We start from the raw sequence: 60,948 nt of genomic DNA on the forward strand, positions 1-60,948 counted from the left end.
CACCACAGCCATCATCAAGAAGGCTCAGCAGAGACTTTACCCCCTCCGGAGGCTCAAGAAGGCGGGCCTTCCCACTCCCCTCCTCACCACCTTCTACAGGGGCACCATAGACCTACAGCTTCACATCCTGGTTCGGCAGCCTCAAGGCACAGGAACAACACCAGCTGAATCGGGTGGTGAAGACAGCTGGAAGGATCATTGGTGCCTCTGTTCCCCCCTTGTTGGAGCTCTATAAAGATACTTTATACCGTTTAGTCAGTTGACATTGCGAGAGACTTTCCTGTCAAAATAAGATGATCTACCAGTTCATGCAGTGCGGTGCATCGCGGACCACCACGTTCACCGTTGTAAGCTCGGAGATCTGTGCATTTTGCAGGAACGTGATGATGTTTTTCACCCAAGGAAAGCCATTTCCTGTTGCCTTATATGGCGTGAAATGGGCGTGGATGTTTCAATTATACCAGGCGAATCGAGCTCCAGCAGCGATCCGCTCAAATGAAGCCATTACGCGACCTTTGGTGAATGATACGTAAGATTGATCGGACGGATTAATACGCTCACATTACGCACTTAATTTACACCTGGTCGTAAATTTCCTTTGTGAATCTTGTTGGTGACTTGCATGTTTTCTTCTGGCATTGGTGAGTGAAATGTGTTTGTGAATGGGTGAATGTAAACTACATAAAACGCTTTGGATAAAGGTCCTATCTAAATGCACCATTTATCATTATGACCTTACTGAAAGGACAACTTCACCCATAAGACTGGGGGGGTTTGAGGATAAAGACTGGGGTGGAAACGGGAAGACTGGAGCTGTGCAGGGGGGTTGGCTTGGAACTATATAGGCTTGGACCGGAGAAGGCTATATACTGTAGACAGCTGGGGACGGGGAAGACCTTTACTGCACCTGCCCAACATTCAGGAATGGATTTTAGACCCTCCAGAAAAACAGAGCTAAAATCCTTGATTATGAGGGCTAAAATCCATGTGATGTGCAAATCATTATGCAAAGTTTGTGTGATTCTTATGCAATAACGTGAAGTTGGGAAATATATGCGTAAAGTTGCGGAATATGTGGAAAAATAGCAAAATATCGACATATGCGGAAAGTTGTGAAATATGCGAAAGGTTTCAAAATAGGCAGGGTTTTATGTGGTGAAATATGCAGGATGTTTGCGTGATTATGCACCCCTTTTGAATTTTTACCCCTGCATAATCTGCGTCAAAATCTAAAATGACGATGCTTTTAGTTTAACAACCTGCAGAGATTCACCACAACAATAAAGACTGGGACGTTAATGTAATAGGTTAATATCGGTACATTTATTTATTCAAGGCAACATCAACATAAATAAAGTTACTCTACACATTTCAAGTCATTTTATAGCGCCTGTGTACAACAGTTAATTTTGAGTCAAAAGCAGCAAAAATAGCAGATCTGCAAGCTTGAAACAGATCTGCTGCAAAAAAACACAATTTGGAAATATGGAGATAAGAGGTTTCTGCTCTGATAGCAACGATATATTTCACGTACAAACGCTCATGAAGGAGGCGGCTGCTCTGTGGGTTTGGGGATCCTGTGTGGGTCCAGATCAGTTCCTTCATAAATGGCCTTTTTCCTCATGCCTTCCTTGATCACCTTATGTCGAAAACGCAGCTGAGCGTTGTTGTATCTGCAGTAAGACCTGGCCAGGAAACGAGAGACAACGGTGTTAAAAGCCACTTCCATTTGGACTCTCTGCATGCGCTACACTCCAGGCCCATGTGGTGGGAAAAGTACTCCCATGTTTTTGGAAATACTCTGTTAGTCCAGAATTCAGAATTTACTTAAAGTACAAAAGTATTGGTATCAAAATGTACTTAAAGTAAAAGGTATTGGTATCAAAATGTACTTTCAGAAGTATACACATGTTTTGAAAATATCAGATCTACAAGCTCACAATGTGCAAAGCGACTCATTGTGAGCTTGTAGACCTGCTATTTTCCAATGGCCACAATTGTCATAGGACTGAAGTGGTTAATCTGTTTTGTAGTAATATTCAAAATCTACAAAGTAACTAGTGGTAACATTTTCTAATAATTGTAGTGGAGTAAAAGTACATATGCCTCTTAGATGTAGTGGTAGAAGTACTGTAACAATTGGAAATACTCCAATAAAAAAAGATTATACTTTAAATGTACTTTACATCACTGCATAAGGGTTCGTCAATTTGGACCCCCTGAGTGTCCATGGACCAACCGTTGAGAAGCAGTGGTTCAGACCGTGTTAGAAAACGTACCAGGGTAGATACCCTCACAGCTAAACATGCACTAATCCTGGTCTCTATACTGCCTCCCCCTGGTCAGCTGGGGCGCCATTGGTGGGATATCATAAAAAAACAAAACAAACAAACAAACAAAAAACACGTACCATGATCCCAGAGTGGTCAACAGGAAGCCGGCCATGCCTACGTCAAACGAACGCCTCACTCTGCCTGGAAGACGAAACGTCATAGAATACTATTACTTATAATGAAAACACTGACATTGGACAATACTTTAATTTCACTACAGGAATGGTAATTGATCTTTTTTCCTTTGGTTAAAACAAACTAGGGGTCCCTAGGTACATCAAAAAGTACTATTCTGTAAAATATGTTCAAAGTTCATACATTATTTTGTATGATTATGGTAAAACAATAAACGTAGCTGTCAGGCAGAAACGGCTACTGGTAACTCAAATTTTCAACGTTTTATTTATTTATTATAAATCAGTGTCTATTGAACACGCTTCATGTCTGTGTGTGGGTTTTGCAAATAAACCAATGAAAAGTATTTAAAAAGCGCATCTGTCTAAACTCCAGAGTCCCAACGCCATTGAATCCTCAAACTGTCTAAATGAAACTTCTGGAGTTAAGTGGTTTGTCCCCCTCATAACTAAGTCAGACAACAAAAAAACTGGTCAAAAACCTCCTAAATCCACTTGAGCTGTATTTGGGTAAAGTGATAATAATATAAGTACAGTATAAAGGACATGTATAAAGTCACCATACCAGCTTTGATGATGATATATATATATATATATATATATATATATATATATATATATATATATATATATATATATATATTCTTTTTAAGTTAATATTTTTCTATCTGGGAGATAGAGATATGTAACTAGTGCATTTCTATTGAGACATTAAGATAGGTCAGATAGGACACCTACTGGTTGACAACAGGTATTGCATCAAAGTCAAAAGGCAATTTAGCCTCTGCTCAAAACATCTGTCTGTTACAGTAGTGGTTCTCAAATGTTTTCCGTGAATATTCATGTGTATATCGTACTGGTAGCCAGGAAGTGCAGCAGCCCAGTGACCATATAGGTATATGAATATTAATGTATCTAGTACTGGTAACCAGGAAGTGCACTAGTGCAGCAGCCCAGTGACCATATAAGGTGTATTATGAATGTTAATGTATCTCGTACTGGTAACCAGGAAGTGCAGCAGCCCAGTGACCATATAAGGTATAATAATGATATGAATATTCATGTGTATCTCGTACTGGTAACCAGGAAGTGCACTAGTGCAGCAGCCCAGTGACCATACAGTAAGGTATATTATGAATGTTAATGTATCTCGTACTGGTAACCAGGAAGTGCAGCAGCCCAGTGACTATGTATCCTGCAGATCCATAGAGCAGAGACTCTCTGGCACATGGAGTGTTCTCAACGTCCAGGAGCCCTAGAAGCTTAAAGCCCTCCTGCAACACACACGCACAGAGAGAGAGAGGATGACACAAGAAAATGATTAGAGGTGCTCCGATCAGGTTGTTTGGGACTGATCACTGATTGTTTTTCGGCCGATACAGATCTTGTGCATAAGGGGGAAATTATTATATGTCAAAACACACGTCAAAACTGTTCCTGTGTGTGGGGAGGAAGGGGAGAATGTTTAGGCCTGTCACAAAGATGCAAAACGATATACTACTATACTGTATATCTGATTGACTTTTATACCACTTAGTCTTACAGTATAAAAGATTGTTTTCTCCAGATCGGTCACCAATCGAGTCATTTGGAGTGAATATATATCAGTGGTCGATCCTAGTAGGAATCTGCACCTGGTCTGACTCAGCGCCTTCGATTAGAGAGTTGCGTCACTGTTCGCTTCATTGGAAATAACAAAAAATATGGTGCTTGCACAAAAAAGTATTTCACCATCTGTTTAACACCTGTTAACCCGTGATGTGACAATAAAGTTGATTCTATGAATGGATATATATGTATGTACTGAGCATCAACCGTGAATATAAATTATACTAATATATGCAAGCTATCAGCAATTGCACGCTTACAGCAGACATAGGCCTATAGGGGTACTTGAGAAGTGTGCAGGCTACGTCATGTGGATAAGATTTGGCATTTATTACAATTTATTTCCAAAATGATAACATAATTACAATAATATTGTCTCATGTGCTATGTGTGCGTGTGCATTTCTCCTTAACTAGCCAGCAGGTTCCACTATGAGCACCATCACTCATGTACTGTAATTCTGCAAACTGTTAATAAATACTTCAATCAGTCCAAAGTCCAAACCAATACATTCATAGTCAAATCTGCACTCAAACCAACCAGAAGTCTTCTGGTTGGTTTTAGTTTTAACCAAACAAATCACTTACCCTACCCGACTGAGTGTACAAATCAAAGGTGATTCTCAGCATGACATATTATGGTGAACGTAACGTACGTCACTCAACAACAGAACTGGATAAATAACGTCAAAGCTCTAAAAGGTTAATTTATTAAACATTAAATAAAACGTAAACAAACCTTCTTCTCTTCTGAGTCTGACATCTCTGACTCTCACATCTGGGGTTACGCGCATGCGTAGTGTGTGCAAATGTATTCCGTTCGGTAATAACGTCCGACCTGAAACGCTGACTGCTTGGTAGGTTTGTTCCTAGAACGTAAATACTACGAATGCACGTGTATGCTCGGAGGTATATACCCTGGTGTTGATGGTGACGTAATTAAGATATGTTTCAATGTCGGTTTATAAGTAACTGGCTGTCGATGGTGACGTAATTAGGATATGTTTCAGTGTGGTGAATTAAAGGTAATGTCTGCCTATACCTTTGTAATATATGATTGATTGATTGATTGAAATATTTATTAACAGTTTGCAGAATTACAGTACATTTCAAGCACAAACTCAATACAGAGACTGTTAACTGTGAGTGGACGACCCAATTAACACTTGTTTACAAGAGGGTCCACCATGTTCAATTCATCAAAACACTTAGAGACGTACAAATAGACACTTATAGTTAAAGAACAGAACAGGAATTCATCATAAAGGAAGCAAAAAGGGAAAATAAACATATACAGTGAGGGGGAAAAGGGGCACATTTGGGCAAGTGGCTATTTGAGCACATTTGGGCAAGTGGCTATGGCCGTTTTTAGCCCAAGGAGTGTTTTTTGTGCAAAACTAATGCTTGGAATGGATTAATGAAAACCCCCTAGTTTGACACGTCACATGCTACTCAAAGCAGAATGAATTTTAAGTAATTTTGCCTTATTGTGCCTTAACAGGTTTTTGATGGTGGCCATATGGATTTGGGGCTCTCATGAATTTCCCCCGCATTTTTGCGAGGTACATGGGGGCTCAATTTGTTTAATAACCCTCCTAGATGACAAATCCATTGAGAAACTGAGCTTTGCTCTCCGCCGTCAAGTAAATATTGAATTCCAGACATTTACTTAACTGAGTATTTCTACATTGTACTTTTACCACCACTGTACCACACTAGCACACATGTAATCCTCAGGTCAGGACGCAGCTGTGACCTCTGGCTCTGAGTGACCCCACAGCCGTGACCTCTGAGTGACCCCACAGCGGTGACCTCTCAGTGACCCCGAGATGACCCTGGTGTACGGTTACCATGGCAACAGACCAAATACACTATACAGAAGGTAAAAACGTCCGTAGCCAGTAGCCACTTTCCCAAATGTGCCCAAAATATGTGCTGACCTCATCACATGTGTGACAACGGCTATGGCCATTTTTAGCCTGTGTGTTTTTTTGTGCAAAACTAATGCTTGGAATGGATTCAGAATCATGAAAGACACCTGTAGTTTGACACGTCACATGCTGCTTAAAACATGATGATTTGTTTTTCCTTATATAGGTTAATGGTATATGTTTATGTATGGTCACATATTATGTAAATTATGAACATTGCCCAAAATGCCCAACATATAGAAGTTAGCATCCGGCAGTTTCTACATGCTGGGGACCTGTACTTGACATTTCTAACATAAAACTTTAGTGCATTGATTCACAAACTTTTTCATGCCAAGGACCCCCAAATTGACACATTAGCCTGCGGACCCCCATTTAAAAACATACGCCAGGGATAAGAGAAGATGTTTACGGCTCTAGCAGTGATTCTCAACCCGTTTAATTTCCACGGACCCCCAGTTTGACATGCATTAGTCTATACGGAGTCGGACCCCCATTTAATGGCATCTCTGGGACCCCCAATTTATATTGTAAAATCAATGTTAATTTAACTCAGAGAGTGTACAAATGGAACCAAATGGACCCAACATTTGTACACTCAATAGACCCAAAAGGGTCCATTTGGTTCCAAACTATCATTTAGCCGCATGGGGACCCCCTGGAACTCCCTCCAGGACCCCTGGGGGTCCCCGGAACCCACTTTGGGAACCACTGCTTTAGGGTACTCAAAATGCCCGAGTTCACATTGGGCTCTATGGGCTGGCAAGTAGCCTAGACTACTAATGCATTTTCATATTTTCAAATAAATACTGTATGGCCCCGTTTGAAAATGGTTCTGACACCACTGCTGCTGTGATGAACACATTTTTCATTTTGATAAATAATTAACATAAAGTACGCTATATACATTGTCCATGCTATTAGAGTTTAATATATAATGTGCTTTACAACAGAGACTCTGAAAGGATGGCACCAGTATAGGGCACGCACGCATGCACACACGCACGCACAAGTCTTGTTTCCATTCAGGATCTGTATTCGATTCATAAAATATATATACTGTATGTATATGTATGTATGTACAGAGACAGAGTGGATCTGAAAATATAAGGGGGGATCACCTATTTAAGGGAGATCATTTTCTCTCCCTTTGGCCTGCTGAAAGGTGGATGTTCAGGCCTGGCCAGTGGTCTGCATTTGTTGAGGGACGGGGGGTCAGGGCATTCCACGCTTGGGTAGAAGGAGAATTTACCCATGTTTGTTTTAAAAGTGGGTGGTACCAGCTCGTTGTTCTTTTAATTTAATGCATACGTAATTACAAACATTTAATGTACTTTTATAGAGTCAGTGGGTTGAATGATGATGATGATGATAATGGAACGAACTTCCCACTGCAGACTCACTCCCAATCTTCCGCCGTCTGAAAACCCACCTCTTCAGACTCCTTAGACCACTTGCCCAGGGCCATATAGGAGGCCGTTGCTATGTTTCATCAGTTTCAATTGATTGATTGATTGATTGCTCTGAAGAAACAGTACAATGATCATCATTCATCACAAGTAACCAACTTTCTCAAACAAACAACCTATGAATAGGCTCTTTATTGCCTGAACAGGTCAGATGAGCTACAGCATTGTCATAATTAAAAGCGCATCAACATTATTCACATAGCCAACTGATTAGGCTACTCTTCTCTAGCCTATCTCTAGCCCTCAGCTCAAATCCTGTATATTAACAGAATAATTATGTATGAATGGGGGCCTCATATTTGGTCTTGAAACGGGCCTCCAGATCCCCTCATGCTTACAACAGAGCCACAGTACCTTCGTAAGTGCTACAACAGCTATAATGTCCATCGCCAGATTCACCACTGGGTGGCGCCGTAATAAAGGAAAATAAATTAAACGAAGCGGTCTGACTGCCAGCCAGGTTGGTAAATGATCAGAATTTTGTCACTATAAAGAGTTAGTCGCCTACTTGCCTTTATATAGTATAATTATGCTCACTGACTGATATGTTCATAAAACTAAACATCTTTTGACTATAATCACTATTTACGGTGCCTTGTAGTTGTAGCCTAAATAACAAACTCGATCGGCCACAGCTGCAGCTATTAGGCTATGATTTTCTGTGACTCACGGATTTGTCGGTCTCTCTCTCTCTCTCTCTCTCTCTCTCTCTCTCTCTCTCTCTCTCTCTGGTGATTGAGCATGCATGGTGCAACTGTGAGAATATGACAGAACTTTAGTGACGATGCTGCGTGTGGTGGTGGAGTCGGCCAGTGGCATCCCCAAAAAGAGACTGGGAAACCCTGATCCAATTGCTGCAGTTGTGTTTAAAGGTGAGATATATGTTTGAATACCTTAGTGTGTCTGTGTGTCTATACTAAGGCTAAAACACATAGGCTACTAAGCTTTACTTTTTGTTGTAATTGTAAATTTATGTCTGGTTTTGTAGACAAACCTCAGCTACTCAGCTTAAACTTCATACACCAAAAACGCATCCTTATAAGGCTGTGATCGTCCCTTTTCCTTTCCTCATGCGATAGTCTTTTCCACTGCTATCTTTCTGGCTACAGTGGCTATATCAGATTGATTATAAATGCATCATTTATAGTCTTCTCCAATCTTGTGTCTTGGGAGACAATTCATTTCACTGTTGAACTAGTCAGAGCCTGTATAAACTGTCTGAATTCTAACAATTTGTTAAGGATTCCTGAATTCCTAAATTCCATTTTGCTTACAGGTGAAAAGAAGAAAACGAAGGCTATCGACAATGAATTAAATCCTGTGTGGAATGATGTAAGTGGGGAATAGGCCTATAGTTAATGGTCATGATCGAATACTGTGCAGGTATTTACTTTCAAATGATTAACTGCGGGTGAACCCATTAAGATCTGAGGCCAATTCTATTCTAAATGTCTTCTCAGTCAGTCAAGCTTTTTTGTGCCCCCATCTGAACATGTTTTGTCCAGGGACCCCCGCAAGAGAAGATTTGTGTTAAATAATTCAAAAGTTGTTCAAAAATAACAGATGTACAAGCTAGATCTGCTATTTTTGAATAGCCAACGCTAAAATCTAAAATGGCACAGATTCTTTCCCGGTTTCAATGGGTTAAATTAGCAGTTATTAGAGAAGATGCTATATTATTCATAAATCAACAACTTTTGTCTTTCTTTTCTTGTGACTGTAGGTTCTGGAATTTGACTTGAAAGGTCTTCCATTGGATCCTTCCTCACTCATAGATGTGATTGTGAAAGATTATGAAACCATTGGAAAAGACAAGTAAGTGTGACAAAAATAAATTATGTCCTTCCCCTCACACACACACACACACACACACACACACACACACACACACACACACACACACACACACACACACACACACACATGCTAACAAGCTAAATTAGGGCTTTCTCAGCCTTTCTGTGAGGTACGTGAGATCAATTATGACAATTACTATTATTGTAAAGTCTACTCCATTACTGACAGTGATGACAGTGTACCGTAGGTGGGTATTCTACAGTAGGTGTCCTAATAATACTGTATAATAATACAGATAATAACAGAAAGTTGAATCACTGAGGGTTCCCCCGCTTGAGAACATTGGGATTAGATCATACTTTTAAATGGACTTGTTTGTCTTCAGACTTTGGACAAATTCTATTGTGATTGTGAATGCAGTAGAAAACCTCAGAGAACATCTCTGCCATGTCCAGGCATGCTGTGTTAGAGGAGGAGCTTTATCTCCCTCAGTGAAAGTTTTGCCTTTTGTCTAAACTTCCCTTCAGGGATATCTTTGACTAGATCACCACCATCGCCAAGGCATAGAATTATATATCTAAAAATAAAACACGAACACCAGAAGAACCTCCAAATCTATAAATGCACTTAAATGCAGAAACATAATAGTTTTTTTTGTTTTTTTGTTTCTTAGCCGAGAATGTCTTGTATGGCTTCCTCGAGTCTTAGTCACCTCAGTGATTGCATGTAATGCAGGCGGAGGGCTGTCAGCGCTGGGCTAACTTTACTTGAGTCATTTTTCCATGGTCACTGCCTAGCGTAACCTAGCAACACGTGGGGAGAGGAAGGGAGAGCAGAGCCAGAAAGCTTGCGCTGGCTTGTCATTGTCAGATGGTGATGAGTTGATGACTAGTTGGCAGCCTAACGGTTTATTTGGTTGATAAAGAGAGCTACATATAGTTATACATCGTCTTGTATATGCCGGTATGCATTGTATGCACTTTCAGATTTCAGTTCAGAGAATGATTCAGTAGAGGGAGTACTGCAAACACTACAGACTACACACTTGGTTGACTTAACCGAGGGTCCCCCCAGGGCTCTGTTACTTAATTGGTCCCCTCCTTTCTCCCTGTGTGTACACCAAATAATAACATGCCCAGAATAGCGACACTAGGATTCAATGTGGATAGGTTGTGATTTCTCGTCTGTATGGTACAAATCAACAAGCTGAACTGCTGTCTATGTCAAGCCCAGTTTGAAACAATAGGAGGAAAACCCGAACTCTAGTCTGTGATGCCAGTACAAGCATGACAGTTTGTCTGAAGTGTTTCAGCTGTCCTTTCTTTATGAGAGAATATGGCTTTGTGGGCTCTGATTTGGTTTGTTTGAGGATTTACATGTGAATGCACTTATTATCCGATTATTGTAAACTGTTTTAACTAGTCCTGCCTCACAGGTCTAAACATGTGCCCATGATCACCACTGTGTTTAAAAGGCTGGTCTGTTGTTCAGACATGAAGGAGAAAAACATGTTGTTCGACTACCGTAATTATATCACAAGATTCACAAATATTCAGATTATGTTCTAATAGGGTTAGGGTTGAATCTAGACACCTTTATTATAATGTAATAATGATATGAACGACCTTTTTCTTTTATTAATTGCAGACAATGCTATTAAGATAATTAATAGGGTCTGTGCATTAGTCCCACCTTTCCAGAAGTTCAGTTTCCCACAACTTAATTTGATTGGTTCAGCAGCAGATTTGAACCAGAGACACATAATGACACTTTCACATAACCTCCTGGAAACCCTGGCACTACAGCTGTGCACAGAGCCTATTTCATGTGTGTGTGTGTGTGTGTGTGTGTGTGTGTGTGTGTGTGTGCGTGTGTGTGTGTGTGTGTGTGTGTGTGTGTGTGTGTGTGTGTGTGTGTGTGTGTGTGTGTGTGTGTGTGTGTGTCTGTCTGTGTGCACGCACAGGGGTGTGTGTGTGTTGGTGGGTAGTTGTGCCTCATCAGGAATGTGACCGCTCACACTTGAGACACTGCTGTAAACACATGTCAACCTGACATCAGTGGCTTCTTTCATGTGTTTTGTGTGTACACTACAGTATAAATATGTGTATATAATATTATATATATAATGTGTGAGCGTTATTTATTTTTGAGAGAACTACCGGTAATACACTCATATACTGTACGAGTGTACATGTGTGTTTCTATATGCACAGCAGTGTTTCTGGTGTCTGACTGTACTGTATGTGTCCACCACTCATGAGGGCACGTAGTGCTCAGCACATGCCTGTGGCTCACACTCATAGTTTCCATCCTTCTGCTTTTCAGTCGTTCAGTCCCTTTATTACAGGCTTGCCAGTGGAACTCACTATGGTTCTAATTATCAAAGCAATGCTGACATTTATTCACTTTTACAGTGCTCCTGCCAAATATCTCTACAATATATTCTACAATAATAATACCACAGTATAGTAGAGTCTGCCTCTATTGCCAAACTAAACGATGCAAAGCTATATTTGTGACAGCTTATTTAATGTATGGATAATGTACTGTACCTCTCTTGTGGGAGTTGGAGAGAATTCCTCATGCAGCTCTCCAATATGATACTAAACTCTTACTGGAATCAATCCAATGCTAGACCCAAACTAAACTGAAATTGTTTTGACTTCCTCATCATTAATTATAATGCTTTGGAATCTTTCGAATTCTTATGGCGTGTCGCTAAAGGGGGCAGCTGTCTAGAACAGGGTTATCAGTTTGTCTCCCTGTAGTCTATCTCTGTTTGTCTCCCTGTATCACTGTTTGCTTCCCTGTATCTCTGGGGGGTTAGTCTGTTAATCACCGGTGCTCGGTTCACAAAGGTACTGTTTGCTATCTATACTGTAGCTATAGATTGCAGGTTATTTTAGATTAGGTGTTTTGGGGAGTTGGAGAGAATTCATCATACTCACCAGTGCCACTATCATACCAAACCAACCTGAAATTGGTATGGCCCCATTGTTAATTAGTAATATGAAGATAATACTTGGAAATATTTTGAATCCTTCGTTCCTGCTGCCGTCAACATCTATATCTGTAAATGCACCGTCTCCGTGTGTGTGTTTGTACGTCTGTAATCCACTTAACTCGAGAACCGTTTGCCCCACCGACCAAATTTGACACATGCGTTCCACATCGCACCACAGGGAGTGCAGTGCCCGACCTTGAGTAGGTGGGATACACCTTTGCCCTGAACCTGCACTAAAGCCTCTGCCCAGGCTCTGGACAGGGCCCTTGCCCAGGTTCTGAGGGTTGGGATTTGGAACTGTTATGTTATTAATTACGACATTGTGGATCCATCGTGTTTTTATGAACGGTTCCGCAAACGGTTCTCATCAGTCGTCATTTAGCTCCACTGTGTCTGTGCATGCATGCAAGCAGAGCCTGGGGTGACGTCACCCCACCTACATGAGTGAGTGGGGTCTGGGAGGATATACGCCCACTGTTCTGTGCATTCAACTCAACTGCTTTTGAATTGGCTCTAAATTAATCGTGCGACTGTTGAGAGCCCAGCCTTTTGGTGCATATATACCTCCATAGATTGATTACTTTATAAACAGTTTGCAGAAAAAAGCACAGGAACGTAGCCTACAGTTCCATACAAGGTCTGCTAAGAGGATTTTATAATCCAAGAAAGCACTATGGCTTGTTTCCATTAGGGTAACTGGGGTCCTTCATATTAAATTCATCTGAACATTAAAGACACAACATTAGCCACCACAACAATATCATTCTTGCAATGTGTACTGTATATTTAATATACAGTACAAATTGCAATATACAGTACAATTTGCAACAATGATAATTATTCTTGTGGTGGCTAGCTGGTGGTGAAGTTTAAATAATAGTGCCACCTCATAATTGTAAAGTGCAATTACAATAATTGAATTTGTGTTTATTATGTACTTGGTTAGGTTAGTTATAATATATAAGCATAATGTATGTCAGAAAAAGGGGAAATAAATAATATTAGGAACCGTTAAGGGAACCGTTAGGAACCTGAACCGTTAAGATCCGGTAAGGATCCAGAACCGTTAAAATCCTAACGAATCCCAACCGTATTCTGGACAGGGCCTAAATTAGCCAATTGATCACACCTGATCACCTCTAGATCTCCACATATGGAGCTGGTCTGTTCTGACATCACAATGATGTGCTGACAGCTGCATAGACTCCATATTTGGGAATGCCTGAGAAATAACTCCATATATGGCATTGGGCATAAAAGGGACACAAAGGGATATACAGATATACAAATCTAGTATTGACAATTATTAAAGATAAGCCGGTGCTTAAAAAAATTACTAGCCTAGGATGGAAGGGGGCTACACATTTCTACCCTATAGCAACGATATGTGTTGACCCAATAATAATATGTAATGTGAAGAAGTGAAACTGGGAAGTGTAAGCTGTCAGAGGCCAGAAATACAATATACACCCAATTAAGCAAACACATTTCAAAACAAATGGGGAACTACGCTAGTCTTACGACAGGTTCATGAATAGGAAGAGGAGAGGGTAACCACAACAACTGTATCAACTGTATCATTGCCACCTTTCAGCACAGTCATCTCACTAAGGGCAACAGTGCATTGACTTAGGCTACGGCACGGGCACACAACTGCGTCAGAAGCGGTGTTGTGTAGCCACCGCATGCCAATGTGTCAGACTTGTCCATTTTGCACTTTGTCTGGCGGCTGTGGGCAATTTTCTAGAATGTAGTTTGTTTGACTTGCGGCATTGTGTTTGGCTCAACCAAGTGAAATGCCTGCCAAGTTGCGTCAAAGTCCAAGAAGATGATATGCATACAGTATACAGTACCCTACCTAAAATAAGTAATTAAAATAGAATAACTCATAAGTCACTCATAACCTCCAATGCAATATTTATTAGGACATAAAGAGGTAAAAATGACAATATTTCAGGCAACAAGTCGGTTTAGATTAAAAGTTTTTGACACTGTAGCGTGGCACCTCCCGTTAGTCCGACCATTACTACGTATAACACTAGGGCTGTATTTTGTGTGTCTTAGTACCAGGTCTTATTACTTAACTTAAGACCTGGAGGCGTGGTCAATGCTCTTTGGCCACTCAGAATAGCCAAATGGCATTGATCACGCCTCCAGGTCTTAAGTAAGTAATAAGACCTGGTACTTAAGACACGCAAAATACAGCCCATATATCCCAAACCCTAACTTAACCCTAACCTCACAGGAAGCCACCGGTGATTTGAAATCCGTAGCACAGGTCGGACTAACAGGAGGTCTGACTTAAGGGCAGTCCCTGTGTGTATGATACAGGTTAAGAAAAGGCTACACCCAGGAATAAAGGATCACCAATCACAGTCACACCTGGCCTGAGTCCAAAGTAATTGGGCTCTGAACTGGGTGTGACTGCAGTACACCTGTTAAATTCAGTCATCCCCATACTAATGCAACCTAGCTAGTTTGCGTCAAGGACAACAATGTGCTCTGGCTTGTACCATCTTGGCACTCTCTACAAATAAATGCATTTGACACTTGTCTACTGTACTTGACTGTGTCCCTGTGTTGGAGGTACAGTGCCAAGCACTGCAGGGCCATTATCTGCATTATCTGGACAGCGAGAACCTACTGTTAAGTAGGCTATAGTACTACATTAGAAGTCGATCAGGATGACGCGATAAACAATACAATAAATTCATATACAATTGTGACTGTTGTAATCTCTTGGTAAGGACCCTGGTCCGGTTCTGGCTGACCGGTAGTGTGTGTGCAGACTGGGTGGTGTGTGATAATCCAACTGAATTATTCCTGTGGTAACGGCGGCGATCGGACGGGCCCGGGAGAACAGTAATAACGGGACACTCAGACAGTATCTCGCCAAAGGTTCACAATTTATTACACACATACAGAATCATATACTAACTCTGGATCCTCGTGTCCTCATGACGTGCCACAGAGACATAACAATAACATCGGCTAGCAGCAAGTGTCCTTGCTCTGAGATGGCTTCAGTGGCTAAAGTCAGTCTGTTACAGTTCATGGCAGTACACAATACATATCCTGTACATTTGTATATTCATGTACAAGTACACAGCATAGGCACTCATACACATATCATGTTGTATATCACAACAGTGCCCTCTTTTGTTCTGAAAGAACAACTCTGCTGTGGTTACGGAAAAGCGTACAATCATGTCTCGATACCGAAAAACCTAGACAGTCAATTTAATATGACCCTTTCACTTAATCTGTGATAAATCTTTGCTAGGAAAATTGCATCGAGCCCTCCTTTATCCTCATCAACCATCCTAAGGACGAGCACACGCATGCGACATGTTTGTACGCGAAAAACAGAGACAGGGACAGAGAGAGAGAGGGAGAGAGAAAGAGAGAGAGAGAGAAAGAGAGAGAGAAACACAGAAAGAAAAGAGGAGATCGAGCAATCCAAACTTACAATTATTCATAAAAAATTAAAAGGAAGGTTTGGGAAGGGAACAAGGAAGATAGGATTGGGGGAAGAGGGAAAGGTATAATAAAATCAACACTGAAATCAACCTGAAATCTGATTGTGTTTAAATTACATCATTTCTAACTAATGAAGAACCAACCTTTTTTTAAGTCAGTTGTGTCTAATTCCAACACTATTACACGGATCAGTGTAGTCTGACTCTATTCTACTCTTGTTTTTTTCCTTTATCTGTCCTTACTCACTGTCTGGCGCTACATAGCCACAGTATTCACAAACATTTTCAGCGACCGGTATATTATCCACTGTGTGAGTACTCCTAGTCTGTAACAGGAATGCTGTGTTTACAGAGCTACCTACAGCCTTACTAATACATGCTTTAACACACATCAAACCAACACAGAAAACAAAGATGCACATTACTATTGGAATGGCTATTCGGAGTAATAGACCTGTCCAACCTGACATTAATGAATCTAACCAACTGAACTCTCCGTCATCTGTCACTTCTCTATTCTGGAGCTCCTGTCTTATTTGAGTCATGTTGGTTAAGGCCTGTTGTATGATTTGACCATCAGCATCGTTTTGTGGGATAAAAGTACAACATGTCTGTTCCCCTTCCCCTATGAGTACACAAACCCCCCCAGATGCCGCTGTCAACAAATCTAACACAAGCCTGTGAGCCATGACCATCAAGCGCAAGGCCGTTAACTCCTTGCGCACACTCTCTCCTTCGGATGACGGATTCATTGATAAATGCCATTAGTCTATACCTGTTCTCTTCCATTTCCTCACGCACTTCACCTACTCCCACCCATGGAAAAAGGGATTGTAAAAATTTGTCTCCCCCTGTCCACAACTTGTGATTGTGGGGTACTGTACTGCGTCCCTTCGTAACTGAGGCCCTCTTTGAACGACTGTGAAATGTGTTGACATGTGCAGTGTGTGGAACAACATAGGTCGGATCTTGTAACCATACCATCGTACAGACCCCTCCCCAGTTGGGCGGGAGTGCGGTCCATACATTATGGCCACACAACCAAAACCAGTCCGGTAATACTCTGGTTCCCATGCATGTGGGAGCAATACCTGCACACAAAGTTTTGTTCCCATTGTCCAATTGTAGAGCAAAAGTAAGGTCCTTTGCATATGCATACCCACTCAATTTGGGATCTTGTTGACAGGTGTCATTGCAGTATTTTGCAGCATGCTCGTGCAAATAAGGGCAGTGGGACCAGACCCTGTCACACTTAGTCACTGTGACATTTCCCAATAGCCTAGTTCCATCATTGACAAAGCAGCTGTCAAATGTCATGTCCTCAGGGACAACGATTGGGCTCGGGAACTTGATAGGGTTCTGGGGCCCTGCAATGAGTTTGGGGCATTTCCCAACCAGCTTTGATGGGGTATCTGTTAAATCCAAAGGTTTAGAAAAGTCTGCATCTTTCCAATCAGTGCTCACCCCAGGATGTATCGCCAGTGCGACTAAGCACTGAGTGTGCTCCCAGTCAAGGTCCCTGACCTTGAGCATCGGTGTAGAGATAGATTGTGGCATATGCGAGCACACGTAGCAGGAAGCGTTATGCCCCCTTGAGCGTGCTGTGAATCGGGCATATCTCCACCATGAATTGGTCATATAGACATGCTTGGGGTCATAACTGTCAGCCCATGGATCGTAGGATGCAGATATCGTGCCTCGAGTTGACCTTTTGACCTGGTCACTGGAGCACCGAGCGGGGACGGGAAAGTACTTGCATGCCATCCAGTGAACGGCTATTCCAGCCATTAGAAGCAGGGTGGTTAACCCAAAAAGGGTCCTCTGGCTGCATATCTTCCTCCGTCCCTCGCCGTCCTGATGTGCCATTAGCACCGTCAGCCGATATTCTGCTCCTTGGGGGCTGGCTTGAGCCTCGTGGCGTGGATCCATTGGGCGGCAGAATCTGTGAGTACTGCGGTCCTTGTCACCGCTAGTACTGTCGTCGGAGGGCCGTATGGGGGTTCCCCGACTCCTTTCGTTTTTAGCGACAGTATCAGCACCCTGTCACCAGGCTGGAACGGGTGCGTTGGTTTATCTGAGGGAAGAGGAAAAGATAGAGACACGTCACCATAGATGCCATTCAATGTGTGGATTAACGCATCAGTATAATCACACACAACTACATCTAGATCCCCCGGGAGACAAGGCGCCCTCCCTCCTCTAACCCATGGAGTTGGAAATGGCCTTCCCATGATCACCTCAAAGGGTGATAATTTAGTGGTGGCACTCGGGGTCATCCTGATTTCAGCTAAAACAGCAGGCAAAACATCAACCCAGCTCTTTCCCAAGTCCATGGCTGCCTTCGTGACTCTCATCTTAAGAGTTCTGTTCATCCGTTCCACATAAGCGGAACTTTCCGGATGATATGGAATATGATATTTCCATTCAATCTGTAAATATTTACAGAGCAATCTAGTAACCTTTGCTGTGAATGCTGGACCTCCATCTGAATTCAAAGACATGGCTAGACCATACCTAGGGAATATCTCCTTTGCCAGTATTCTAACAACAGTCTTTGCCTTCTCGTTTGAACAGGGAAACGCTTCAGGCCATTTGCTAAATTCACACACAATCACCAACATGTATTTGAATGGACCCTTTTGGGGCATGTTAGTGAAATCTATTTGCAAAGATTGAAATGGTGCTGTCGGAGTAGGCAATGCGTCATGTTTTATGGGGACCTTCCCTTTGTGCGCTCTGACACAGATCAACCATGAGCCTATAATCAACTTCACTGTGCTTTGCATTTTTCTGATGCAAAACCTAGTCTTTAGAATACCAATAACACCTGTCTGACCGACATGTCCAACGCCATGAAAATGACGGACTAGAAATGGCAAACAGCTTAGTGGCAGGCATAACCTTTTTTCTCTGTCATATATCAACCCATCATCTGCTGTAATGCAACCCCTTGATGCCCAGTGCTCAAGATCTTCAATATTGGCACTGGTCTGCAATATCAGAATGTCTGTGTATTGCGGGGTGTATGTGGCAGCAAACATTGAATATGAGGTGTTTTCTGTGAAATGGGGAGATGGCAGGCCTTCACGGGAGGCCCAGCCGGCCACCTGGTCTGCAAAATTGTTTCCCTCAGCATCAGTGTCTCCCTTCTGGCTGTGACCCTTAACCTTTACTACAGCTACCTTATCTGGGAGGTTGACAGCCTGTAACAAGTCTGCTATTAATGTTTTGTGGGAGATCTGCTTGCGGTCTGCAGAAACAAACCCTCTCAAAGCCCATAATTTTGCGAAACAATGAACCACATTAAAAGCATAGATCGAGTCAGTGTACACAGTTAAAGTTTCTTTACTATGTAATCTACAAGCTCTCAACAGAGCTACTAATTCAGCCGCTTGTGCAGAGATAAATGGTAATGAATACGCCTCAAGGACTGTGTCTGGGAGCTGGCACACGGCATACCCGCATAGATAAACCCCGTCAGCAGGTTTTGAGCAGGACCCGTCTACATAAACATGCGCTCCGAATTCAAATGGAACTGTAGACAAATCTATTCTCGCTGCCGTTGATGCATTAATCTCCTCTAGACAGTCATGGTCATGTGGGGCTGTGTCCACGGTATGGCTGGACTGTGTACTGTTAGTAAGTAACGCATGCAAAAGTGCAGCAGGATTAGAGTCTGGCAATGACTTTACAGTCAGGCCTATAGTATTGGTCAGAATTTGGTCATATCTACACCGTCGTTGTGCAGTCATGTGCTGTGATGAAATGTGCTGTAAAATAGTCAATACATGATGTGATGCATGTAGTATCAGGGAATGTCCTTGTACTATCCTCTGTGCGTCTGTGACCATCATCGCACATGCCGCCACCGCTCGCAAACAGCCAGGCATACCCTGTACAATAGAGTCAAAGGTCTTGCTGAGATAAGCCACGGGCCTATAGCTATTCCCGTGCTCTTGAGCAAGTACCGCAGCCGTCGTGCTGGCGCCCTCTTTCACATAGAGATGAAAAGGAATGTCATAGTTCGGGAGGCCCAGCCCGGGACTCGAACACAGAGCTCTCTTTAAAGCAGAAAAGGAGAACCTCATCTCCTCTGTCCATACAATCTTATCTGGTTCAGTCTCTAAACACGCAGCCCTCAGAGTCCTGTCAAAAAAGGAACAATCTGGTATCCAAGCCCTGCAAAAGTTTGTTAGGCCTAAAAAGCACATACATCTGTTCTCTCAGGGCAGCTATTTTAGCCTGTTTTTCAGCGGCATCAACCTCGCTGACCAATTCTGTACTTAAGTGTGCTAATTGTTGTTCCAACTCACGTTGGCTTGCAGCCCTAGTCTTGGCGGACACATGTATGACCGTCTTACTCTCCTGAGCCCTTTTGGGTATGGTTCCTGATTCTGCAGTGGCTGCAGGTGGGGAGACAGTCCTTACCATGGATGCCTGCACTGGCTGTAATGCTGCCAGTACTCTACCCACAGCACCTGGGGATTCTTGCCACCTATCCGGATCTCCGGAAGAGGGTAGATGCTCCGGCCGTGTTTGGCCTGCACCCATTTCTATCCCCTCTGCTGCTGGCGCAGTGTCCCCACACATTAATTGAGCGATGAATTCATCATCCTCATCCTTATCTGCTGAAGGAGCAGATTTAGCAGGGAACGCATACTGACTATTCTTGGCAGATTGGACACATTTATGGGTGTGAGCTTTATCCCATGTTGGCTTTGCCTTCTCCCAGGCGGAGAAAGCTTCCTTCATATAAGGATAATTCCACTTGGAATCTCCCTCATAATCAAAAATCATACGTTTACACATTGTCATATGCTCTGCTGTGAATGACCCCTTTTTTGGATAAGGTCTTGCTAAGCGAGGAACACGCACCTCTGACCAGCCAGCCACTAGCTCAACAAATGGATCTGTATAGAACGATCCATGAATCCGAGTGACAAACTGTATGGGAGTCTCATTTGGCAATGGGGTTTGTGCTGTGTTTTGTTTACTTTTTCCCCATGCCCCAGGAGGAACGTCTTCTGATGTTTTGTATTTAACATTTTGAGACCTGGTTTTGGATGGTCCCCCCTGGACTCCTAAAACCTCCCCAAACTTAACCTTGCTTTTTCCCTGGCCCATTTCCAAGCTCCAAATATGCGGCGGAAAACACAAAACAAATACAAACCAGCAGGAATATTCAATCTGTATCACTTCACACACCAGCCCTCTACTGATACCTCTGTTGTGTTCTATCTAAAGTGACTTTTAATACAAATGATCAGAGTGGAATCCAAGTTTTGCTGTGGGAAACACACCACAGGCTTAGTACACAATCTGTGCTTTTTCACAGGCGTACCCTGTTAGACAACATCTAACAGATTAATTAAAACAACAGGCAAAACTCTCAGCTGTTGTGCGGACAAAGTAGGCTATTCATCCGGCTTATAACCTCAGCTGCGATGCAACACTGAGGCCACTGACCTCTACAAGGAAAGTGTAATAATCACTGCTGGCGTACCAAACGTCAGGCTAAATATGGACTCTAACCATATTGCTGCGCGTATCTAACTACGCAGTCTTTTTCCAAACTCTGTCAAGTCACAAGAACTACACCAGTCACTTTCAAACAAGCTGACTAACAGGGTCTATGTCAGTGAAAATTTGGAGGCATACAAAATCTGTGACAACGACACAGGCAGGATTTAACTAAAAATAAATCCTGCATACAACTATATGAACATGGAAATTACCAGACAAGAGGAGAGTGCACTCTTTCTCTTAGAAAGAATATAACATGGAGTGACTCACCTCTCGCTGGTATCCCACTTCCTGGCACCAATTGTTGTAATCTCTTGGTGTTACAAAACCATATGTCTAGGGGTAAAGGTAATGTAATATATGAGAGAAACGGAAACCAAGGCCTTAATACAAGGATTTATTCAATAGTATAATGAATAAATTATAAGAATCAACAATAGTTTACAAAATAAATGGCTCTTTAACTCGCATGAACATAATAAACGGAATCCAAAAACAAAACTAAAGTTATTCCTTTCCGAAGGGAATAACTTGTCTAACAAAAGTTCAGCTTCACAAAATAAAGGAACAAAACAGTTGGCGACAAGTAGTGGTAGTACGACGGATGGGGGAAAGACCTTGGAAGTGTTTTCCCCAGCGCCGGGCCGGGCATGAATGGGCTATGTAGTGAGAGAGCCGCGGCCGCTAGCTCGCTCACGTGACCGTCAGCCAATCAGGGAGGTTGATCAGACCTCCATGGTCATGGCCAACAGGGTTACCCCAGCCACACAGCTGATGACAATCAGTCTGTCTGAAAACCCATTAGTATCCTCTGCATGGGAGGAGAGTTAGTCTAATACAGGTTCATAACAACTGCTGCACAGATATAGATATATATATATATATTAGAAGACATCTAGGCCTAAGATAATCCACATACATATATATATACTATAACAATATACCACCATATAAATATATATATACTATTAGCAATAAACATATATATATTTATAATCCAAAATAACACTCATAAATCATAACACTCATAATTAATCATAACCACACACGACCATAGTCGTGACACCCCCCTTCCCGAAAAGAAGTTATATCCCCAAATAACTTCTTCTCAAAGAAGAGAGCACCTTAAACCCGGGAAAGGGCATCCGCAAGGACATTGTCCGTCCCCTTCTTGTGGCGAATTTCCACTTCAAAGTCCTGTAGCATCAAGGACCATCTCATCAGTCTCTGATTTGAATTTTGCATTTGCCTTAGGAACACAAGGGGATTATGGTCAGTATAGACAACAATAGGCAACGGGCTTGAGCCAACATATACCTCGAAAAATTGTAATGCAAGTAACAGGGCGAGAGCTTCCTTCTCAACGGTACTATAGTTACCCTGCGCTGAATTAAATTTCTTTGAATAGTAACAGATGGGATGATCGATATCCTGAAGATCCTCCTGGAGCAGGACAGCACCGGCGCCACAGGCGCTGGCATCCACCTCCAGCTTGAACGGTTTGGTGAAGTCGGGCGCAGCCAGGACTGGAGTGCTGCAGAGGAGAGCCTTGCAGGATTCGAACGCTAACTGACAGGCAGGCGACCAGATAAATACTCTTTTGACGCTAGTCAGCGTAGTCAGCGGCGCAGTGACGGCAGCAAAATTTTTGCAAAACCCCCGATAGTAACCTGCCATGCCCAAAAACCGGCGGAGCTCACGCCTAGTCCTCGGCACAGGATATTCTAGAATAGCCTGGATTTTTGCATTAATAGCACGTACCTGGCCCTGACCAACCTGCTTCCCAAGATACGTTACGGTCGCACAACCAAATTCACATTTTGACAAATTTAATGTCAGGTTAGCCTCTCCTAACCGCTGAAAAATCTGTCTCAAAGTGTGTATATGCTCAAGCCAAGTATCATTATATGCCACAACATCGTCCAAATAAGTCTCTGTATTGTCCACGCCTCTTAGTACATTATTCATTAATCTTTTAAATGTCGCTGGTGCATTTCTTAAGCCAAATGGCATCACTGTATATTGGTATAAACCGTCTGGTGTCACGAATGCACTGATCTCTGATGCACGGGGTGTCAAAGCCACTTGCCAATAACCCTTTAGCAAATCCAATTTAGTTACAAATTTAGCAGACCCCACCCGATCCACGCAATCCAACATCCTCGGGAGCGGATAACTGTCAGCCTGCGTTATATTGTTAACCTTACGAAAATCTGTACAAAACCGCTGGCTCCCGTCAGCCTTAGGCACCAGCAAGCAGGGGCTAGACCACGCACTGCTGCTATGAACAGCCAGCCCGTTCTCTAACAAGTAGTCAACCTCTTTTCGTAGTAAAGCACGCTTGGTTGGATTAACCCGATAGGCATGTTGCTTAATAGGAGGGCAATCCTTCTGTACAATTACGTCATGAGAAAGGGCTGATGTGCATGATGGGTTATCTGAAAACAGATTCACATTATTTTCCATCAAATCAATAATGTCTGCTTGCGCCTGGGGACCCAAATGTTTTAAATACCCCGGTAAATCATTCAATATCTCAGAGTTCTGTAGACGTGACCCAGACGAACCTTTTACACGCAGCCCATCACTCTCAGGGGAATAAAGTGACGGCGCTGCTGCAGAAAGTGAGGCGACAACTGCGGGAATAACAGGAGTATCTGACTCGGTGCGAGCCAGATACGGCTTGAGCATATTCACATGACAAACCCTTGTCTTTTTGCGACGATCGGGCGTCAAAATCACATAATCCGTTTCACTTATTTTTTTGTCAATCACATAAGGACCACTGAATTTGGCCTGGAAGGCTGAGCTTTGCAGTGGGAGCAGCACCAACACCCTCTGACCCACAGCAAACACTCTATGCACAGCCTTCCTGTCAAACCATGCCTTCATTTTACCTTGAGCTTTACTCAGAAAGCTGCTAGCCATCTGTCTGGCCTTGTGCAATCGCTCGCGAAACCCCGCAACAAAATCCAATACATTAGTCACCGGCGAGTTTGCGTTGGCTAATAAGCCCTCTCGAAACGCACGCAACGGCCCGCGCACCGTATGGCCAAACACCAGCTCCGCTGGGCTAAACCCCAGCGACTCCTGTACGCTCTCTCTTACTGCCAGCATAAGATAAGGCAAGCCCTCGTCCCAGGCTTTACCAGTTTCGTGACAGTATTTCTTCATCATCGCTTTCAACGTCTGGTGAAACCGCTCAAGCGCGCCCTGGGACTCAGGATGATAAGCGCTAGAGTGTCTGTGTTCTATGCCAAGGGTGGAAGCAACTTGAGCAAATAATTTTGACATGAAATTTGAGCCCTGGTCACTTTGAAGATACCGGCAAAACCCAAAAGTAGAGAAAAAGCTAGAAAGCGCTTTAATAACTGGTCTCACTTTTAGTGTGCGTAATGGGAACGCTTCTGGGTAGCGCGTTGCACTACACATTACAGTAAGAAGGTATTTGTGACCAGATTTTGTGGTCGGTAATGGACCGACACAGTCAATCATGATGTGCTCAAATGGTTCACCCACAGCAGGGATCGGTTTCAACGGCGCGGGCGGAATAGTCTGGTTTGGCTTCCCCGTCATCTGACACACATGACAAGTGCGGCAGAAGTCAGTAACAGACGCATTCAAACCCGGCCAGAAAAAATAGCGTAGGATGCGGTCATAAGTTTTACGAATGCCCAGGTGGCCAGAAATGTTGTCGTGAGCCAGACTGAGAATCTGGGAACGGAAACCCTGAGGTACCACAACCTGACGCACCACATTCCATTTCAAGTCACCGATAGCCGCTGGAAACCATTTACGCACAAGGAGGCCATCCTCTACACTATATGCACTCGGCCCAGCAGCCTCACCCACTTTGGTAACTGCCTCCCAGCACACAGAGAGAGAGCGATCGTGCTTCTGCGCATGCGCAAATGTTTCCCTATCGATATCAAACCCAAAATCACTTTTAGTAGCCAGCAAGCTTTTCCTAGCCCGCTTACGCGGTGTCTGTGGGGCATCACCCACTGGTCGCTCGGCACACAAGAAAGTGTCACACAACGTAGCCTCGTCATCAAACTTTTTCAATTGTGCGCGAGTCACAGCACAACCCGGAAACACAGTGGGTGGGGCTCCCAGCGCAGGCATAGCTACGTTAGCCACAGGTTTTTCAACCACTTCTAGCGACGCAAACACTTTGTCCCCAGCTATGTCGTTGCCAAGAATCATCCCCACACCTTCAATGGGTAAACTTTCACGTAGCCCGATCTGCACAAGACCAGAAACAAGTGGAGAGCGTAGGTGGATCATATGCAATGGAGCGCGAGAGGATATCATTTCCACGCCCAAAACCAATGCATCGGAACCACAAAAGGTATTCTCCGCAAATGGCAGTACACTCTGTAAAATAAGGGACTGTGAGGCGCCTGTATCACGCAAAATGGTGATAGGAACGCGCTCATTTTCCTTATCAGACAGCGAGACTGAGCCATGCAAAATAAAGGGATCAAAACACTCCTCTACCTCCGCCCGGACAGCCATAGCTGTCTCGGAAGCAGACCGAGGAATAGTATGCACAAACCCCACACCCTTTGGTTTTTTTGAATACACATTTCCATTTCCATTCTCTTTCTGCTGCTTATGTTGTACTTTAGGGCAGCGAGAAACCAAATGGCCCACTTCATGACAGTAAAAACAAGCACGATTGTCAGGCGCTGCACTTGCGCCCCTCGGTGGACTTTTCGGTTGTGACAATTTGTGCTGTTTTTTCTGCATGTTGAACAGACCCTCCCCGCTACGCACCGGAGAAACACCCGAACGGTGCGTCAGATCATATTCATCGGCCCTCACAGAGGCTTTAGCAATTGAGTTAATCTTTTGTTCCTCAAGATAGACAACAATACGATCTGGGATACATGATTTGAAATCTTCCATCACTATCAGCTCAGTAAGCTGCTCAAAAGTGTGTACGTTGCTCGCGTTGCACCATTTCCTAAACAATGTGGCTTTTTCACGGCCAAATTCCACAAACGTTTGAGTAGAGGATTTTTGAGCGGCCCTATATTTTTGCCTATAATGTTCAGGCACCATTTCGAAACCGCTAAGGATAGCCGCCTTTACGACATCATAACATAGGCTCTCATCCACCGTGAGTGCGCTACAGATATCCTGTGCTCTACCTGTCAACTTACATTGGAGTAGCAAACTCCAGAATTCCCTGGGCCACTTAACAGCACCAGCAATTCGTTCAAAAGCACAAAAGTAGTTATCCAACTCACCCTCCTTGAACGCAGGTACCAATGCGATTTGTTTGCTTATGTCGAACGCTGCCACTCCTCTGGAACCTGGGGGTGACCCGTGTCGCTGCTGGGAGGCGGGCGCCCCTGCGGACGCCTCGTCGGGGTAGGTCTGGCCTCGCAGGCGTGCCATGTCGAGCTCATGCCTCTGATGCTGTAGTTTGCACTCCTCGCTCTTCAGCGTTGTTAGTGCTATTTCCAGCTCAAGCTCCCGGAGGCGCAGAACCCCCCCTATGTCCTGAGGACTCCCCCCAGTGCCCCGTGGGTAATCATGTGGGGCCTGAGCAGACGGGTCCCCCGCGGGATCCTCGCCCTGCTCTAACACACCCGTAGTGTCAGACTGATTGGCCCCACTAGAACTCGGTTCTGCGACAATGAGTGATACGTCTCCCCCCTCACTCTCATCTGACAGCATCGTAATGACTCCCTGTGAAAACAACTGCCGTGAGACAGCTGCGAAAATCGCCTCTTTCTTTTTGGTACCGTGCGGTAAAGGAACGTTAAATTGTTTGGCAATACTGTACAATTCCCAATATGAGCACTGTTGTAGCTCCTCAAGCGACAGGACATCCGTACTAGCACCCTGGTCATCAGAGGCCATACCAAATACAGGCCATATACAAAATCCGCTACTCAAACTGGTACGAGCAACATACTCACCATTAATACTCCCCAATCCGTCTACCACCAAAAGCAATACTAGCAAAACAAAAAACATAACCAACTGAACAACTGAATCCTTAATTTGTTTTTTGAAACGGACGGGCTCCCAAATATGTTACAAAACCATATGTCTAGGGGTAAAGGTAATGTAATATATGAGAGAAACGGAAACCAAGGCCTTAATACAAGGATTTATTCAATAGTATAATGAATAAATTATAAGAATCAACAATAGTTTACAAAATAAATGGCTCTTTAACTCGCATGAACATAATAAACGGAATCCAAAAACAAAACTAAAGTTATTCCTTTCCGAAGGGAATAACTTGTCTAACAAAAGTTCAGCTTCACAAAATAAAGGAACAAAACAGTTGGCGACAAGTAGTGGTAGTACGACGGATGGGGGAAAGACCTTGGAAGTGTTTTCCCCAGCGCCGGGCCGGGCATGAATGGGCTATGTAGTGAGAGAGCCGCGGCCGCTAGCTCGCTCACGTGACCGTCAGCCAATCAGGGAGGTTGATCAGACCTCCATGGTCATGGCCAACAGGGTTACCCCAGCCACACAGCTGATGACAATCAGTCTGTCTGAAAACCCATTAGTATCCTCTGCATGGGAGGAGAGTTAGTCTAATACAGGTTCATAACAACTGCTGCACAGATATAGATATATATATATATATTAGAAGACATCTAGGCCTAAGATAATCCACATACATATATATATACTATAACAATATACCACCATATAAATATATATATACTATTAGCAATAAACATATATATATTTATAATCCAAAATAACACTCATAAATCATAACACTCATAATTAATCATAACCACACACGACCATAGTCGTGACACTTGGTAAGGACCCTGGTCCGGTTCTGGCTGACCGGTAGTGTGTGTGCAGACTGGGTGGTGTGTGATAATCCAACTGAATTATTCCTGTGGTAACGGCGGCGATCGGACGGGCCCGGGAGAACAGTAATAACGGGACACTCAGACAGTATCTCGCCAAAGGTTCACAATTAATTACACACATACAGAATCATATATACTAACTCTGGATCCTCGTGTCCTCATGACGTGCCACAGAGACATAACAATAACATCGGCTAGCAGCAAGTGTCCTTGCTCTGAGATGGCTTCAGTGGCTAAAGTCAGTCTGTTACAGTTCATGGCAGTACACAATACATATCCTGTACATTTGTATATTCATGTACAAGTACACAGCATAGGCACTCATACACATATCATGTTGTATATCACAACAGTGACAAAATCAAAGAACTCCACAGTAAAAAAAGCACACAAAAAAGAACAATGTCACTAGCTCGCAGCCAAGAATAAATCTGTCAGGGTAAGGTTATGCGTCTAGTCAGGAAGTAGAACTTGTGTGGAGAGTAAAGTATGTGTGATTGTCCCCGAACTGATAATAATCAGTACAATGACACTTTAATAATGATTATTATTATGTGATTGATTTTCAGGTTCATTGGCTCAGCTAAAGTTTCTCTGAGGGACTTGGCCAGTGGTCAAACCAAGTCTCTCCCATCCAGGAATGTGTCCTTGGTCAATGAGAAACAGCAGGCCTTTGGGGTAATTACTTACTTACAGTGTAAAGCTCTATATAAACTTGATGTTTATTATTGTTGTTACAGTACATTTACACATTACATCTTCAATTCAAACATTTAGATGCAATGTTACTCATTAAAAAGTGTTTTGTTTTTGTCTTTTTCTTCTTCTTCTTCTCCTTCTTTCTTTCTTTTTACAGGCAACCATTAATTTGCTGATTGCCTATGAACCACCTGTCAACAGCAGTCCCAACTTAAATGACCAACCTGATGGATATATTATGTCACAAGGGGATGTCGGTGAGTCATTCAGGAATAGGAAACATTAGTATCATGCTAATGATACTTAGTATTGTACTTTTTGAGGTATCATTACGTTACTTGACTTGAATAGTTTCCAATTTTCTGTACTTTTACTTCAACTCCACTACGTCTAAGAGGCAAATGTTGTACTTTTAATTCCAAAACGCACCAATGATTTGCCACGCAACTACTTGCTGCAACTACTATGTCTTCTGCACATGTCAGAAAGGTGCTGGTGTGATCCATGAGTGATGTTTCTGGTTGTATGTTCCTGGTTGTTTAAGTAATAAGTAGTAAGGTGTTCATGATTACAGTATGTGTCTGTGGTTTTGCATCTCAGAAGGGGGTGAGGAGGGAGCAGAGGGGGACGAGGATACGGGAGGGGGGGCTCAGGTGCTGGGCATTTCGGGAGCTGCTCAGCCACCAGGACAGGCTCCAGGGAACTCCAGCCAAAAAGCCATCCGTCTCAGCCGTAAAAGGCACAGAGCCCTGGTCAACAAACCTCAGGATTTCCAGGTATTGTATTCAACACATGGTTGGTTTTTGATAAGCGGAAAAATGTAGTGTAGATAAGAGGACCAATGGTGTGTGTAGTGGTTTCTGGAGAAGTGGGCACACGTACACTACACGCACGCACACACGCCCACACACCCACACACACAGATATGTGGATCAGAACCATGCCTAGTCATATAGTAATAACAAGACTGAAGGCCTATTCATAGTCCAGTTTTTTGTGAAGAGTTGACCACCGAACACTACAACATGACGTCATGCCGCGGTGCTCACCACTCACACAACACATCTTTCTGTTTTTACTAACCACCGTTTCGGTGGTCACCTCTTCACCGAGAACTGGACTATGAATAGGCCTTAACAGTTGAAAGGATCCTCTAGCGCCCCCAAAAGACCATGCTGCTCATAAAACTGTACACTAATATGCCTATTGCCTACTTCAGAAGTCTAGTTTTGCATTTCAATAGACTGCGTTTTTACAATGGACAACATTTCTTCAATTAGATTGATCATCATTCCAACGTAGCTATTTTTTATGTGAGCCATTTTTCTTCTGATTCATTCAGAATAAGGTCCGGGTAAACACAGGTAAATTAGGCTATGATGTTTTCCGCTGACCAAGAGGAACTCTAACAGGACGACTGTGTCACTGACTTTGTCCAGATCCGTGTTCGAGTTATTGAGAGTCGACAGCTGCCCGGCAACAACATCAAGCCGGTGGTCAAGGTGAACGTATGTGGGCACACCCACAGGACCAGAGTTAGAAGAGGGAATAATCCATTCTTTGATGAGGTAATAAATCGGTTACCGTACTTTAACACCACGCTCAGAAATTGCACTACTCTCAAAGAGGGTCTTTTGTTAAAGTGAAACTTTTCATCAGAATATTATCTTTGTGTTGTATGTATTGTGTATGCATTCTGTGTGTTGAGAGCTGGGAAATCTCCATAATCTATGCAGATTGACGGAGATTTTCATCAGGAAGATTTTCCCTTATTACAGCTTGTTACAGTTTTTACTTCCTTTAACCTTCTGTCTTTACTACTGCAGCTGAGATCCCTTCGTTCTGTCTTTACTACTGCAGCTGAGCTCCCTTTGTTCGCTTGTATCTAATCCCTCTCGTCTGCATCTTCTATCGCAGTCCATATCACCTTAATATGGACTATATAACGTGTTAAGAGAAATACCCAGAAACGCATGAAGTATTTCTTATGTATACATCTTGGTTCCTCAGATATTCTTCTACAATGTGAACATGCTCCCCTCGGAGCTGTTTGAGGAGTACATCACTTTTCGGGTGAGTACAGGTGATTCTTGGTAATTGTTTTGGCACTCCATCTCAATCTGAGTAAGTCCTTGTTTGTGTGAAATGTCATGTCTTTAAAGATTTATGTCTCTGGCATTTTGCCTTTTAAGATAATAGAGGTGCTATACAAACTTTATTTGTATAGCACCTTTCATGACATGAAATGCAGCTCAAAGTGCTTTACAGAGCAATGGAGAAAAAAGAAAAGAAAAGCAAGGCATAAAATAATAATAGCAGTAATGCAATTCAGTGAGGACATGAATAACAAGGAATTTAAAAGATCAACTAAAAGCAAGAGTGTAGAAGTAGGTCTTGAGCTGTGCTTTAAAAGTGTACAGTATAGTATTGATGCTTTTACCAAAGCAACACATGCAAGTACTTTTTCCACCACTGTGTGATGTATTGTTGACAGCAAATGTGGTTTCTCTTAACACAGGTCTATGACTCCTACTCGCTCAGAGCAGACAGTCTAATGGGGGAGTTCAAGGTCGAGTATGAGAAAAGCTTTCATATGCTTATTTATGATGTAGCTACAGAAGACAGTGCTCTCTTTAGCATTGGAGCTTTTCATCTCTACAGAATGAAGATTTGTTAACCTAACCTTACCGTGACATTCTCCCTTTGTTTTTCCAGGTGGATGTTGGCTTCATCTACGATGAGCCTGGTTAGTAGTCTTTGCTCATAGAACGCTCAGTTTTTCCCCTGATCAGAATTCCTTGTTTGCATTTTGCACTGTGTCTGTGCTGTGCCATTTGTAGTGGTGGAGTTATTTACTATTACTTAACCCATTTAGACCTAAAGGTCGATTCTACAAATGCCTTCTAAATCCTGACAGTTTTCTGACAAACCTATGTTTCTGTGTCGTTCTCATACAGTTTTGGGGGTGAAAATGTATGTATTTGGCCGCTGACCCCCATTTGAAAATAGGCCTATGTTGTTCCAGGGACCTTCCAGAAGCAAAGATACGATAAAAAAATGTTCGCTCTGAAAGAATATATATTCAAAGATTTGCACTACATTTTCACGATTTTTCAATAGCTAAAGTATAACATAATGCTTAAAACACCAAGAGGGATTCCCGTCCAAAATAGTACTGTACTGTATTGAGTTATATGTACTTTGCTTGAGTATTTCCAATTTAGAGTACTTCTACTCCACTACATCTCCAATCCAAATATTGTACTTTTATTTCACTAGTTACTACTGTAGTTACTTTGCAGATTTAATTATTATTACAAAACATACATTTAACCACTTCAGCCTTAAACACATTTTGACCATTTGAAAATAGCAGATATAAATAGCAAGTACAAGCTCACAATGCGTCATGTTTGAAAACTTGACTTTCTGCAGAATGAGTACATATACATATATTTTGATGCCAATACTTGTACTTTTACTCAAGTGCATTTTGGATTTCTATTATTATTTCTATATTGCAATATTGATGCAATTTAAAATAATGCGAGTATGTTTTCCATCATCACAGCTCACGCTGTGATGAGGAGGTGGCTTCTCCTGAGCGACGCGGACGACTCCAGCTCCGGAGCCAGAGGTTACCTGAAGGTCAGCGTGATGATCGTTGGAACTGGAGACGAACTGCCGGTATGTACGAATGTCACCTCGCACTCACTCACTCACTAACTCACTCACTCACTATCACTCACTCACAGTCGCCTTATATCTCTGTTGAGGACAGACATGCAAAGCCCGCTGGAGTGCTGTGTAAATGGTGCCTTTACATAGCGCCATTTATCCAAAGCATTTTAAACCTTGTGTCATTGTGTGTCTTGTTGTCCGTGCAGGTTGAGAGGACTCAGAGGAGGGACGGTATGGATGAACAGGACGACATAGAGAGCAACCTGCTGGTACCGGCTGGCGTCACCTTACGATGGGTCACACTGAACCTCAAAGTCTACCGCGCTGAAGATATGCCCCAAAGTAAACCATGTCTGATTTGACCACACACCTGGGAAATCACTTTCAGGAAAATATCAAGCTTCTCAATAAAAAATGTTCTTGTATTGCAGTGGATGATGCCTTTATCCAGACTGTCAAAAATGTTTTTGGAGGCGAAGGAGACAAGAAAAACTTGGTGGATCCATTTCTAGAAATCAGCTTTGCTGGCAAAAAGGTATTTTTCAGCGTGTTCTAGTACCGTACAGACAGACACTGTTTATAATGTTAACGTGTTCTCTCACGCCAGAGAATGAATGTTGTATTCAAAATGTTGCTTTTAATCTGTTTTAGCTGCGCACCAAGATTATAGAGAAAAACGCAAATCCAGAGTGGAACCAATTGATCAACCTCCAGGTCAAGGTATGGAAGATGAATATTATGATGTACTGTACAACTTTGTTTGGCTTTGAGCAATACTCTTAAAGCTACTAATACTACTTTAAAGCAGTGTTGCTTGCTGAACATCAGTTACTTTAGGCAAAAACTTTAGGCAACTGTCATATGATGGAGTAAAAATGAACCTCAACTCTCCTCCTGTGTGTTGTACAGTTCCCCTCGATGTGTGAGCGTATCAAACTGACCGCTTATGACTGGTAAGCTCCAGAAACGTTCATACAGTGAGTGGAGAAGGATGGCATCTCAGCTAAATAACCGGTGACAAACCCAGATTACCATATTTCTTTCCGCTACTTTCAGGGATCGTCTGAACAAGAATGATACCATCGGTACCGCCTTTTTGAATCTGAACCAAATAGCGTCGTCTGGGAGTGAGGTTGAAGGTAATGGCAGAATGTTTGTCTGTTTATCGTCACTAGATGCTTGCTTAATGATTTAAGTGCTGTACATTGAATTATTTGCCTTGTTGTTGAAATGTGCTATAGAGATACACTTGCCTTGCCTTGCCTAGATGGCCAACCTAGAAAGGACAGCTTAATTAATTACATTTGGTAAAGTTAGAAAGGATAGGAGTCAGTGAGTATACTGATGATGATGATGATGATGATGCATGTTGCAACTCCTTGCAACATGCAACTACTTGCACCTCACAACCTAGGTTGTGGGGTGCTTTGCATGTCTTTGCATGTCTGTTTGTTTTGTTTCTGTTTTTATCTTGAGTATAGATTATATCAAATCGCCGTTATTTAAGTTGCAATTCTTGATGTTGCATAATCACATCTTGTATCATGTAATTAACCTTTCAAACTCATTTTGTATGTGCCTTCTTTATGTTTGAAACAGACGTGCCTGCTGACAGTGAAAGCGCATTGTCCGCTGAACGTAAGCGATGATTTGCATGTTTGCATGCTGCCATTGTTTTAGAGACATGTTTGAAACATGCATGCATTCAGCTACTAACTATTCACAGCTAAAGAGCAGCTAACTGTCTTTCGTCATGTCTGCCACGTCCCCGTAGTCTGTCCCGTAAGTGTAAAAATGGACTCTGAATTGTACTGTTTTGATTACTTATTACATTGGCCAGAATTGGCTTAAACATGGGCCAACAGATGCCCAAATTGTAAGCAGACCCTTTGCACGTGTAGCGCCTGGGATTTGAACTCTGGTCTCCCGCGTGAAAGTCCAATATCTTAACCTCACGTGGGAGTCGGAGACCCGAGTTCAAATCCCGAGCATTAGTTACATTGGTACCGTGGCCCGGCTCAGGTTTCCCTGTGGGAGGAGGTCAAAAGGGGGGTGAGTGTAGCAGAGTGGCTCAGAGCCTCTGCCTGATGGCCTCAAAAGTCAAATATCTCCCCTGGCCCATTTGGTCTAGTGGTTAAGATGTTGTACCTTCACACGGGAGACCCAAGTTCGAATCCCGTGTGTTACACGTGTATTTTTTGAAAAATAGCAGATCTACAAGCTCACAATAGCTATGCATTGTGTGTACATTGAGTGAAAATAGCAGATCTACAAGCTTGTAGATCACAAAGTACAAAATTACTGTAAATATTTTGGAATAATAATCTAAATCTACAAAGTAACTATAGTAAATAAAGTTATCAAATAATTCTAGTAATTGGAGTAAAAGTATGAAAATTGCTTCTGAGATGTAGAGGAGTAAAAGTACAGAAAAATGGAAATTCTACAAGTACAGTACTTAGTTATAAAATGCATGATGCATCTCATAATAATATAAGTGTAACTTGCATTGTGTTCCAGTCAGCACGTCAGAGTCTGAAGTTGGCTTCCTGCCAGCCTTTGGGCCTTGCTATGTGAACTTCTATGGGAGTACCAGAGAGTTCACTGGCCTTCCTGATCCGTACGATGACCTCAACATGGGCACGGTGAGTCCACACATTGTCAGCATACCGACAATAGGCCATCTAACGAGCTTACAACACGTCGCAGCTTGTACGGTAAATAGCCTATTTTTGGTTATTTGTTGTTTTAAGATTAAAGAGTATATTGAAGTGGCTAAATTAGCAATCGAATGCATGTTCAATCGGCCAGAATAAAAGAAAAGGTTAACTCTCTGGCGCCTGGCGTTTTGTTTTTAAAATACGAAATGACTAACCTTTTTTTATCAGAGAGCTGGTATGGCTTTTGTATCAATCTGCAATTTCGTCAACTGGCATCGCATTTTAGGATTTGGCCTTTTCAGTCGTAAGATTTTATTTTGCTTTAATTCATGTGTCAGGTTAATATTGTCACAGACACGTCTGATCGCTCTCCACTCTACACATTAATCCAATGCATACAAGCTTGCGTCACATTTAGGATTTAATTACAAATTGGACACACATTTGAACCAATGTCAGTCTACCTGACTCCACTGACAACGCACTGACTTGTAAAAAATGTTTGTGTTTTCTAGCACCTTAACTAATTAACTAATATATCATCTGCTGCTATGCTCATTGCTCACACACTTTATATTTTATAGCAGATTATCAAGTAGCATGTGTAAATATGTAGATAATTACTTTTTGTTTTACTTTGATTGATCTCCCCAACTTTTCTCTTCACTTTCTTTTTTTTCATATGGAAATATCAATACGACGAGAACTATGTACTTTTTTACTTTTTTACTTTACTGTAAACCTGTGATGTGACAATAAAGCAGATTCTGATTCTGAACATAAACCCCGCTAGGCTAACGGCAAACAGGTCTCCAAATGGCTTCTCAATGTTGGCGTCACCACTATAATTGGTGTGTCATCTCAAACGAAGTCGTGTTTGTTTGTGTTTTTTATTCCAGGGTGAAGGGGTGGCCTATAGGGGCAGGGTCCTCATTGAATTATCCACTCAGCTGGAAGGAAAACCTGAGAAGAATGTGGATGATATCTCCAGTGATGACATCCTGGTGGCTCAGGTACTGACATTAGTCCAACTAGACCTTATATTATAATGTAAATTAGTCGCCTCTCTCTAAAGCCGAAGGAGCCCAAACTCCTTGCAACAAAACAGTTTTAAGGTCAACCACACCAATGCAACTCCTTGCAACTGCCATGGGGGTTTTGTTGCAAGGTGTTGCGGCTATAGTTGCATTGGCCTTTATGCAGTGTCTCATAGACGGGATATAGATGGTGTTATTTACATGAATTCATTACTACACCATTCATCCATTGATCTACTCCAGGACTGGCCCCTACTAATATTTTTGAAATGCTCTCCCTTCCCACGCATCCTTAAAGCCTCAGATAAGGCCCTCCTTGTGGTCCCTATGACAAATTGACAAAGTTACCCAGGGTGATCGGGCCTTTGCCGCCCGGGCACCTAGGTTGTGGAATGCACTGCCAGTACCGCTAAGGTTAGCGCCCTCCGTGCCTGTGTTTAAATCACAGTTGAAGACCTACTGTACCTCTACACCAAGTGTTTTTCCTAATGTGTTCTTAAGGTGATTGTACATACTTAAATTATGCTATTTGTTTGTTGTCTTTTTAACTGTTTTTGATATGATGTGTTGTTGTTTTTAACCTTGCTCTGTGCAGCACTTTAGACCATTGTTTTGAAATCATTCATCATTATCATTACTGACACCATGACCCTCTTGCCGGAGAGCAGAAGTTCCAGCGGAGGAGGAAGTTCTCCCTCTCCGCCGTGTTCCACAGTGCCTGCATGCTTCAGGAGCCAGGAGAACCAATCCAGTTTGAGGTCAGCATCGGTAACTATGGCAACAAATTGGACTCCACCTGCAAGCCCCTGGCATCCACCACCCAGTACAGCTATGCTGTGTTTGACGGTAAGAACCATTTAAAAAAAAAACATCAATTTGGTTGGTTTCCTCCTGTCACCTACTGTACAGTATAATGGAACCATCGGATTCTAAAATAAATGTCTGCATAAAACTTATACCATAAAAGTATGTATATAATCAAAAATCAGAAGGCAAAGCTCTCGATCTACTGTAACTTGGTGGATGAAAGCGGCCAAATGAGTTTTCTCAGGAGGGTGGGTGGCATCTTCAGTCATCCGGGAGAGAACCGCTGCTCCTCCTTTTATGTGGAAAGCAGCCAGTGGAGGTGGCATCTAGGGCTTTTATGTACTACTACCTTCCCTCCAACATGTAATCAGTACTACTACCTTCCCTCCAACAGGTAATCAGTACTACTACCTTCCCTCCAACAGGTAATCAGTACTACTACCTTCCCCCCAACATGTAATCAGTACTACTACCTTCCCTCCAACAGGTAATCAGTACTACTACCTTCCCTGGGCTGACACTAAGCCTGTGGTGATCCTCACCTCCTTCTGGGAAGACATCAGCCACCGTCTGGATTCAGTCAACGTCCTCCTCTTCATCGCAGAGAGACTGGTGAGAACTATAGTCACCCTGGTAGAGTGAGTGTTCAGATTCTGTGGCTGTTACTTGTTCTATACATGTGCATTTGTACATTTTCCTCGCAGGAGTCCCACCTCACCTCTTTAAAAACAGCCATCTTGGCTAAGATGCCCGAGAACCGTCTGGCAGAGATTTGGCTGAAACTCATCAACCACTTGATCGAGGATCTTAGCAGGTAAGACTGACGTCAGACTAGGTCTGTGTCACATGTAGGCTACTGTATGTACAGTATTTTTACAGTATTACAGTATTTGTTAACTGAAGCCACATCCACAGCTGTGTGATAAAGCGGGAGGGGTTAGGGGAGGCAATGATAGTGTGATATCACTATATAACAGTTTTTTTCATTGGCACGTTTGACTGTCAGTGTCAAAGTATCCAGGAAGAAGAAACACATGAAAAATCTTTAATAAAGTATTCAATCAATCAATCAATCAAAAACCAAAAATATAACACTGGACATAAAATTTGTCAGCTGAAATCACAGTGAACTTTCTAGGGCTACAACTTGTGTAACTAACTGTCTTTATGTGGAATTGTGCTTTGTTTCCAAGTGAGTTATTCCGAATTAGCTTTGATTAACAAGCGCCTCTGATAGTTTCCAGCTTCCGGAGCTGGAAGGCTGCCAGAACCTGACTGCACTGGACCTGCAGATAAAGAAGTTGCGTGACTGTGCGGCGGCCAGCATGAGGCAGATGGCCGGACGCATAAGAGAGGAGGCTGTTGACGTTAAAGCCACCGTCGGTGACATCGAAGACTGGCTGGACAAAATGAAGCAGCTGGCAGAGGAGGTCAGGATTGAAACCATCCATGATGATGACTCTATACTGTATGAAGCCAAGCTAGCAAGCTATTGGGAAACAATTAGGATGCTGAGATGAGATGCTAGTAACAAACAAAATATCACAATAGAGGGTATGCGCATGCATGAAGTGAGTAGCAAAGTGAGTTTAATGTAACATTGTTTTATGCAATTATATAGGACTTTGATGCATGGGCTGTCAAGACCAGAAAGTAGTTTTTTGCCAATCAGTAGGCGTTCCCGCATAACTTCCGGGTATGATGATGATGTCATGCACATACCGGTACGCTCTATTGTAAAATGTCAATGTTTGAAAAATATCGAACATTTGAAAGAATAATGTGTGTCGAGGAGATACTTCCTTAGCCCTTGACAGACAAAAGGACACACACACACACACACACACAAAGACCATCTTGCCTCCTCTTTAACATTCATATGTGTATCCCTCTCTCTCTCTCTCTCTCTCTCTCTCTCTCTCTCTCTCCTTCAGCCTCAGAACAGCATGCCAGATATCATCATATGGATGTTGAGAGGAGAGAGACGGGTGGCGTACGCCCGTGTCCCGGCCCACCGCATCCTGTACTCCACCTTCAACGAGCAGGCCTGTGGGAAGTACTGTGGAAAGACCCAGACCATCTTCATGCAGGTGCCAGTCCAATCTACTGAAACAAGCGGCTCTCTTCAAACCTTACAGTGGGTTTTACTGTTAAAAAATAAAATAATAATAATAATACAACATTTTGTTGTTTGTTAGTACCCCATGGACAAGAACAAAGGTTTGAAGATCCCCGTCCAGCTTCGTGTCAACATGTGGCTGGGCCTCTCTGCCCACGAGAAGAAGTTCAACAGCTTCTCCGAAGGAGCCTTCAGTGTTTTCGCTGAAATGGTATCTACAGTACACAACACTGTTGTTTTTTTGTTTCAAAGTCATAGATTGTGTAACTATACATTTTATTGAAAGCAATCCACGAGCATCCTTCTGTGTGTGTGTGTGTGTGTGTGTGTGTGTGTGTGTGTGTGTGTGTGTGTGTGTGTGTGTGTGTGTGTCTCTCTCTCTCCCTCTCCCCCTCTCTCTCTCTCTCTAGTATGAGAACCAGGCATGTGTGCTTGGGAAGTGGGGAACCACAGGTCTGGTGAACCGCCATAAGTTCTCAGACGTGAAGGGGAAGGTGAAACTGAAACGGGAGCGCTTCATGCCTCCGCGAGAATGGGAATGGGAGGGAGACTGGTTTGTTGACCCTGAGAGAAGGTAAGCACATGCACGCAGCCACGCACGCACGCAGCCACGCACTCACGCACACACACAGACACACACACACACACACACACACACACACACACACACACACACAGCTGTACGTGCTTCAGGGCTTCTAGAGCTTTAAGTCCACGCATCCTGTTATCAGCGTGTCGTTCAGCGTATAGAACGCTGGGTCACGGTGTTCACATTCACAGACGTGCTCAATCGGTCATCAATCATTGTGTTTTTCCATGCAGCAGCCACAGCCAGCCAGTCATATCAGAAGCACAATCAGAGGAAATGAATAAGCATTTTGGCATTCCCCAAGTACAGTGGGTGAACGAGCCCTGGTTCCCTGGCTGGCCTTCTTCAGCCTCCCTTTTGGGACATGTTTACATTCTTTCGCGGCGGCCCCATGTGTAAATAATAAGGCAATAAAAGCCTCATCTTCCTGAGCTGTTCCTCTCAGCACATAGCTGCCCTGTGAGTCACACACGTGCACGCACACACGCACACATTTATGTCCACACACACATTTATGTCCACACACACATTTATGTCCAAACAAAGGAGATGTCCACACAAAGGAGACACAAATTATTATAGATGCATTGGAGTTACACTTACAAATTCATGGCATGTGATTTCAAGGTACAATAGGCATGTCACTCAGTACTCAGGCAGGGGTTCTCAACGTTTTTGGCTCGGGACCCCCGGAAATGCTTTGGCCATGTCTCGCGACCCCCCCTCCCCACCACCAAAACAAACTGACTGCAAAGTAACAACATCTCCACCTTATATGACGGCTGCCAATTATAGCAGTGACACCACAATACTTTTCCAGCCTTTTTGCCTCCTTTTTGGGCATCCCAAGTTGTTGGACAACCAGTCTGTGTGTATTAAGCCCTATAGGCTGAGAAATATAAAGACAAATAGTCTGCACGCTTCCCAACAACCTGTGCTGTGTATGTGTCTCCATTCAGCCTGCTCACAGAGGCGTGTGCAGGACACACCGAGTTCACTGACGAGGTTTTCCAGAACGAGACGTGTTTCCCTGGCGGGGACTGGAAGCCTGCAGCAGAGCCCTACACTGATGTGGTGAGTCAGTGGTGGAAAAAGTACTCAAATGTTTCACTTAAGTAAAAGTACCAATACTGCAATTTAGAACTAAAATCACCAAAAGTAACTAGTAACTAAAGTTTTCAAATGATTCTAGTGAAGTAAAAGTACAAATTTTGTCTCTGAGATGTAATGGAGTAGAAGTAAAAGCACTGGAAGTTGGAAATACTCAAGTAAAGTACAAATACCTCAAAATTGTACAGTACTTGTAAAAGTACTTTACACCACTGTGACACACACACGCACACACACACGCACGCACTCGTTTCTCTGCCAGGGAGTGGAAGCCTGCAGCAGAGCCCTACACTGATGTGGTGAGATGTTTGATCTGTACTGTATAAAGTAACACACGTACACATACAACAACTGTATAAACTGTATTAACACACGCACGCACGCACAACCGCCACCACCTCCGTGATGCTTCTGTAAAGAAATAGACAAAAGCTAACCTTTTTTCCCCCCATGTCATCTGATCCCTCCCTTATTATGTTATTTACTCAAAGCAGGTGTTTTCTTTCGTTATTCTTGTTGTGTCAATACATTAAATGTGTTTCATTTAATTATCTCGGACAGCCAGACAGGAATGTTCAGAGGCGGAGGTTATATGTTCAGGAGTTTGGTAGATTTTGGGGAATTTCTTTTTATAACTAGACCCCATATATCAGGGGATCCCAAACGTTATTTTTGCCCAGGTACCCCTTGGGGGGTGGGAGATTTTATTCCAGGTACCCCCCTCATCCTCGCAACACCGATAAGCATATACTTACAATTTAGAATTCCATTGGAAGTATTTGTATTCAAACTTTTCAATCAAAGTCACAATGCGCTACCACATATTCACAACTTTTAATTCAGATGCTATCTTATATATTCTATAGAATAGATGTAGACCTATTTGACAGTGCCTTCCTTAATGCATAAACAACCATCACCTGCTCACAGTCACAGACACTCAGCCTGTGCTCAAACTTAAAGTGACTGGAGTCCATTTAATTTCTATCCAAAAGCTGTTGAATGATGGAATATGATTAAGGATTACGGCGATTATGGTAAGCTCACATAAAAAACTTAATTATTTTGCGGACCCCCTGACTATGCGGATCCCACTTTGGGAACCTTGGCCATATATCATGAACACAAAATGAATCATTATGTTGAGGGGCCGCTGTAGAGCACATACTTCCAAAAGCGCTTTCACTTCTGAACACAGAGGGGTGCCACGAATGTGAAAAGTTTAACCGTACTATGCGTTATCCCCCCTGCTTCCTCGAGGCGCTGACAGCTGCCACAGACGACTTCCACTGCCCTGGGTAGGCCACCTGGCCTGGCAGAGATATGCACTCCACTGAGTGCAACCTTTGTGCTTATATTGGGCTTTAGGCATGTCCCGCCTGCCCACATGTGACGTGACAGACAACTCAAACTTTATATAGTAGATTAGTAGATCATGTTAGTGTCCAAAAGTGCAAGATGCCCATGTATTTTAATAACAAAACAACAAACAACCAAACATTTCTATTTTGCGCAGAACGGAGAAAAGGCCCGGAGCCCAACAGAGTTTGAATGTCCCTCAGGATGGAGTTGGGAGGACGAGTGGAGCTTTGACAGCAACAGGGCTGTAGATGAGAGAGGTACGATAGGAAATATGATATATATTTATATTATATGTACCGGTACAATGTATTCCTATGTGTGTACCACACATTAAGACACATATGTGGCCAGATTTGACTGAGAGCCTGCCATCCCGCATTTTTATCCAAAATGAGTTAATAGCACAGGCAGACTCTTCACATACTTGGGTCAAACTGAACAACCAATATGTCAATTTGAAGCTATGATTTCCTGCTTTCATAGGACAATTTCCAAAAAATCCAATGGCAGACCCTCAGTCAAACATATATTATTCTTATGTTTTGCATTATGTGCAGTATATGTGCATGCAAACATAAGATGAACCTAAGATATTGCTAAAAGTTGATTGATCCCCCATCATGTGTATTTCCTGCCACCAGGCTGGGAGTACGGAGTCACCATTCCCCCAGACGATAAACCCAAATCCTGGGTGGCAGCGGAGAAGATGTACCACGTCCACCGCAGGAAGAGACTCGTAAGACCGAGGAGGAAGACGTCTGACTCCACGGCTGTTATCGAGGTGACGAGGAGGAAGATGAGAAATGGAATGGATATAATAATAATAATAGGCAGAGCGCCGTAGACATTGAGTCAGTGTTGTTTTTGGCAGCAAAGCTTTGTTTTAGTCATAGTCTTTTGAATAGCTTTCATTTAGTTTTAGTCACATTGTAGTCGACTAAATCTACAGTTGGTTTAGTCGACTAAAATGTTTTGACGAAATTGTCAGTATATTTAGTCTTAGTTTTAATCTTCATAGCTTAGCTTTTATTTAGTTTCCATTTAGTTTTCGTCAGTGGAAAAGGGTAGTCGACGAACATTTTTCGTCTTAGTTTTAGTCGACGAAAACAACACTGCATTGACTACAGCCTTGTCATTCTCCTATTTTTCTTCCTCCCCTTCTCCAGAGGCGGGATCCAGGCGAAGGCTGGGAGTACTCTTCTCTGATTGGCTGGAAGTTCCACAGGAAGGAGCGCTCGTCTGACACGTTCCGCCGCCGGCGCTGGCGTAGAAAGATGGAGCCGTCGGACTGCATGGGAGCGTCTGCCATCTTCAGGCTGGAGGGGGCGCTGGTGGGTATTAGCTGCTGGTGTCTGTGGTGTGCAGTACTGTACGCAAATGTGACCAAATTTGACTGAATTTTAGTTTTTTCATGTCATAATCAGGGAATCATAGCTTCAAATCGACATATTGGTTGTTCAGTTTGACCCTCCATCATATTTCATATTTACATGTCGATTTTAGCTTACACTTATTTCAGACATGCTCTAGTATGTGAAGAATCTGCCTGTGCTATTAACTCATTTTGAAGAAGAAAAAAGGGCCCTAAACAGCATGGCCAGTGTATGTATGGAACTCCAACCTCCTCCGTCAAACCAAACTCAGCTTCTTCTACGCAACGGTAGAGTCTGTTCTCCTATATGGCAGTGAGTGCTGGACCCTGAAGCCAACCCTGCAGAAGTCTCTATAGACGGGTGCTACACCAGAATGCTGCGTGTGTCACTCAACATCAGTAAGAGTACATATGTTACCAACACAACTCTGTATGATGGAATGCCAACCACGGGTAAGTCAGAAAATAGCAGCCAGGAGAATGAGACTATAGCAGGACACTGCCAAATACACCAAGAGCTGCCAGCCAGCAAAGTGGTGCTGTGGGAACCAACACATGGTCACGAGGACGTCCCACACTAACATATGTGGATGTACTCAAGAACAATGCAGGAGCGCAAATCACCAACGAGCTGGCCAGATGTATGGAGAACCAGGATGACTAGAAAAGCACTATAAAAATGCAATACATTATTATTATTATTATGACTGGAAGCAACGATGGAGGGCTCGTCTGAGTTATCAAGTATATACCTCTTAGTCTTACACCAGGAAGGGCCCATCTGTTGTGCTCACACACATTACATTAGGAGACGGAGCCATGTCCTGTCCTGAGTGATTTTCTACTTTGTGTGATTTTGATCATGGCTGATGGAAAGTGCTTCATTAAAGTGTCGCTCAATTTTTGTGCTCGAAGGGGGTTGATGTTGACGAGAAGACCAGTAAAAAAGATGCAGCCAAGCTGTTCGGTGCCAACACACCCACGGTTTCCTGCCACTTTGAACGTAAGTATTCTCGCCAGTTCCATTTGGCTGGCACTGATTAAACAAGACTGCGGCCTCGCTCCACTTCCTTCCAGGAAGGCTGACCCTAAATTAAGATACAATACATTTTTGCAGACCTTGCTAATTAGCCCCTGTATCAAGTCTTCTTTTTTATTATGTATTTTATAACACATTTCAAACACAAATATAATACCCGAGACATGACATATACACAATTACACATCATACACAAAACAGAAGGAAGATGGAAGGCAACAACATGATTTTGGGAGGCAGAGAACAACGATCTGGTACCACCCACTTTCAAAACAAACATGGGTAGATTCTCCTTCTACAGCACTGCCACCCAAGTGTGGAATGCTTTGACTCCCTCCATCAAAAAATGCAAATCACTGGCAAATTGTCACTGTCATGATTATGTATTGAACACCCAGGACCTGTATTCTGTACTGTTTACATTTCTGCCAATAAAGTATTCAATCAATCAGTCAATCAATCAATCAGATTATGTTTTGCACACACACTCCCTGGTTGCCAACGATGAACCTCTGCCCCAAATTTTCCAGAACGGCCTGTTATAGCGCCACCAGGAGACCGACTTTTGAAAAACACATTTTTGGATTTACTCCCCCAGATTCTGTCCAAAAATCCCGTAAATCGTTACACAAATACACACTATCTCTATAGTCATGTGTTCAAGATGGATCTGTCCGATATTTCAGATTCCATCCTAATTGGCTAACATTGTCTTTCAAAGTTTGCAGGATTGGCCCGTTTTGAACAAAAAGCCTCAAATCATTTACGTGAAATCTTTCACAGACTTTCGTACTAGGCTGAGGAATATATCCCACCCTTTTCACATTGGCCTGTTATAGCGCCACCAACAGGTGGATTTTTGCAAAACATCTTTTTGGAACAAAATGCCTCAAATCATCCAATTGCCATGTAAGAAGAAATGTCACCCTTTTCACATTGGCCTATTATAGCGCCACCAGGAGGCCACAACCTGACCTGCCCTGGTGGAGACCTGTGCCCCGAGGGGCACTTTTTCTAGTTCTGTTTTAATAATACACATCATCTTCCTTTCAGGATCGTATATGTATCATCTGAGGGTGTACGTGTACCAGGGCAGGAACCTCTGTGCCATGGACAAGGACAGTTTCTCAGGTAAAAAACATAAAGCAACGTAAATGATCAGTTTGTTGAAGCAATATGAAGCAAGGCATTTTCTCACACACATCCTGCAGGTCACACGTATCAGTGGTGATTTTGTCGACTAAAACTAAGTCACAAAATGTTCGTCGACTACCTTTTTCCACTGACGAAAACTAAATGTAAATTTGAAAAGGAAAACTAAGCTATGATGACTAAAACTGAGACTAAATATATTGACAATTTAGTCAACAAATAAAAACTAGACTAAAATGTTAGGAAGGGACTAGTACACTTAGTTGCATGCCGAAAATAGCAGATCTACAAGCTCACAACACGTCGCAGCGCGACACGTTGTGAGCTTGTAAATCAGCTATTTTCAGCAAGTGAAATATCAGCCATTACGACGGCATCAAGGCTCACCAAAATACATTTCAGTCGACTAAATCAACTGTAGATCGAGTAAAATGGTATGCTATTTAGTCGACTAAAACTAGACTAACACTAAAAGATTCCAGGTGACTAAAATGTGACTAAAATTAAATGAACACTATTCCACAGACTTTGACTAAAACTAAAATCAAAATGTGCTGTCTAAAAACACGTATGATAACTATATTACGCTGGTCTGTCTGTTCCCCTATGCAGATCCCTACGCCCATGTGTCATTCCTGCACGTCAGTAAGACCACCGAGATCGCCAAAGCTACCCTGAACCCCACCTGGGACCAGACGCTGATCTTCGAGGACATTCAGATATACGGAGACCCACAGGCCATCGCCCACAACCCTCCCAACGTGGTGCTGGAGTTGTTCGACCAAGATCAAGTGGTAATGTGCCACCTCAAACACTTTAATGCTTCCAGTTTTATCAGCGAACTACTGCAGTATAGTATACAGTATGAAATGTTTTTTCCTGTTACTGTCAGCAATGATATTCCACTTTGTGTGAATTCCTCTTTCGCAAAGTGAATTATTCTTTGTGACAGTCCCGAAACCAGGGACTGTTGAAGATGTTTTCAAATGGAAAGCTGCTAAAGGGTAAAGGCCTTTGTCCACTGGACATACAGACACATGCACATTGCACAAGCTTGTCAGAGGAAAATCAGCTTTGGAAATATAGCTACCACCCCTACATTTGTGTTAGTTTAGTTTTTTATTATTGTTCTTATTACTATTATTACTAAAGCTGCTAATGCCTGAGGAGCTGACTAAAATAAATGTAACTCTCAAGGACCTGTAAACAAGATGTAACAAAATACAATAACTTGAAACTTGAGCTCCATGGGTTTTATTTTGTCTCATCTTTTCTTGTCTAGGGTAAAGATGAGCCAATGGGTTGCTGCATCTGCCCTCCTGTTGTGAAGCTGAACCCCAGTGTGGCCGTCAAACCCAAGCTGCTGTGGTTCCCCGTCACCAGGAAAGGCCGCGGTGCTGGGGAGATGCTCGTAGCCGCTGAGCTCCTGCTAAAGGACAAGGTACCTCATCCTCTAGCGCACTTCGCTTCACTCCCCTTGTATTCCTTCTTGATGATACTTTGCAAATATACCTGTATGTTGGTTACTTGTTCTCTTGATTAGTTTTCTGTCACAAATGTTAATAATGTGATTTAGATGTGCGTTTGCTTACGTTGCATCCAAGCTCCTTAGGAGCTTCTATGTTGTTCTCTGAACACTGACCTTGTTAATTAACTATAGATCATGCTTACGATGCTGATTGTGATTTTGCACTTAGTTGTAAGTCACTCTGGATTTTTTTTCCTACAGTATGAAACCGTAACTGAGCTGAAGCTTCCGTTTCAGTCTGAAAATTTAGAGAATTGTGAATCTTAATACTTGGGGGAAATGCGCTAACTTCCTGCTGCTTTGCACCTGCAGGTGACAGAAGGAGACTTTCCCCTGGTGCCTCCCAGGCGGGGAGAGAATCTGTTCATGGTTCCTCAGGGCATCAGACCCGTGGTGCAGCTCACTGCTATCGAGGTACGGTATACGCTACACCAACCAAGCCCCGAGACCCAGGAGGGCTGGCCGAGACCCAGGAGGGCTGGCCGAGACCCAGGAGGGCTGGCCGAGACCCAGGAGGGCTGGCCGAGTGGCCAACTCTGTATCTATTCTAGGCCCTATAAGAAATGTCGTGGGCATGTGGCTCATACTCTGATGGGCTCACTTCCATGCATGGCAATTTGTGACGTTGGGCCTTAAACAGAGCATGCATGGACATTATTGAGCTTTGTGTGACCTTATTGGGCTCCATTTTCGTCACCGCTAAACCCCTTATCCCTAAACTTTTGTTTGTACTATTTTGCAAAACATTTTTGAATAGTTAAAATGGCCAGTCTACCAGCTCACAACGTGTCAATGTAGATTGGCTAGTTGAACTATTCAAAAATGTTTTTCAAAATAGTAAAAAAAAAGGCAAAGAAGTTTAGGGATAAGGGGTTTAGCGGTGACGAAAATGGAGCGCCTTATGTGAACACCTGGAAGTGTACAGTATGTGCTGTGTGAGAAAGTTCCAATGAAATGAATGACCATGTCATGTTTCAACGCTGCCTCCATTTCTTTTATATCTGCCTGTGACACTTATCTGCCGCCCCTGAATTGCCTGATAACTTGTTTTTGCACCACACTTGCATGACCAGACAAGTCCAGCCCTACCCTAAGCTATCAGACAGCTACAGCTATAAATAAGAAATGAAAAAAAGAAGATTGAAATCACTGCTCTGTCTGTTGTGCCTGTCTCTCATTTATCTAACCCCCATGGCCCTGTTTTATTACATTCCTGCCTCTGTGTTCATACTTGAACTGTGTGTGTGTGTGTGTGTGTGTGTGTGTGTGTGTGTGTGTGTGTGTGTGTGTGTGTGTCCAGATCTTGACCTGGGGTTTGAGGAACATGAAGACCTACCAACTGGCCACGGTTTCTTCCCCCAGCCTCATAGTGGAATGTGGCGGTGAGATCGTTCAGACCGCCGTCATCAGGAACTTCAGGAAGAACCCCAACTTCCCTGGATCCGTGCTGCTCCTCAAAGTGGTACGCACTACTGTCCAGTGCATGGTGTTTTTGTTTAGTCATAGTCTTTGGACTGAAACTTTATTTAGTTTTAGTCATATTTTAGTCGCCTGGAATGTCTTAGTGTTAGTCTAGTTTTAGTCGACTAAATATCATGAGAAGAATTTTAGTCGACTGAATCTACAGGTGATTTAGTCGACTAAAATGTGTTTTGGTGGGCCTTGATGCCGTCGTAATGACTGTTTTTACACTTGCTGAAAATATTTTCAGCATGCAACCAAGTGTAACATGACTTCTACTGGATCTCTCGTCCACTAGTCCCTTCCTAACATTTTAGTCTAGTTGACGAAATTGTCAGTATATTTAGTCATAGTTTTTGTCATAATGGCTTAGTTTTTATTTCGTTTTTGTCAGTGAAAAAAGGTAGTTGACAAACATTTTTTGTCATAGTATTAGTCAACGAAAACAACACTGCTACTGTCCCTGAGCGCGTGTCCAACAGTTGCATGTATCGTTTTGAGGGCAACATAAACGGGTTGCAAAAAGCATGCGTCAAAACTGCCACCTCCATTATTTTCCAATGGACCTTTCCCACTTAGGCAATGTCACTACAAATGTCCTGTTGTTGGTGCTTATGTTGGTGCGCAGCTTGTGTGTGTTTCCCTTTACACATCTAGATATTCAGCGTATCCCCTCACATACAGTAGGGCTGTCACCATTACAAATTTAAGTTGACGATTAATTGTCACGCAGATAATCGCGATTATAACGATTGAATTGTGTTTGGTGGCGTTGAACATTAGAACATACAGTATGAATAAAGAATACATTTCTGTTTGCCTGGTAATAAGAAAATGCACGGGCAGATATGACAAATAACTGAAATGTACAAATAAATGACTGACATTCCTTATTTTTATATTCAAGAAAATAGTGGAAATAGCATGACAAAGTGATCAGCTATTTCATAAAATCATTTTGAGAGATATAATTTGCGATTTGACGATGACGTAATAACTGTGACAGGCCTCACCCTCACAGTCTTTCCTCTGCACACACACACACACACATACACGTAGCTCCTGCCCAAAGAGGAGATGTACACCCCTCCCATCGTGCTGAAGGTCGTGGACCACCGACCGTTCGGCAGGAAGCCCACGGTGGGTCAGTGCACCATCGACTCGCTGGAGGCGTACCGCTGCGACCCGTATCGCCTCAACAGCGATGTCGCCATGTCTGCTAGCAGAGGTAATGTCCCAATACTTGTCCATTACTTGTCCAACAGATGTCCCATATTCCAACTCTTTGCACTTTCCTGACCTTTTCCTGGAGGTTTTCTGAAAGTGCATGTTTTTCCCTGCAGGTTTTGTTTGCTGATTAGTCTCGCTAATTCTACTGTTTTGCGACTGAAAAGAAGTGTCACTTACTCCTTCACACTTCTAGCATAGAAACTCTTATCTATTCAGGGATTCTGAATAGAATTAACACAACGCCTTGGAAAATGCCCTCTTTCTCACTGACAATGCACTGATATCTACTGAATTGCCAATGGCAGGATATACAGTATGTGAAGTTCTCAAACAGCACATTTGTATGCCTGCTCTTTGCCAGACACTAACCGCGATACACAAAGCATGTACTGTTTTTGCATGTAGTGTTAATTTTGACAGCAGATTTTTATATGGTTTTGGTCGTTCGGTGTAGTTTTATTTTGAACTTTTAAGCTTGTAGATCTGCAACCACACACAACATGACTTTTATCTTTTAGTTCGACTAAATCTCTTCTCCACCCTAACATTCTTATGCTGGTTTTTATTTGTTGGACGAAATTGTCAACATATTTTAGTCTTACTTTTAGTCATCATAGCTTGGTTTTTATTTAGCTTTCATTTCGTTTTCGTCAGTGAAAAAAGGTAGCCGACGAACATTTTTCTGTAGTTTTAGTCGACGAACGACACTGACTGATCCATATTGACTGGATGCCAGACACACCGTGATACACAAAGCATGTACTGTTGACATGCGAGCACACGTACTGTAAAAACTCACCGGATGCATACAATATTCATCATTTAATTTCCTCTCATCATTAGTGGCCATGATGTCAGCTCCCCAGGGAGACGTCGTCATCGACATCGATGACCGAGCCGTTCTAAAACTTCAGGTAAATATTGCACCTGTCACATGGAGGCAGATCTTAACCAAAGGTTGATATTTTCCACAATCCCTTATTCATAAGTAATAGTATCCCATCCATGTTTTCTCTCCTCTGTGCAGGTGCAGGAAGAAAAGGTAAGACATATACATAGAAACTTAGAAGCAAACTAAACTAAACTAAACTAAAAACAAAAACTAAGTGTGCTCTAACTGTCCCAACTTCTAGGATGAGGAGGAGGCAGTGGACTGGTGGAGTAAATTCTACGCCTCCATCGGAGAGCGGGAGAAGTGTGGACCTTACCTCAGGAAAGGATACGACACCTTACAGGTGAAGACAAGACACATCACACTTCTACCAAAATGTATAGTCTGAAGACAAGGCGCTCGATAACGCCAGACCGACCGTGCTGCGTTCATAAGAAACCACATCTTCTTTTCGCCAGGTGCTTGAAAAGCGCCTGAACTACATTCATTACTGCCTCTAGTAGCGACCAGTGTTGTTTTGGCAGAAAATTTGATTTTAGTTTTAGTCATAGTCTCTTGAATAGTTTTCATTTAGTTTTAGTCAGATTTTAGTCACCTGGAATGTCTTAGTGTTAGTATAGTTTTAGTTGACTAAATATCATAGGATTTTAGTCGACTAAATCTACAATTGATTTATTCAACTAAAATGTATTTTGGCGGGCCTTGATGCCGTCGTAATGGTTGATTTTACACTTGCTGAAAATAGCCTATCTACAAGCTCACAAGCGTGTGTGTGTGTGTGTGTGTGTGTGTGTGTGTGTGCACGTGGGTTGGTGTGTTTCTCAGGTGTATGACTGTGAGTTGGAGGAGGTGTCAGACTACCAGGGTCTGACTGATTTCTGCAGCACCTTTAAACTCCAGCGAGGGAAGACTGAGGAAGACGAGGATGACCCCTCAGTGGTGGGAGAGTTCAAGGTGATGAAGACGGACATATTTAGTAGGAAATCTGACACTGTCTTGTGCACGTCGTTGTATCTAGGTTAAATCCATGGACTGGAAGTCCTGACTCTGTCCTGTTCATCTCCTGGGTTGGAAGTCCTGACTCTGTCCTGTTCATCTCCTGGGTTGGAAGTCCTGACTCTGTCCTGTTCATCTCCTGGGTTGGAAGTCCTGACTCTGTCCTGTTCATCTCCTGGGTTGCGGAAGTACCTTTTCTATATGGTCATCTTAGAATGGTCTCTTATAATCATTGTGGTCCGAAAATGAACAAACCGTCTCGGCGATAATATTGTCAGGGAGGTTGCTCCGTATCATTTACGACACTTGGTCACTCATATTTGATACAGTCCGTTTCCGATAAAACATTTATTAATTCGGCGGCAGTAACATTAGCGTTTTCTCGCCATCCGTTGATTCTTCATATCCATACGATTGAAAACCGCCGGGATCATTTGTTTATTTTTGGAACAGTTCTTATTTGATGCTATATATATATATATATACAGGAATTCTGGATGGGGAATACAAAAACCTGGTGGTCGTCATTTCCTCGTATTTCTAGTTTATTTAAATAATGTCATGCCCATTTCTCCAGTGCATAGCCTACTGCAGGCCTGGTTGAATAGATTTAGAAGACATTTTGAAGGTTTTGCTACCGATATGATCCCTTATTTAATGTATTTACCGGTATATGGAGAAATCCCGTCATTTAACATGCATCTCTATGGGGGAGAAGGACAGCTTGTCCTGTCAACTCGTGCCTATTGGACAAGGACAATTGCCTGTTTAAAGCTACTGTTCCTGGCATCGGTCTGCCCTCTGGTGGTGCTTCTTATGTACTTCAACCTGCTGGTGTTTTTCTTACCGTTGTTGCTGACCGGTCACTCTTTTCTGTTTCTTTTTTAATTTATTCCAGGGCTCGTTCAGGATCTACCCCCTGTCGGACGACCCGGGTGTGCCGGCTCCTCCCCGTCAGTTCAGAGAGCTGCCTGAGAGCGCTCCTCAGGAGTGTGTGGTGAGGATCTATGTGGTGCGCTGTGTCGACCTGCAGCCCAAAGACACCAACGGAATGGTGAGACAGACCGCTTGTGTCTAAAGTTGTTGTTGTTGGAATATGAAAATGAACATCTAAACCCCTCTCCTCGATCCAGACTGTCCTGCATCAGATGTTCTGTGTTCTCAAGTAGGGATGATTCCGTCTAGCTGTAGGAATAGTTTCTGACCATCACACATACACATACTGTACAAATACTAGAGGTTCCTTTATCCAGACTCTTATCACCATGTCTCCATTAGATGTTCTGTGTTTTCAAATAGGGATCATTGACATTATAATTGTGACTTTCCATAGCAAACCAATATACTGTTTTTTGTTTTTGTTTTTCTACACCTCACGGTTTGTTTTCCAGTAAAATGTATTATAATCTTTCCTTTCTGTTTAGGCCAGTTCCATTAAACGTTCCAAAGTACAGATTATGTGATTATATGTAACTTGACTTCCAAGTTAGCATGTAGTTATTTTCGATAATATTCCTCCAAACAAACGTGCATGTCTGACTGAGATGGGCTAGCTGTATCATAAATAGACAAAACACAGGTTGACGCTATGAAAACGGACATATTTCATTTGTCCTTTACTTTGTCCGGATTCCAGTGCGACCCCTACATTAAGATCACTTTGGGAAGGAAGACAGTGGACGACAGAGATAACTACAAACCAAACACCCTCAATCCAGAGGTTGGCAGGTGAGACAGTGATGTTTCTATTTTATAATTTTTTTAGCTTTTAAATTATTGTTACCGTACATATACCGTAATGTCCAAAAACTGTTACTTTTCAGGATTCAAATTCCAAAGCTGCTACTTTTGATGCTTTTGTGTGACGCTGACACTCTGTAGGATGAGGATCACGTTGGGCACCAATTTACGAGACACAAAAAGTTAGAATATGGAGAAAAGAGGTTTCTGAGCAACAACACAGGTTTAGAAAAGAAAGTATAGGTCGCTATTGTCGGTGTCAGCTGGTAACACGCAGGAGTCTGTCCCCCGTAGCAATGCGCTATAGATCCTGGGAGATGGATTGCTGGTGTGGATCGCCACACCTACCATCATCTCTCAGTACTTACCGCACGACTTGCCGCACCCAAGCCGTGCTACTCACACGCTGAGTTGGCGGTGCCCGGGATTGAACCCATGAGCTTGTGCTCCTATAAGGCGAGAGCTCTACTGACTGAGCTACCCGATGACTAGACTTTAGACATTAGAAACGAGTACACATTGCGTCTTATTATATATGCCTTTCCTCTTTTGACCAGGATGTTTGAGCTGTCCTGCTTCCTGCCCCAGGACAAGGACCTGAAGGTGGCCGTGTACGACTACGACTTACTGAGCCGCGACGACAAGATCGGCGAAACGGTCATCGACCTGGAGAACAGACTTCTGTCTCGCTTCAACTCCTACTGCGGCCTGCCACAGTCCTACTGCATGTGAGTAGAGAGAGAGGGTTCAACTCCTACTGCGGCCTGCCACAGTCCTACTGCATGTGAGTAGAGAGAGAGGGTTCAACTCCTACTGCGGCCTGCCACAGTCCTACTGCATGTGAGTAGAGAGAGAGGGTTCAACTCCTACTGCGGCCTGCCACAGTCCTACTGCATGTGAGTAGAGAGAGAGGGTTCAACTCCTACTGCGGCCTGCCACAGTCCTACTGCATGTGAGTAGAGAGAGAGAGGGTTCATAACTCCTACTGCGGCCTGCCACAGTCCTACTGCATGTGAGTAGAGAGAGAGAGGGTTCATAACTCCTACTGTGGCCTGCCACAGTCCTACTGCATGTGAGTAGCCTGCCACAGTCCTACTGCATGTGAGTAGAGAGAGAGAGGGTTCATAACTCCTACTGCGGCCTGCCACAGTCCTACTGCATGTGAGTAGAGAGAGAGGGTTCATAACTCCTATACTGCAACCTGCCACAGTCTATACTTCCACAGGGTCGGTGATGTATCGCGTAGGCGGCACGTCCGCAAGCTCAGCATGCGTCACGGTCTATATGACTTGCACAACTGAACTGTTACCGGCTCAGTTATGTATACTAGATGTGTACATGTGTAGTTAGTACCACAAACACATGAATTCAATGCAGATGAACTTGGATATATAGCGTCTGGGGTTTCAACTGGGGCACTTCTCCCTCTGTGCCCAAATGTTATTTGAATATTATTCTTTCAGAGCGAACGTTTTTAACTCAAATCTTCGCTTCTGGTTCTGGGAGGGGGGTGGGTCACTGGAACAACATATGTTCAGATAGGGTTTGGCGGAAAATGTTTGAGAACGACTGACATAGAAACATGGGTTTTTCAGAAAACTGTCAGGATTTAGAAGGCATTTGTAGAATCGTCCTCAGGTCAAAATGTGTTAAAATTGGATATTATTGCGATACCTCAAACACACAGTTATATGCTACTACTGCTATGGATAAAATGGTCATATACAGTAGATCACATGTTATAGGTGATGGAGTAAAAAGTATATTTCCTATAATCACGTCAGACATTTTTCAAACATTTGTTCTCAGCTCTGGGAGCAACCGATGGAGAGACCAGCTGAAGCCCTCTCAGATCCTCCAGAACCTGTCCAAGCTGAGAGGAATCCCAGCTCCACGCTCGGAGGCAGACGGCAGCGCGCTGTCCTTTGCAGGGAAACAATACAGCCTGCAGGACTTTGGTACTGTCATTTTAAAACAGTATCCTTGATCTTAGATTTTGCTCCACTTTTCAAAACATGCATGGATATATAATCATCATCATGTTGCAATGACTCTACATATCGTTGCTCTCGGGAGGATACCACCTAACCACCTAACTTTTATTTAAATAAATCTGTGCTAGTGAAAAGAGTTTTGTACAAATCCTCTGAACTCCATTGGACCATTGGATAACACTGCTAAAAAATCTGACAGAATACAATAAAAAACGAGGTACATGGATAATTGGAAGGAAACTGGAAACTGACAGAGGCAGAGAGACACTTGACTTGTAGCGTGTTGTTTTTGTGTCTGACCGTGTGCGTGTGCGTGTGTGTGTGTGCCCGTGTGCAGAAGCTACCACAGAGATCCACCAGCATTTAGGCCCGGCCAGAGAGAGGCTGGCCCTCCATGTTCTCAGAACTCAGGGCTTGGTACCAGAACACGTGGAAACCAGGACCCTGACCAGCTCCTACCAGCCCACACTGTCCCAGGTTAGCAACACACTGGAGTTTAACACATTTTAAAACATTCTAAGTCCGTGGCTATAAGGATATATGGAAGCCTGGGCCATATACATAAACTGACCACGAATTGCCTAACAATAGCTGGCATGACAAAGAGCAAAGCCAAAAAACTTTCCAAATACTGCTCTGTTTCGGCTGCTATAGGCAGTTTGTTTTTGTGTCTGACCGTGTGTGTGTGTGTGTGTGTGTGTGTGTGTGTGTGTGTGTGTGTGTGTGTGTGTGTGTGTGTGTGTGTGTGTGTGTGTGTGTGTGTGTGTGTGTGTGTGTGTGTGTGTGTGTGTGTGTGTGTGTGTGTGTGTGTGTGTGTGTGTGTGTGTGTGTGTGTGTGTGTGGAGAAGAAGGTGTATATCCTTAGGTGTCCATGAACTCTTAACCTCGTTATATAAGTTTCCCTGTAAAATGTATTGTAATTTGCGGAATCAAATAAAGAACTAAAATCATAGATGGACCTCACGGACGGATACTTTATTGATCCTGATTAGGATCCTGAACTCCAGATGATGATCAATCATGTTGATAGCCTGTGTCACATGCTGTACGTAGGGCCGAATCCAGATGTGGGTGGACATATTCCCCAAAAGCATGGGCTCGCCTGGACCTGCTGTCGTCGTCACCCCACGCAAGGCCAAGAAGTAGGATTCCAATAATGACACGGTCAAAGTTAACAGCAGAAATAAGGTTTCTGTGATGTTGTCGAGGATTAAACACAAAGTGCATGTTTTGAAACAGGTACACCTTGCGAGCCATCGTTTGGAACACCACCGACGTCATACTCGATGAAAAAAGCATCACTGGAGAGGACATGAGCGACATCTACGTCAAAGGGTATATATATATATTTTAACGCAGATTCTGTTCATGTACTACTAGGGCATTAAGCAACTAGTCGACTATTCAACTAGTCGACTAGTTGATAAGAAAAAATAAAATGTTTCTTTTTTTTTTCTTTTTTTTTTGCAGGCCTCAAGATCAGGTAGATTATAGTTAGGCTATAGTCACCAATGTATGTATGTATGTATGTATGTTTTTTTTCTTTTACAATAGGTAAACAAACAGGTAATAGACAACTAGTCGACTAGTAAACTAGGCAACTAGTCAACTAGTAAAAATGACTAGAAGTGAATGCCCTATCAAACGTTTCTTTTTAATACACGTGGTCGGTCACACTGAATCAAAGATGGCTGTGCTGTGTTCACCAGGTGGATGGACGGCAAGGAGGACGACAAGCAGAAGACTGATGTCCACTACAGGTCCCTGGACGGAGACGGAAACTTCAACTGGAGATTCGTCTTCGAGTTTGACTACCTGCCCGCTGAGCAGCTCTGTCTGTTCTCACAGAAAGTAAGCATGTAATCATAGAACAGTGTTTTCCAACCCCTTTTATTTCAAGGCCCACTATTTATTCGGCTTTTGAGCCACGGAACCACCATTTGATGAGATTTAGCCTCTCAGACCCAAAACGAAAGAATATTTTGTTGTCGTTGGATAGGATTTTGTCCACAATGGCAAACGTTTATCAAAATATATTTTTTCTACATTCTCTGTGTAGACTTCTTGTAAATAAAGTAATGCAGGTGTTTAACAATAATGAAACTCTTGAGAGCGTAAAATGAAACCAAATGGGTCCATTTGGTTTCATTTTACCGCTCTTTGGTTTCCATTTTACGCTCTTCATTTTACGCTTTTCATTTTACGATCTATAAGGGTCCATTTGGTTACAAACTCTCCATCGTTTAGCCGGGGACCCCCTGGAACCCCCTCAAGGACCACTGGTTGAAAACCACTGTCACAGAACATGGAGCTCAGACACTGCTGAGTGAATCTTCTGCAAGACTTTAGTTTAAAGTACCATGCCAGCCGTGGTGGAAAGTACATTTACTCAAGTTTACTGTACAATGTTGATGTATTTGTACTTTACTTGAGTATTTCCAATTTCCAATACTTTTACTTCGACTCCACTACATCTCGGATCCAAACATTGTACTTTTACTACACTACATGAGTACTTTTTCCACCACTGCATGCCAGTCTTATCTTAGTAAAACATATAAGTAAAGGGTCCTTGGCCTGATGTGAAACAAAGTTGACGTGTTAACTGTTAATCAGTTAATGCATTCATAGCCTACAATATGGCTGAAGCTGTGATATGCTACTGAGCATGCACGGACAGTAGAATGATCCTTTAAGACTTGTTATGGTGTGGTGACAAAATAAGAAAGTAGAAACTGTGAACTTTCTTCTTTCAGGACCATTTTTGGAATCTGGATAAAACGGAATCCAGGAGACCTCCTAAATTGATCGTCCAGATATGGGACAATGACAAGTTCTCCCTGGATGACTACTTAGGTAAGGTCCCATCATAAAGCTATACAGTGGAAAAAGGTTGGGGGGGGGGCGTATACCATAACTATTGTGTCCGATCGTATTGTGTCCAATCGTGATAATGTGTACAAATCTTTGAATGAATAATCTTCCAAAGCGAACATTTTTAACTAAATTATTTGCTTCTGGCGGGGTCCTTGGAACAACATATTTTCAGATGGTCGTCGGCGGCCAATTACATATAATTCTTGTGGTCCTTGACGTGATGATTTAGAAGACATTTTGTAGAATATGATCTCAGGTCTAAATGGGTTTTAATCCACATCACTGACAACAGGAGCAGTCGAGCTGGATCTTCTCCATCTCGTTCCTCCTGCCAAAAGCCCAGAGAAGTGCAGCCTGAAGATGTTAAACCCAGGATGTGTCGGTGGCAAAGAAGCACCGTCCAACTCTCTGTTCTCTCAGAAGTCTGTACGAGGCTGGTGGCCGTGCGTCATCCAGCAGGACGGGAAAGCTGTGCTTGGCGTGAGTTAACCCATTCTGGGCGGGAACCCCTTTTGGTGTTTTAAGCGTTGTGTTATACTTTAGTTATTGAAAAATAGCAGTCAGTTTCCAGTTATTGAAAAAGCTCATAGCGCGACACAGAGTGCCGTGCTACGAGCTTGTAGGTCTGCTATATCTTTTTTATTGTGAAAATGTGGCGCAAATCTTTGAATATATATTCTTTCAGAGCGAATGTTTTTAACTAAAATCTTTGCTTCTGGGGGAGTTCCTGGAACAACATATTTTCAGATGGGGGTCGGTGGCCTAATACAGCTAATTCTGGGGGTCCTTCACATGAAAAAGGTTGAGCACCACTGAATATCACACTGTTTGTGTGTTTCACAGGGGAAAGTGGAGATGACCTTGGAAATAGTGGAGGAGAAGGAGATGGAAGAAAGGCCTGCTGCGAAAGGCAGAGATGAGCCCAACATGAACCCAAAACTGGACGCTCCCAAGTAAGGCACACTCGGCTCATTAAACCAATTACAATTAAAGTGTAAAATGTGCAAACAGTTTATTACAGTATACAGAGTCTGAATAATTTCCCCTCCACTTTGTGTTTCTGCTCACCAGCCGTCCAGACACGTCCTTCTTCTGGTTCATGAGTCCCTGCAAGACCATGAGGTTCATCGTCTGGAGAAGATTCAAGTGCATCTTCATCGTTGGGATTATCCTCCTGCTGGTCCTCTTGTTCCTGGGGATCATGTTCTACTCTCTGCCCGTAAGATCAAATATTATTATCCCATTCTGTACGGGAACCCCTTTTGGTGTTTCAAGCATTATGTTATATACTTTAGCTATCGAAAAATAGCAGATCTACAAGCTCGAGCTTGTAGATCTTCTATTTTTGAAAAATCTTGAAAATGTGGCGCAAGTCTTTGAATATATATTCTTTCAGTGTGAATATTTGCTTCTGGGGGAGTCCCTGGAACAAACATATTTTCAGATGCGGGCCCGCGGCCAAATACAGATAATTCTGGGGGTCTTTGACCTGAAAAAAGTTGAGCACCACTGACCTAGAAACATAGGTTATTCAGATAACTTTTAGGATTTAGAAGCATTTCTTTTTTTAATCGGCCTCAGGTCTAAATGGGTTATATACAGTACACTTAATATTCACATATTAGATTTATTTCTAATGTTATTTAACCAGATTTAGCATCAGTAAAGGTGGTTGCACAATTTATTTCGCTGCGTTTTGCGGACCCAGAAGTTAGTAGGCTATCAGTCTGTCACAAACACCACTAGACCCCACTAGACACAGACAGTAGAAATTAGTAGGCTATCACTATAGCTGTCAGCCTGTCACCAACACCCCACTAGACAGCTGCGGAAAACGGACAAAATCGACCCCTATCCGGAAACAAAACGTTATATGGACGAAACATTCGGTGGCAGTGTGCAAACGTGATTCACATACAGTACAGTAAAGTGAAGTGGATTTTTTTTATGTCCTCCAAATTCGCTCCGATATTCGCCCGAAAAACACCAGTGTGCAAACACCATAAACCGTGTTTCCAGTCCATTCGCTGAGCTTGTTCGAAAAATGAATTCAGGCAAACAATAGTTGTAATTAATTATGTAACTATTAAATTGATTATTTGATCCCCAGAACTACATCTCAATGAAGATTGTGAAACCGAACTCATGAGGAGCACTGCACTACAGAGAAGCCTTTTTTTCTCTTTTTCTTTGGGATAATGGGTCTTCATATAGACTCCAACTGTCCGCCGTGGGAAATATGCAACAATGTTTTCTCAGCCTCCAGTGTTCATTGGCTGGTATTTTCTCTGATAAAACCATTGCTGTCTTTTCTTTGCACTCATTGTATTATTGTACATGATACTGCTGCATTTCACTATCTTGCTGCTTTGTTTTGATAACATTTCACAACAGTGTCATTAATTATGTTAGGGGTCCAAGCACTGAAGGTACTGTTGGGTTTTTGTAAAGATTACTCTTCTGTTCTGT

General features: G+C 42.9%; 2 protein-coding genes across 4 annotated transcripts; one reads left to right on the top strand and one right to left on the bottom strand.

The window, feature by feature from the left end:
* Positions 1-1,326: 1,326 nt before the first annotated feature.
* cox20 (cytochrome c oxidase assembly factor COX20) lies at positions 1,327-4,870 on the bottom strand. The gene is made up of 4 exons (XM_080782312.1): positions 4,814-4,870; positions 3,624-3,741; positions 2,411-2,474; positions 1,327-1,685 (listed from the first exon to the last, which is right to left on the bottom strand). The coding sequence occupies exons 1-4, from the start codon at positions 4,835-4,837 to the stop codon at positions 1,541-1,543; spliced, it is 351 nt and encodes a 116-aa protein (XP_080638438.1). The 5' UTR covers positions 4,838-4,870; the 3' UTR covers positions 1,327-1,540.
* Positions 4,871-8,211: 3,341 nt separating this feature from the next.
* LOC308328086 (myoferlin-like) lies at positions 8,212-60,727 on the top strand. 3 transcript variants are annotated; one of them, XM_080781778.1, is made up of 54 exons: positions 8,212-8,346; positions 8,751-8,806; positions 9,198-9,289; positions 28,704-28,812; positions 28,991-29,090; positions 29,434-29,609; positions 30,273-30,401; positions 30,844-30,906; positions 31,352-31,402; positions 31,549-31,579; positions 32,405-32,520; positions 32,721-32,856; positions 32,946-33,049; positions 33,166-33,234; positions 33,424-33,467; positions 33,571-33,653; positions 34,114-34,152; positions 35,035-35,159; positions 36,074-36,187; positions 36,880-37,057; positions 37,506-37,630; positions 37,723-37,832; positions 38,256-38,448; positions 38,953-39,108; positions 39,217-39,348; positions 39,548-39,711; positions 40,686-40,800; positions 42,353-42,455; positions 42,840-42,979; positions 43,365-43,529; positions 44,486-44,573; positions 45,663-45,740; positions 46,374-46,555; positions 47,044-47,202; positions 47,602-47,703; positions 48,590-48,751; positions 49,810-49,978; positions 50,824-50,894; positions 51,008-51,022; positions 51,114-51,215; positions 51,698-51,826; positions 52,767-52,922; positions 53,505-53,596; positions 54,166-54,336; positions 55,418-55,566; positions 55,940-56,079; positions 56,656-56,744; positions 56,842-56,937; positions 57,312-57,453; positions 58,359-58,458; positions 58,772-58,959; positions 59,323-59,432; positions 59,551-59,698; positions 60,590-60,727. In XM_080781778.1, exons 1-54 carry the CDS (start codon positions 8,259-8,261, stop codon positions 60,626-60,628), a joined length of 6,183 nt encoding a protein of 2,060 aa, XP_080637904.1. In that variant the 5' UTR covers positions 8,212-8,258; the 3' UTR covers positions 60,629-60,727. The 3 variants fall into 3 exon arrangements, with proteins under 3 accessions (XP_080637904.1, XP_080637905.1, XP_080637906.1); XM_080781779.1 differs by lacking the exon at positions 51,008-51,022; XM_080781780.1 differs by lacking the exon at positions 34,114-34,152.
* Positions 60,728-60,948: the final 221 nt, after the last annotated feature.

The sequence above is a fragment of the Protomyctophum bolini genome (genome assembly GCF_963924005.1).
Source record: "Protomyctophum bolini genome assembly, chromosome: 14".
NCBI classification, from domain to species: Eukaryota; Metazoa; Chordata; class Actinopteri; order Myctophiformes; family Myctophidae; genus Protomyctophum; species Protomyctophum bolini.

What these genes read in the sequence shown, in the direction of transcription:
- cox20 (XM_080782312.1), bottom strand. Translation starts at nt 4,837, where the DNA reads ATGTCAGACTCAGAAGAGAAGAAG. An exon ending in CAGACTCAGAAGAGAAGAAG is followed by an intron (nt 3,742 to 4,813) that starts GTTTGTTTACGT and finishes TGTGTGTTGCAG; the next exon opens with GAGGGCTTTAAGCTTCTAGG. An exon ending in GCTGCACTTCCTGGTTACCA is followed by an intron (nt 2,475 to 3,623) that starts GTACGAGATACA and finishes TTCGTCTTCCAG; the next exon opens with GCAGAGTGAGGCGTTCGTTT.
- LOC308328086 (XM_080781778.1), top strand. Translation starts at nt 8,259, where the DNA reads ATGCTGCGTGTGGTGGTGGAGTCGGCCAGTGGCATCCCCAAAAAGAGA. An exon ending in ACTCCACGGCTGTTATCGAG is followed by an intron (nt 42,980 to 43,364) that starts GTGACGAGGAGG and finishes CCCCTTCTCCAG; the next exon opens with AGGCGGGATCCAGGCGAAGG. An exon ending in CTGCCACAGTCCTACTGCAT is followed by an intron (nt 54,337 to 55,417) that starts GTGAGTAGAGAG and finishes ATTTGTTCTCAG; the next exon opens with CTCTGGGAGCAACCGATGGA.